This window comes from Bos javanicus, chromosome 14, assembly GCF_032452875.1.
Source record: "Bos javanicus breed banteng chromosome 14, ARS-OSU_banteng_1.0, whole genome shotgun sequence".
NCBI classification, from domain to species: Eukaryota; Metazoa; Chordata; class Mammalia; order Artiodactyla; family Bovidae; genus Bos; species Bos javanicus.
Genome location: NC_083881.1, coordinates 30,972,122 through 31,044,210, shown reverse-complemented (window position 1 = coordinate 31,044,210; position 72,089 = coordinate 30,972,122). Strand labels below are relative to the sequence as shown.

Sequence of the window (72,089 nt, the reverse complement as noted above, 5' to 3'; positions counted from 1 at the left end):
ATCTCCAGGTCAGAGACTGGTCAGGAAAAGAGGTCTTTCTCAGTAGAAGAGGATGTGGCTCATGTCCAGCCTTGGATGCTCAGCACCTTGTATAGTGCCCGGCAGGTAGTAGGCACTTTGGAAGGTTTTTTGATTGAATTAAATAGATGACATTAACATAGCTAAAGAAAGGCTGTGTCAGCAGAAATGGAATGGATGGTCAGCATTGAACATTGAAAAACAGTTGAAAAGCAGAATTTGGCACTGTTTATACAGTGCTGTACAAAGGAGAAAGATGTGTCAACTGGGGCTCATGAAAATTCTGGTAACTGAAAGGTAATCTCTGTTGAGGGGCAGGACTATTTGATCAGTCCTTACCCTGGCCTGGCTGAAAAATCTGTATCCCTTTACCGATTCCATAGTCATCAAGCTTCTAGTCTAATCACTCATTTAGCTTCCTGATGTAAGTATTGATGTGGAGGTGACAGTGAGGTGAGGCTTGTATTCATTTGGAGGTTATGTTCTCCATGGAGATTAAAAATGCAGTGGCACCGGTGAGATTATGATCAGTAGTCTAAAATTCTGGCCAGCATAATAATATATCACTATTTCATAATGAAAATTAGTAAAATATAATTCTTGTTTACGATTAGTCACTTTTTGAGTTTGAATTGAGGTTTCTGGACCTTAATGTCTGAGTACTGGACTGTGGACCGCAAGGAATTGACTAAGATGATGTCTTCTTGTTAATGATCTCTTCTCTTTCCACCTTTGGCATTTATGTTGCTGACCTTAAAAACCCACACATTTCATAAACTCTCCCACTTCTACTCCTGACACAGAATTTAAGCAGAGTGCTTTGCTAATTTTATGGTGGTGTCACTTGACTTTCTGCTTTAAAGTACGAAAACAGTGCCTGGCCCGTATATTAGTCCCTCTGTAAGCATTAGTTTTCTACCTCTAATTCTCTCATAACTGTATTTGAATTATGTAGAAGATACTCTCTTTATTTGGTCATGCTGTGGGACTTGTGGAATCTTAGTTCCCCAACCAGGGATTGAACTTAGGCCCTCGACAGTGGAAGCACGGAGTCCTAACCACATTACTGCCAGGGAATTCCTGGGAAGATTTTCTTAAAAGTGCTAGTTTGTAAAAAATCTCAATATGGGGATAGCTAAGTAAGTACGCACAACCTTATGTGAATGAGTGCCGGGAACTCTTGATGTTTAGATTGGAGAGAGCTGGAAAATGGGAAATGACAGGGTTTACTAAGAAAATTGTAAATTTCAAAGTGCAGAAATTGTGAATTACCATGTGTTAGTTTAGCAAATAGCTCATCAAGTTTTCTGCTGTTCGAATAGCTGGCTCCTTCTCATTTAGGTGAGGCTTTGATACCACTTTCTTAAAAGAGGTTTCCTCCTGACCACCTTACCCAAGGGTAAGGGTTTCAGGGACCTTTGCTAAGCCACTCCAAGTAGGTTCCCTCTGTTATGGCACCCTGTTCATTTCCCTCATAGCACCTGTTACAAGTTTTCCTGATTTTATATGTTGGTTTACTTACTACCCTATCACCTAGTACTGGCCCTCCACTTTCTAGGTGCTAAGTACATGCTTGTTGAATGAATGAATGCAGATCCTTTCAGCAAAATGTCTGCTATGAGCGAGACTGTGCTGTAGATACAAAGATAAATCAGACATGATCCTTGCCTTCCATAAATTTACCTGTAGGGTCTCAACTGAGGACTTCCCATACTTTTATAGCTTTCATTTATAATTTTTATATATAAAGAAAAAGGAAGCTGGAGACCTGTTGATGAAAGCCATAAAGATATAAATGTGTGTATGTATGTATAATGATTGTGTATCCTTATTAAATAGGCTGACTTCTTGATAGCCAGAGACATGTGGTTTTTCTATTGTTTTTTTAAGTAGGATATTTATTAAATAGAATTTATATTTCTTGTTTGTATCAAGACAGTGAGTGCATCAGTCTTTTGCTCAGTTCATGGAACTTGTCACTTTGAATCTAATGATGTTAGTTAAAAATGAAATAACAGTGTTCTTACCTGTAATATTTCACAGATTTTAATCTTCTTTATCCAGACCACTTGGACGTTATTAAACAATTTTTACACTGTTCTCTTCATTATTTATACAATATGTGAGTAACTGTAACTCTGGCTTTGCAAAGGCCAGCTTTTTGTGGTAGATATGACAGACAGTACATCATCCACTGTAAAGACTAGGCTAATTTCTTTTTTCTTAGTATTATATTCCACAAAACTTTTCATTAATTTTCTTTTCCAAGAGATAAAGAGATTTGTGAAAAATAGTTGGTCAGTTTTATACATATGTTGTCAGAGTTGCTTTGATGGAATTAAGCTACTTGTTATATTTACTCCACTTTACTGCGAAGGTTAGCATCCTTTCAGGAGTTGAGAAACTACTTTCTATCTTCCTGAAAGAATGGCATGAGTTTTTAATATACAAGTTTAAATTACACAGCTTTTTTTTTTTTACACAGTTTTTCATAATTTCATAGTACTTCTTGATGTTGTAGTTGCCTTGGGTATTTTCAGAATTGCACCTGGTATTTAGACACTTATTTTTAAGATGACTTGGAGTCTGAATATCATTATTGCTTCTTGAATTTTTTCTTCAAATATTGGGTGAAGGACACTTTCAAATCTAGATAGTACTTAATGCATCTATTATGCTTAACATACTATCAGATAACTTTTCTAATTGATTTATAAACATCATATTTCTAATGGGGGAACAGTTATAAAATTGAATAAAAGGAATGTATATAGATGTATCTTAAGGTAAATATGTATATTATAAATGGTGATTTTTATAATATACTTTGAAGATTAAGTTAAACATGATTCTGTTTCTTTTTTTCTTCATATTTTTTCAATTATAATATTACTTTTAAAAATTCAAAGAACTCAAGTATGTAGGGAGTAGAATACAGTAGTTCTCTTAAACACTTGTACTCCCCAGAGACTCAGACTCTGTATGTTTGTGTACACACTTCCACACAGTTAGGTTTGTGTGCATGTATGTGTGTGATAAATATAGCTTTTAATGCTGATGATTACACTGAGAAGACGCATAAGGGATTGAGTACAAGGAGAGAAATAAGCATGCCTTTCTTAGAAATGATTTTGACAGTTAGTAAAGTAGATGGTGGCTCAGGTGGTAAAGCATCTGCTTACAATGCGAGAGACCCAGGTTTGATCCCTGGGTCAGAAAGATCCCCTGGAGAAGGAAATGGTAACCCCCTCCAGTATTCTTGCCTGGAAAATCCCATGGATGGAGGAACCTGGTGGGCTACAGTCCATGGGGCTGCAAAGAGTGGGACAGGACTGAGCAACTTCACTTCCATTTTTCTTTCAAGGTAGATACAATTTTAGATGGCAGAATCTGGAGGAAGGGTAGAGAGATGGCAACAACTTTTTCAGCTAATGAACACCTTTAGAATTTTTTCTAGTAGAAACAGCCCCATGTTCCTAGTTTAAATGTATATTTTGGTCAGTTTACTTTATGGTAATAGGTATTTGAGTTCAGAATTAACTTAGATATTTGGGGAGGGGGGACTCTAAATAGTATTTCAAAATTGATTTTGTTTTTCTTTTTATAATAACTATATTTCACATATATGTTAGATTTTAAAATCTTACTTGCTTTATAAATTGCCAAGTAGAAACTTCAAATTGCCTTTTTAAATATCTAAAGTTAGAAAATTGGAATGATGACCTTTTAAACTCACTTTTAGCCTCATTATTTTGTTGTTAGTGATTAACTGATTTTTTTCTAAAATCTAGAAAAAAATCATTTAAATATAATTTAACATATTTTTAAAATTTTATTTCTTTTTAAAGAGGAAGAAAATTAGACAACCAAAGGGAAAATCATCCATACTATCACTGCCATATATAATAACTGTTGTCAGGTAGGAGAATTAAAGATTATTAGGAAAGATTTGAGGAAGACAGCGTATGAACAGAGGTTTTCTATGGTTGTGTTATAGACTTTTTTGTACAGTTATGCACAGTATGTTCAATGTAAGTATTTTACTGTTGTACTATGAAGAAGCAGCTGAATTAAAATAAGTGGAGGCTATCAGAAGAATGTGAATTAACATTTGGTAGATGCTTTACCAGACTAGTCCTCTTCTCTAAGAATTTGCATTCCAGTGAAATAGTAGAAAGTAATTCTACCTGCCCCCCGCTTTTTTTTTAAAGATTACTCTTTTAGCAGTTTTCAAATACAGTATTATTAACTATGGTCACCATGATATACGTTACATTACTGTGATTTATTTATTTTTTAACTCCAAATTTGTACCTAAAAGTCTTTAGCTTTGTTTTTGCTATGATTTTATTAAATTCATGAAGAGGTATACAGATAGTACCATTAGTTAACATTTTATCCATATAGCATTATAGAACAGTTGTCATTATAGTGCTTAAGCTAAGTTTTTTCATGGACTCCTCTCAGGCATTATTAATACTATTTATTCATTACATGAATTCTAAGTGCTCCTGTCTCTGCAGCATTGTGCCAGGCCCTGGAAGTAGAAAGTCGAATGGGCCACTGACCTTTTCCTGACTCTGAAAAGCTTCTGATATAGAAAGGGAAACAGAAAAGTTAACTGAGTCAACCTGCCTTGTGATCAAGGGCTGTGGTGTTCATAACATAGGAGCAGCAAGAAAGGAACTTCCCTACCCACCACTGAAGAATCCTACAGGAAGTGACACCTAAGTTGAGTTTTAAAGAATGCATAGCTATTATTGGCCTTTGGGGAAATACAGCAGTTTGGTGGTTTGCTTTGTAGAAATCAAGATTTAATGAGAGATGTGAGGGAGAGTGAGGACAAGGAATCTTAGGCTGACTTATATGCCATGAAAAGGAACTAGACCTTTTGCCTTATTATATGGGGGAACCATTAAAGATTTCTGAAGGCTGTGTGGAGGAGGGACTTGGGGAGAAGATTAGAGTGGAAACCAAGGATGAGGCAGTGGCAGCCCTTCAGGCAGGAGACAGGCCTAAACCAGGGTAGTTCTAGAAGGGATGCGAACTGTCTGTGACTGATGGGAGACTTATGCTGTGTCACAGTTCCTGCTTTCTGATCTCTGATCCCTTTCCTTGGTTCTTAGAAACATGACTTCAGTGGAAGTGTATATATTAACACCAAAGGAAATAATTTGCCTTTTTTTTTCTTCCAATCAGTCGTTGATGCTGTGGGTTTCTATAAGGAGAGTGTGTTGATGGTTATGCCAAATTTGTTCTAACATGATTTGACCTTTAGTAGCGGTTTAGTTCTGAGAAGGCAATGGCGACCCACTCCAGTACTCTTGCCTGGCAAATCCCATGAACCAAGGAGCCTGGTAGGCTGCAGTCCATGGGGTCGCTAGGAGTCGGACATGACGAGGCAACTTCACTTTCACTTTTCACTTTCATGCATTGGAGAAGGAAATGGCAACCCACTCCAGTGTCCTTGCCTGGAGAATCCCAGGGACGGAGGAGCCCAATGGGCTGCCGTCTATGGGGTAGCCCAGAGTTGGACACGACTGAAGTGACTTAGCAGCAGCAACGGTTTAGTAACCGTGGAAAGAGTATAAGCTGTAGAATGTACCCAGGATTCAAATCCAGGCTTTGCCACTTAATGGCTATTTGATCTTGGGAGAATGATTTACACTCTCTTAGCTTGTCTCTTCTGTGAAATAGGGCTCAGTTGTGAGGAGAAAATGAAGCCATGTGAGGTGCCTGCTCAGAGCTGAGTGGTGGTGGTTGTTTAGTCGCTAAGCCGTGTCCGACTCTTGTGCCCCCATGGACTGTAGCCCACCAGGCTTCTCGGTCAGTGGAATTTTCCAGGCAAGAATACTGAAGCAGGTTGCCATTTCCTCCTCCAGGGGATCTTCCTGACGCAGGGATTGAACCAGCAGCTCCTGAGGCTCCTGCATTTCAGGGAGATTCTTTACTACTTGAGCCATCTGGGAGGAATTTAGATGGTATCTGCCCTTTCCTTAAAGCAATAGAGTATGCATACTGACTGGGGCCATATAGTCTGAAGGGGGTGAAACTTGGTTCTTGGGGGAGGGTAAAATAAATCTTACTCTATTTAATGAAACAAGTGTAAGATATATACATAATACATAACCAGATAAACAGTGTGTCTGTAGTATTCAGATGTCATTAGGAAGGCAGATTAGGAAAATAATGTCTAAAAAGAATCCTTAGGGAGATGATGAAAACACAGGGTTGATAAGCACTTCAGTAGAATTCTTTCTTTTTAGAGTTCTGCCTGCTAAGTAAGGAATCATTGGGTTTATAAAGTAGTATTAAGACACATCATTTTTCTTACTAGTATTTGGGTGGTCAGTTCTGAGCAGTTTATTATTTTGGCACCTGTTTAGTTTCCGACCCTGGGTCGGGAAGATCCCCTGGAGAAGGAAATGACAACCCACTCCAGTACTCTTGCCTGGAAAAATCCCTGGACAGAGGAGCCTTGTAGGCTACAGTCCATGGGGTCGCAAAGAGTTGGACATGACTCTGAGCGACTCATGAGCGACTTCACTTCACTTCTAGATTCGGACCAAATAATTAAGTGCTACCATATAATTTTTGATACATTTTGATATTCTAGAATATTTGACAATTGATATCCTAGAGTATTTTATAAAATACTAAGTACATTTAAGATAACGTTGATAATAACTAAATGAAAGGTTACCACCGGAGAAATAATCCAAGTAAAGTTCAATGATAAATTCAGCAGTCAGAACTTCTGACAGAGTTGTTAACATTCTGTATTTGGGGTTTCTTATTAATATTCAAAATTTTAAATTAAACTTCTGTGTTCACCCTTAAATATTGCCATATTCTGGTTGCACTGTATCATTAGTGAATGAAGTGTTTATGTGTAAGTAAATGTTCTAATTAACTGAAACGCTAAGTGGCTGAGGCTTTTTATATATTTTAGGCTTTGTTGTACACTTTAAACTTTATACTTTCACCAACTCCCTTGCAGATTCATATTCCTGTTTATGAATGTGGAAAGGGGTTAGAGCTCTGAGAGATTGTAGGTACAGAATGCTTAACTCACATTATCATAACCTCCATTCAAAGCTCAGATCCAACAGTATTGTCTTCTAGTAGAAATCAACTTTATAAAGTCTTGAGTATAAAAGCAGTACATATACTTTATCAGATTAGAAAATAATGAAACCACACACACAGAAAAACCATATTCCACAAACCAAAATAACTTTTATGTTCCTTCCATTCTTTGTTAACTTCCTGGATAGTGGTTATCATTCTTAACTTTTTATTTGAAACTTCTTATTGATAATAGGCACTTCAAAGGGTGTTTTTGAAAAATATGTTTCTGTGAAATGGTGGTTTGCTTGTGGCTATTTTGTGGGCTTCTGATATTTATTCTAAATCTCATCATTCCCCCCCAGCAAATTTCTGTTTTAAAAAGTCAACTTTGGAACAACAAAATACATTAATTACTTATCTTCAGTCTGCCTATTTACTTTACTCCCTAGCCCTTTCCATCTGCTTTTATTAGTTTTTACATAAATATAGAATATATTTTTATATTCTACTTTAAAAACATAAATATCTTTCAGTAACCATTTCTGTCGTTCTAGTCCATAGTTGCGTACTAGTTTACTTTAAACTGGATTGAGTCTTCATGTATATTTTGTTTAATATGCCCAGTATTGACTCATGCAGTTTTAAAGTCATTTTTGAATCAGTTCCTGTGTTTAAAAACTGGGAGAATTGACATTAGAAATTTGGATTTCTGGCTTCTCTTAAAATGCCATTTGTTCTTGAACCATTGGACCTATATTCTTCTGTGACAGCACTTGGCAATGGCTGTCGCATTTAGAGGGGCCATAGTCCCTCATTCCACATTGCTCCCTAAATGGTATATTATACTAGACTGCATTGCTTATTTAGAATATCTGCCTTACAATCTCTGTTTGAGGCTCATCCATATTAAAGCAAGCCTGGGTTGAACTCTCTGGTTTTCTGCTAATACTGTATCTTTTTATTTTACAGGAGAAGATGTATGGTCTTATGCAAAAGGTCTTCCTCACATGTTCCAGCAGGGTGGTGTATTCTACAATATTATGAAGAAAACCATGGGTATAGTTGCTTTCTGACTTTATTCTTGGATAATATCTCCACTCAAGCTATTATAAGGTTTTAAGAAAGTTCAGATAATATTCTTCTAAAATGATTTCCAATGTTAGGGTATATATTCTTCTGTATCAGTCTGCCTAGTTAGAATGAATTATTATCCTGATATGATCAACTATGTTTTCTGCTATAATATTACTAAAAAATCTCCTATCACTTTCTTTTTCATATTTTCTCATTTAAATTGTAGAATTAGAGGCCAGTTTATTTATAGTGCTAGTGTCCATCCCAGAATCAGATAATGCAGCATTTTGTTGTTGTTGTTGTGTTGGACTGTGATACTATATACCTCAGTATTTTCTGAAGTCTAGGAAATAATTCACTTTACATTTAACTTCTTTTCACATTGTGTATGTATTGTTTATAAAGATATGTGCAAGTGTGTAACTTATCTTCAGAGTTTTAAGGTGTTAAGAGAGAGATTGCTAGTGTGTATGTTTAGACACCATACGTTTTTTCAAAGATTTAATGTGAATGCTTTTGGCTTCTGACTTTTATCAGTCTGGCTTTCTCACTTTGTTACCTGCCTGACCTCTTTAGACCAAGTGCATAATCTCTATTTTATGTTTTTTCTTTCTCATGTACTTTTTTTTCCTTGTTAAAAAAACAAAACCCAATTTGGCTGTTGTAGAAATGTTCACACATATAAAAGTAGTAAGAATAATGTAATGAACCCCTATTTACCTACCACCCAGGTTCAGTAATTATCAGTACATTTTTATCCATCCCCTCTCAAATGGACTGTTTTAGAATAAATCTCAGACATAATTTCATCTGTAAGACTTCAGTATGTATTTCTAAAAGTAAGAACTCATTTTTTTTTTAACCTTAATACCATTATCACATCTAAAAGATATGAACAATAGTTTTTAAAATATCACCAGGCAGTATTTAAATTTCCTTGATTTTTGATTGTTTGAAAAAAAATGTTTTTTTCTTTTGATTTATTGAATCAGGGACCAGAAAATGGCCAGTTGGCTTGCTTCTTTCCTCCCTCGCTCCCTCCCTTTCTTTGACAAGATAATTGAAACATAATTTGCATATAATAAAATTCATCCTTTTTAGGTATATGGGCATGTGAATTTTGACAAACATAGGCAGTCATATAATCACTACTACACTTAATATATAGAATATTTCCACTATTCCAAAAAGTTGCCTTGTGCCCTTCTTATTAATCCCTTACCTCTATCCCTAGCCCTGACAGCCACTGATTTGATTTCTGTCCCTATTTGTTTTCCTTTTTCATATCACCATATAAATAGGGCCATATAGTTTAATCTTTTGTGTCTGGCTTTTTGATTGAACATGGGGGTTGGCAGGCTACTGCCTGTGGGCTATTTCAGGCTCACTGCCTGTTGTATATAAAGTTTATTAAAACACAGCCACTCTTATGCTTACATAGGACTGCTTTCACAGTGCACTGGCAGAGTTGAATAGTTGTGACAAAGACTATATGGTCTACAAAACCTAAAATATTTATCATCTTGCCTCTTTACAAAAAATTTTTGTTAATTTCAATTTTTAATGTAATGCTTGAGATCCATCTGTCTGGGTGCATGTATTAATAGGTTATTCATTTTTGTTTATTTTTTTATTGCTGCGTAGTATTCCACTGTGTGTATATATCACATTTTAAAAATCCTATGACCAGTTGAAGGACATTTAGTTTGTTTTTAGTTTTGGACTTCTGTGAAGAAAGCCACTAAAAACATTTGTGTACAGGTCTTTGTGTGAACAGATGTTTTCAGTTTTCTTTGATAAATACTAAATACCTAGGAGTGGGATTGCTGAGTCATGTGGTAAGTATATGCTCATCTTTATAAGAAATTTCCAGATCATTTTCCAAAGTGACTGGGTCATTTTGTATTCCTTCAGCACTTGGTAGTATTAGTGTTTATTTTTAAAACTATTCTAAAAGATTTATATTATTCTCTCATAATGGTTTTAATTTGCATTTCTCTAATAACTGATGATACTGAGCATCTTTTTGTGTACTTATTTGTACTGTGCTGTGCTTAGTCACTCTGTCATGTCCGACTCTTTGCAACCCCATGGGGATTATTCTCCAGGCAAGAATACTGGAGTAGGTTGCCATGCCGTCCTTGGAGTAGGTTGCCATGCCGTCCTTCAGGGGATCTTCCGAACCCAGGTCTTCCACGTTGCAGGTGGATTCTTTACTGTCTGAGCCACCAGGGAAGCCTGTGCTTATTTGCATCTTGTTATTTTTTGGCCTATTTTAAAATTGGCTTAAAAATTTTTTTAATTGAGTTTTGAGAGTTCTTTAGATATTCTGGGCACACATCATTTATCAGATAAGTATTTTGGATATATTTTCTCCCAGTTTATAACCTGTCTTTTCATTCTTTCAGCATTATCTTTTGAATATCAAAGGTTTATAATTTTGATAACCAATTTAACAGTCTTTTGTGATTCATACTTTTTGTGTCCTATCCAAGAGTCTTTGCCTAATCCAAAGTCACAGAAATTTTCTTCTGTATTTTCTTATGGAAGTTTTATAGTTTTAATTTATATGTAGGTATATGATCCATTTTGAATTGATTTTTTAAATATGTTATAAGGTATGAGAGATGAGGTTCATTTTGTGTGTGTGTGTGTGTGTGTGTGTGTGTGTGTGTACATATCCAGTAGTTGCTCCAGCACCATTTGTTGGAAAAGGTATACTTTATACATTGAATTACTGGAGGCTTGTATTCAAAAATCAATCGACCATGAATTAGACACTTGAAAAATCAATTGACCATGAATTAGACACTTGAAAAAGGTGAATTATATACAGCATATAATCAGTAAAGTTACTTTTAAAGCAATCAGTTGACCTTATTCATGTGAGTCTATTTCTACGATCTCTTTTCTATTTTGTTGATCTGTATGTCTCTCCTTCCACCAATACCACAGTCTTGATTACTGTATTTTGGGTTGAGAATGGATATTCTTGCCTTGTTTCTGGTCTAAGGGGGAAAGCATTCAAACCTGTAGGTGAAATGCCCTGATAAGTTTATTGATGATTTTATAGTATTGTAAATGGATGTTGAATATTATCAGATGCTCTTTCCCTGCATCTGTTGAAATAATATTTTAAGGCTTTTCTCTTTAGTTTGGTGGTAGTGTGAATTACATTGATTTATTTTTGAATGTTGAACCAACATCACATTCTGGATTCCAACTGCTAGTATTTTGTTGAGTGTTTTTGTGAGCATATTCATGAGGCATACTGGTATGTGGTTTTCTTGTCAGTTCAGTTCAGTTGCTCAGTTGTGTCCAACTCTTTGCAACCCCATGGACTGCAGCACGCCAGGCTTCCCTGTCCATCACCAGCTCCTGGGGCTTGCTTAAACTCAAGTCCATCGAGTTGGTGATGCCATCTAACCATCTCGTTTTCTTATTTTCTTGTAATGACTGTTTAATCAGGGTAATTTTGGCTTCAGAAAATAGAGTTGGGAAGTGTTATAGCTTTGATATTATTTTTTTCTTAAATGGTAGAATTCACCAGTGAAGCCATCTGTTCTTGGAATTTTCTTTATAGGACAGTTTTTAACTGTGAATTTAATTTTTTTAATAAAGTGCTCTTAAGGTTAATCCCTTTCTTGAGTAAGCTTTGTTAGTTTTGCCTGTAAGAAATCTGTCCATTTCATCTAAGTTAGTAGTCTTATTGGCATGAAGTTGTTTATAATACTGCCTTACTGTCTTTTTAATGTCTGTAAGGCCTATAGCTCTGTCATTTCTGATATTGGCAGTTTCTGCCTTTCTTCTTTTGCTGACCAGTCCAGCTAGTGATTTATCAGTTTATTGATCTTTTCAAAGAAACAACTTTGGTTTCATAGGTTTTCTCTGTATTTTCCTGATTTCATTTTCATTGATTTCTGCTGTTATGTATACCTTTTCCTTCCTTATGCTTGCTTTGGATTTAATTTGTACTTCCAAGCTTATTTAGATAGAAGCTTAGATTATTGATTATAAAATTTTTTTTCTACTATAAGCATTTAAAGCATTTTTTTTTCTGCTATAAGCATTTAACTATAGATTTCTCTCTCAGCATCCCCCTGCCTCCCCGCTTTTTTTCTGGCATCCTTTTCTTTTTAACTTTTCATCTGTCACTTCTTTCTACCTTTTGAAATATATTGATACCAGTTCATGTTTTTTTTAAGTTATTATTTAATTGTAACTGATCATAAGGCCCCCAGTAATTGGGGTCCTTATGCAATGTCTTTCACAGAACTGAAAATAACTTCCCTCAGTTGGTTTTTGTGTAGGAGGGTTGTGGTGGGTGGTATAAGGATGATTATTCTCTTGATGGTTTTCTAAATAGTTTTTTGTTTTCAGTTTGAAATTATTTTTAAAATGTTAGCTGTGATGCTAAGACAATTTAATGAGGGAAAGAATAGTTTTATCAATAAATGGTGCTGAGACAGCTGAATATCCACATGTAAAGTAATGAAGCTTGACCTCTGCCTCACACCAAATACAAAATTAACTCAAAATGTGTAAAAAACTTGAGTATAAGTGCTAAAATTAGAAAGCTCTTAGAAGACAGAGGCATAAAACATCTTGCTTTTGGATTAGGCAAAATCTTAGATATGACACCAAAAATACAAGCAACAAAAGAAAAAAGTAGATAAAAAGCAAAGTTTTGTGCTGCAAAGAACACCAACAGGAAAGTGAAATAACCCACAGAGTGAGAGAAGATTTTGAATATTGTCTATCAGGTAATAGATTTGTATCCAAAATATAAAGAACTGAGCAGTAAAAAGACAGACAACCTGATTAAAAATGGGCAAAGACTCTGAATAGACATTATTCAGAGAAAATATATAAATGGCCAATAAGCACATGAACTGATGCTCAACATCATTAACCATAGGGAATTGCAAATCAAAGACACAATGAGCTAGTACTTTACACTCACTAGTAAGGCTGTGGACAAAAAGACAGATAATAAGATCTATTGGCAAGGAAATTGTGGTGAAAATGTAAAATGGTATAGTTGCTTGGGGAGAAAGTCTGGCAGTTTCTTCAAAAGATTTAAGATGGAGTTACTGTACAACCCAGCAATTCACTTTCACATGTGTACCAGAAAGAAATGAACACTGTCCACACAAAACTGGTACACAAATGTTTGTAATAGCATTATTCATAATAGTCAGAAGTGGAAAGCATGCAAATGTCTATCGGCTGATGACTAGATGAGTAAAATGTGGCATATATATACAATGAAATATTACTTGGCAATAGAAAGAATGAAGTATTGGTACAGTCTACATGGATGAACCTTAAAAATATGCTACATGAAACAAGCCAGAAACAAAAGGCCGTATACTGTATTATTTCACTTACACGAAAAGTCGTATAAATGACAGAATAGGCCCACCTAGAGAACATATCAGTGGTTGCCTGGAGCCAGGAACGGGATGGGGGAAGGAAATGGGAGGCACTGCTAATGCGCTCAGGGTTTCTTTCTGGGATGATGAAAATATTCTAAAAGTGACTGTGGTGATGGTTACACAACTCTGAATATACTGAAAAAAAAACATTCAACTGTACACTGCTGCTGCTGCTAAGTCGCTTCAGTCGTGTCCGACTCTGTGCGACCGCATAGACGGCAGCCCACCAGGCTCCTCCGTCTCTGGGATTCTCCAGGCAAGAACACTGGAGTGGGTTGCCATTTCCTTCTTCAGTGCATGAAAGTGAAAAGTGAAAGTGAAGTCGCTCAGTCATGTCCGACTCTTAGTGACCCCTAAGACCTCTTAGGACTGCAGCCTACCAGGCTCCTCCATCCATGGGATTTTCCAGGCAAGAGTACTGGAGTGGGGTGCCATTGCCTTCTCCGCAACTGTACACTTAAAAATGGGTGAATTGTGTGTGGGTTAGATGTCAGCAGACTCATTATATTTTTCAAATCTTACCTGTGGTGGTTATTCTTATTAGGAGATAGTTTAGAGCTCTGGAGTAAGAACATCTAACGTCAAATTTTGGCTCTACTGCTTAGTCCAGTGTGATTTCTAAGCCTCAGTGTCTTTGTTTGTATAGTAGGTGTGATAATCTTTGGATTGTTACTAGGATAAAATGAGGTTGTGCACATAAAGCAGTTAGCCAACGGCCTGGTACCTAATAATTACTTAGCTAATCCCAGTTGTAATTTGCAGAATTATTTTTTGACCATCACATAGCCATTTGAAATGGGCCACCATCAGAAAATTATTTTACCTTTCAAATATAATTTCATCTGATATTTGTGGTAAAATGTTATCTGTATTTTTAGGACAGATTCATTTGGCAGATCATTTTCCTCATCCCGTGAACAAAGACTCAAAAGTGTAACATGCCCTCCTCACCCCCTACACATACACCCCCTACCCTCCAAAAACTAGAAAAGAGCATAATTTTCTTACTTTCAAATCCACTCTTAACAGATAGATGGTTATATTTATGTTTGAACAGACATATTGCCTAATATAACAAATCAGCTTTTAATATTCCTGGTGTTTATGTTTGGAAAGGTGTTTTTAAATTAATTTGCTTAAACCATAGTAAGTTTCCTTAAAGATGTTTATACAGAGATAAATGCAGAGATGAATGGCAAATTTAGTTTTAATACTTTTTTAGGTATCTAACCTTACAATGTTTAGTGCTTTGTTTGGATTTTATAAAAATGGAATTATGCTGTGTACATTCTCTCTGTGACTTTCTCTTATGCAGCTCTTTTTTCAGATTCATTCAAATTCATGGGCTCAACTAGTTTGTTCATTTTCACTGCTGCACAGTATTCTATTATCATTTTAATATAATTCATCCATTGTTCTAATTCACTTTAGGTAGTCTCCAGTTTTTTGATGTAAGAAAGAATGTAGCTATAAATATACATGTCTGTTGGTATATATGTCCAGTGGAAATGTGGATATTATATATATATATAGAAATTTTAATATACCTTGATTCTTAAAATTCAGAGGACTGTGTAAGTTATGTACAGCTTAAATGATTATGTTTAATCACAACACAGTATTTGCATTGATTTTTTGATATATATTTTAAAGTTTTTAAACAGTTTAAGAAGGCTAGAAATATAAAAATGGGGAACATGACGTAAAACTGCTAAATATTCCTCTTATACATACATTTTTGGGCATGATTGTAATTACAGTACTTTCCTTTTTTACCATCATGCATGTTTTATTATCTATCTGAGGCATCATAGGTTACTTATTTATATCAGTATTAGTAGCTGCATATTACTTTTGTTAGGTAGATAGACTGCAGTTCTCTTAACCCCTCTCTTCTTGTTGAAAGCTTAGATTGTTTCCATTGTTTCATTGTTAAGTAATACTGTGATAAATGTGTTGGTGCTATGATTCTCTCCAGGAATAGCCAAGGGAAAGCTTCACAGTAGAAACCTGGAAGCAATTACAAAACCTTTTGATCTAAGAGAAATTAAAACTGTTGACTGCCTGATGTATATTATATTAGGCACTGTGGTATGTGCTTTGCATGAGTTATATAATCCTCAAGTAATTAGTGAATTAACTACTGTCAGAGGAAAACAACAGAATGGGAAAGACTAGAGATCTCTTCAAGAAAATTAGAGATACCAAGGGAACATTTCATGCAAAGATGGGCTCGATAAAGGACAGAAATGCTATGGACCTAACAGAAGCAGAAGATATTAAGAAGAGGTGGCAAGAATATACAGAAGAACTGTACAAAAAAGATCTTCCCGACCAAGATAATCATGATGGTGTGATCACTCGCCCAGAGCCAGACATCCTGGAGTGTGAAGTCAAGTGGGCCTTAGAAAGCATCACTATGAACAAAGCTAGTGGAGGTGATGGAATTCCAGTTGAGCTATTCCAAATCCTGAAAGATGATGCTGTGAAAGTGCTGCACTCAATATGCCAGCAAATTTGGAAAACTCAGCAGTGGCCCCAGGACTGGAAAAGGTCAGTTTTCATTCCAATCCCAAAGAAAGGCAATGCCAAAGAATGCTCAAACTACTGCACAATTGCACTCATCTCGCACGCTAGTAAAGTAATGCTCAAAATTCTCCAAGCCAGGCTTCAGCAGTACATGAACCGTGAACTTCCAGATGTTCACGCTGATTTTAGAAAAGGCAGAGGAACCAGAGATCAAATTGCCAGCATCTGCTGGATCATGGAAAAAGCAAGAGAGTTCCAGAAAAACATCTATTTCTGCTTTATTGACTATGCCAAAGCCTTTGACTGTGTGGATCACAATAAACTGTGGAAAATTCTTCAAGAGATGGGCATACCAGACCACCTGACCTGCCTCTTGAGAAACCTATATGCAGGTCAGGAAGCAACAGTTAGAACTGGACATGGAACAACAGACTGGTTGCAAATAGGCAAAGGAGTACGTCAAGGCTGTATATTGTCACCCTGCTTATTTAACTTCTATGCAGAGTATATCATGAGAAACGCTGGGCTGGAAGAAGCACAAGCTGGAATCAAGATTGCCAGGAGAAATATCAATAACCTCAGATATGCAGATGACACCGCCCTTATAGCAGAAAGTGAAGAGGAACTAAAGAGCCTCTTGATGAAGGTGAAAGAGGAGAGTGAAAAAGTTGACTTAAAGCTCAACATTCAGAAAACGAAGATCATGGCATCTGGTCCCATCACTTCATGGGAAATAGATGGGGAAACAGTGTCAGACTTTATTTTGGGGGGCTCCAAAATCAGTGCATATGGTGACTGCAGCCATGAAATTAAAAGACACTTACTCCTTGGAAGGAAAGTTATGACCAACCTAGACAGCATATTAAAAAGCAGAGACATTACTTTGCCAACAAAGTTCCGTCTAGTCAAGGCCATGGTTTTTCCAGTGGTCATGTATGGCTGTGAGAGTTGGACTGTGAAGAAAGGTGAGCGCTGAAGAATTGATGCTTTTGAACTGTGGTGTTGGAGAAGACTCTTGAGAGTCCCTTGGACTACAAGGAGATCCAACCAGTCCATTCTAAAGGAGATCAGCCCTGGGTTTTCTTTGGAAGGAATGATGCTAAAGCTGAAACTCTAATACTTTGGCCACCTCATGCGAAGAGTTGACTCACTGGAAAAGACTCTGATGCTGGGGAGGATTGAGGGCAGGAGGAGAAGGGGACCACACAGGATGAGATGGCTGGATGGCATCACCGACTCGATGGACGTGAGTCTGAGTGAACTCTGGGAGTTGGTGATGGACAGGGAGGCCTGGCGTGCTGCGATTCATGGGGTCGAAAAGAGTCGGACACGACTGAGCAACTGAACTGAAGTACTGTCATTGTTACACTTACCTGATTGTGTTATAATTATCTATTTATATCCATCTCCTAAGAATTATATTTTATTTTTTAATCTTCGGGTCTACTTTAGTTCCTGGCACATAGTGAGACTCAGTAGCTGTTCTCTGTTGAAATAACTGTGTAAAACCTTTGCCCCGGGGAATCCCTGGCCTTACCATTCCAAAGTCTGTCTTCTTTGCTACCTTTGTTTCCTAGGCCATGGTTTACAGATCTCTGAGGTAGGGGATTGGTAGAAGGTAAAACTCATTTCAGGGTTGTACTCTGAAAGGTACGATTTAGACATCTCTGATTTTAAAGTTTGTCCATCTATTTTTGTCAGTTCTTTCTGCCAAAAATGTTGTACTGCTAACATTGTACTGCTAAAGATCCGCGTTGGATCTTTAACTTACCGCCAAAATGAATGTTTATTTGAACTTACTCTCATTCTGTAGCTTTTTTCAGAAAGGAAGAAACTATTCTTAATACTTCTAAGACTACCTAATGCCCACAAAGCATTCCAGATATCACTCATCCTTCCCCTCTCTGAATTTCCATAGTACTTGCTAACAGTCTCCTTCATTTTAAACTAGTTTGCTTTTGGCTTTATATTTTGCTATAAACATACCCATATGTTATTATAAATTCTCTTTCATTTTTTTAAACATAGAAAAATCTATGGTTTCATAAAATTTGAAAAGTCTGATTTTTGCATATTTGGAGTAAACTTACAGTGTACAAACTTAACATGTAAAAAGATATTGGATAGCTTAAAACACACATGCAGTTTTTTTATGCCCAGGCTGGAAAAAGTGTAAACATTTGAAGTACCACTTAGTGAGACCAAACTCTTCAGCTGGAAAATGAAGGGAAGCCTGCTTTAAAGTTCTTACCCTCTACTGCTGCATCAGTTGACTATGAGAAAGCATATCACACTGGGCTATTTGAGGTGTATTGACAACTCACTCTTATTTTGGTGGTTCTCATCTGCCAGAGAAGAATAAGAGTTGTAACATGAATATAGAAGAAGATATTATTAATTTATTGTGACCAGATGTCAGTTCTTGCAGTTATACTTAAGTCTTTGCAATTATACTTAAGCCTTAATGTTAACTTTCCTAAATGTGCCCCCATATTGACTACTTTAATTATGGAATATCTTATTTTGAAAGTTCATACTTTTTATATTTGTGAAAAATACATATATACACACAGTTTTTATCCTGGTATTCTGTAATTTAATAAAATTACTATGATTTTTAATTCAGTATTATGCAACATGTGTATGTATACAACACTTTGCCCTTACAGGAATTTTTAAAGTTTATAATTTGAATTTTATTAAATGAAAGTCCATTTTCTTACTGCTTTACTCTAAGCAAATGCTTTACTAACACTAGTGCTAGTTTTTTTTTTTTTTAATTAAACTCAGCTGTTTGTTTAAAGACTAACTTTCCTAACTTTGTAATAGGTTAATGATATATATATTTCAAACCCTCTGGGGAACTACTTTAAGGTTTATGGTGGTATTTCTTTTTTTTTTGTAATGTATTAAATTATGTTAATAAGTATAATAAATTATTTGCTAATTAATTTTGTTTTGACAGCTGTTACCTGTAAATTATTATTGGAGGTTTACTCTTTCAATTAAAATTGTCTTTACTCCACCTTTAAAGTAAGATTTTAATGTGTTAAATTCTTTTTCCTTTCTTAAGGTATGGCTGATGGCAAGCATTGTACTTTCCCACATCTGCCTGGCAAAACCTTTGTCTATAATGCTTCTGAAGATAGACTGGAGTTGTGTGTGGACGCTGCAGGACATTTTCCCATCGGTCCTGATGTTGAAGATTTAGTTAAAGAGGCTGTAAGTCAGGTTCGAGCAGAGGCTACTACAAGAAGTAGGGAATCAAGCCCCTCACATGGGTTATTAAAACTAGGTAGTGGTGGAGTAGTGAAAAAGAAATCTGAGCAACTTCACAATGTAACGGCCTTTCAGGGGAAAGGGCATTCTCTAGGAACTGCATCCAGTACCCCACATCTTGACCCAAGAGCCAGGGAGACTCCAGTTGTAAGGAAGCATACGACAGGGACAGACTTTAGTAGTAGTTCCATTAAAACAGAGCCTTCTGTATTCACTGCTGCTCCTAGTAACAGTGAGCTTATTCGAATAGCTCCTGGAGTAGTTACAACGAGAGACAGCAGGCAGCTTGATCCTGATATGGTTGAGGCCCAGCGGAAAAAATTGCAGGAAATGGTGTCTTCTATTCAGGCGTCGATGGACAAGCACTTGCGGGATCAAAGTACAGAGCAGTCACCATCTGATCCTCCTCAAAGGAAAGTGGAAGCTGTGAGTTCTTCTGTGAAGTCTGGGAGTCTTCAGACTGGCTCACCTGAATCTTTTTCTCCAACTGGTGACACTGAAAATCTGAATATAGAAACAGCCGATGGCTGTGTGGCAGAGGCACTGGAAGCAGCATTTGCTGAAAGGTCAGAAGCACAAAAGGGAAGTTCTGTGGAGGAGCCCGAAGAGATGGATAGTCAAGATGCTGAGATGACAAACACAACTGAGCCAATGGATCACTCTTGATTTAATTAGAGGCTAATAAAGGCAGAATGTTTATTGTGAATATGTAATATTTGTTGGCTGGGCCACATAACTTGATTAGTCATTACAAAATCTTGTACGTATATAATTCAAAGATTATATCTAGTTATTCAGTGCATGATAGCAAGTGTGTGATTGGCAATAGCTTTTAATATACTGCTGCCCAGGCTGGCTCTGAATTCCTGTAAAATAGTTATTAGATCTGCTAAAATGAGTTACTTCCATATATGTGGTTCATTGGAAGTTCTTTGTAATTTTAATTCCATGAAAGTCTTAATGTTGCAAACATGAAGATTCTCTTGCTATATCTGTTTGATTTCTCAAAAGGCTAGAACTGGGGGAAGATAAGATTTTGCTAATGTTGATGTCATCAGGATAACCATTCCACATACTTACTAGCGTGTCAAAGGATTTATGTAAATTTGAAGGTTATCTGAACTAAATTGTATCTTGAAATTCATAAAGGATATGTTAGACACTGGGATCCTGACATTTCTGTGAACGTAAACACATTCATAGAGATATGTATTCTTCGTGAAAATATCTTGAGAATATAGTGTAATGATATATAACATTTTGCTGATTTGAGCAAGCTTGGGGTAAAGTATCTATTCTAGAATGATAAAGTCAATGTGATTCAGTAATGTTGCTGTCTGAGCCAACACAGCCAATTGTGTGCTCTGGTGTTGATAATATGTTACCATTATTTTGAATCCTGGCCTGGTCAAGTACCACCAAATTTTTGTTCTTTAATCTTGCAGAAAAGTTGATCGCAAAGTGTGGTAGAAAAATAATTAAAAAAATAATGGTAGCAGTAGTTAATCTCTAATTTTCAGAGTTTGTCAGATTCACAGAGAATTTATAAATAAGAATTTATCTTTATGAATGGGTTACATTGTTCTACAATTTTGATCAATGGTATTTAAGTTGTATATGCTAAATGTCTTTGAGCCCCTCTGAACCAAAAATGTTTCCTTTTTTTTTTCTTAGAATCCATTATATTTTCTTCATTTGTTAGCTTCACTTGGATTTGGATGCAAACTTGACTGCATCATACCCTGATCAACTGGGCATTTGCTTAAATAGTGTATTCATCAAACCTTTAGTGCCTGTTTCCTCAAGAAGCAGCTTTCATGTTTACTCCTTAAAGAATGTTTATCCTGAGATTGGCATCACACTATTTTAACCTATTCTGCAAATCTGTATTCTGAAATGTACACGTTAATCCATCTTTTTCCTCTGTTCACTGAAATTAAGTTGAATTTGAATGGATGAAAGACAAAATGTATGTTAATACAATCTCTTATCTAGAGCATTCAAAGCCTGGCTGTCTCTGTTTGCTCGTGTGATAGATGCAGGACCGTTTGCATTTTAAGAAAATGTACATCAGAAAGTATGTTATCGGGTGTTTAAAAATCTCAGCAAATTGACTCATAAGGAATATAGACAGTACTTGTGTTTCCAAATAAGGGAGGTTTTGGTTTCTTTCTATGAAAGTGTCTCTGCCTGAATCACTTATTAAACAAACTACTCCGTTTTGAATAGGGAAAGAATGGAAACCTTAGACATTTTGCAGGTGATATCTGAGCAAGATACACATTTGGGTTTTATCACATTATCACCTGTTTAAAATCACATTTTATCTCCATTCTTCTAAATTTACTTTCAAATACCTTTCTCTATGTCTATAAATAGAAGGAAATTTTAGAACTTTTATATTGTGTATTAGTTTTACATTAAGAACTGTGGCTCCCAAATAGTATTTCCCATTTAGTTAATTCAGGTGACTTCTCTGTATTAAATTTAAAAATTACAGATATCACTAACCACTATAATTATTTTTGGCTTTTTCAGCCACTGAACCCCCCCCCCCTTTTTTTTTAGTTTAAATACAGGAAAACTTTCACAAACAAATGCATTGCTTCCAGGTAAACGATATAATCACCTTTTCTTTAACAAATATTTTCTTCACCTGTGGCTCAGTATGTTTGATAACTGACAAATACATTTCATAGCTTAAAGTAAAAACATCAGCTACACATTTTATCTCCCTATTAAGTCTCCCTTTAGTCAAGTTAGAATGTACCTGTGGATAGTAGAAGGCAGGCTCAATCTCTGACAACAGTATTAATTTCTCTTGCTACGGCAGTGCTGTTTAGAAGCTGGTTTAGGTGTGAATATTTTAATAATAGTTTGGGTTCTCCCTTGATAAAGAATAAAAGGCTTGATGCTGAGAATGGTCAGGTTTCTTGACATTATTTTAAATCAACTGAAATACAGTTGCAGGAATTAATGGATTTGAGAAGTGGGCCAGGAATCTTCACAAAAAAGTCTTAGAATTTCTTTAAGTTCTAGACTATCATTATTTGTCCTTCCATATGGTTACCATCATCAAATACATAAATTACAGGAATGATTTTTAGAACTACCTTTTGTGATTGCCACAACTTTGAGTCTAAACTGGGGATCATAAATTAGTTAAAATATTTTCTTAGCTCTCCATTAAACATAACTCTAATTCAGTCCTATAGTTAAAATTACATTTGCAGTGTTTAACTGAAAGTTGAAGCGTAGTTAGTCATACCAAGATTGCATTGATGACCCGCGGTCCAGGTAGAGTTGAAGATGATGTGTCTCTAGAATACTGGCGTTAGAAACTGGTTGAAATCGAAGAAAACAAGATACTGTCAAATATTATGAGCTAGAATATAATGAACACCCAGGGAAGGGCTACTCAGGAACTAAAGAGCAAGTCTAAGGCCCATTTCCCCTCCTTTCACTGTATTTCAGGTATTTTATTGGAAAAGTTAAGCTAAAGATCTGAGACATTTAGCAAGTGCTATTGACTGTGAAATTTGCTTTAAATCTTCTGATGAGTTTTAGTTTGGTTTTTTGCAATCAAGTCTACTGCTTGCAATTAAGATGTCAATCTGAAATGCATCTATGGTTCCTAGCCACACAGGTCCTTGTTGCCATTATTTTTAAGAATCTAACTTTATTGGAAATTAGCAAACTTTTGCATATGATCTATTACCTCAGGGAAGATCACTTGCTAGCAACTCACTACTAATGACAGGTTTTTGAGAATTGTACTGACATCACTTGTTAGCTACTAAATGCAGAATTTATAACAGTATTATTTTATGTAGTTAACTACTAACTGGCTGCTAGTGAACATTTCTCTAAAAAATTTAGACCTCACTAATAACTAACCTTTAGGTATGAAATAAACTTGTAATTTCTGTCTTTAAGCTTTGGTCAATACAGTGACAATATAAAATGTTTATTTCAGAATATCAGTACCATTTTATTTTTCAACAAGAATTTTAATTGGGTCCATACATAAAATACCACAGAGCAGACTTTTAAGATTCATGGTTCTCAGAACAAAGTTTCCATATTAAGATTTTCATAAAAGCTTTTGCAGAACTGAATTAAACTCCATTCATCATTTAATATGACTTTAAAATCACCTTTTATAAGAGTAACAGATACATACTCTAAGCTGGGGTATAGATATATCCTACATGTCAAGGTTATCATGTAATTTAACAAAATTGCACAACCTCAGGCTCTTCACAATATAATTTTTCAAACCAGAAGTATTCACTTGAAAACACCACAGTAGAATGTTTACTTAACAAAAGGGGAGCTATATTACCAATGTAAGATTTATAGTTAATTGTAAGTTCTGCCATTCTTAATAATTCTTTGAGATGCTAAGTGTTTCAATTCATATTTAATGATACTTAAATCGTGGGAATTTTAACATTTGTTCCAAAATAGCAGAAATTGTAAAAATTGTGAATTATTGGAGAAAATGCCATTACTTGTATATCTGACATTTAATTTTTTTAAATTATGGAATCTACATGCTTTTGTAGTATAATATTAATACGATGATTATTCTCTTGTAAAAGAAAAGGAAAACTAGTAAAAAGTTTTAGTTGATGTTATGTGCTTGTGAGTATCAATTACTTAGTATTTGAAATTTTAAGGTCTTGCATCCTTTTCTTTAGAATGCACAAGTCCCTTCCTGAGCTTTTATGCCTGTGGTAGAGCAGTAAAAGCCTGAAAAGGTTGTCAGTATTTTTAGGTTCATTTGACTTTGAGAATTAGTGCCAAGAGCTGGAGGATCTGCTTTTTGGAGGGAAATGTTATTTAGAATATGTAAAAATAAGTGTAATAGTGTAAATATTTAGAAAAAATTAAGTAGCAAGTGCTTTAACTGCTGAATAAAATAGTATAGATGTTCTACCATCCCTAAGGCACTGGCTGTTATCCATTATTTTCTGATTTTGTGATTGCTGTATATATTACACTTGAGTAATAATTGGTGATAGTGTATCATATCTATATAGAGTTCTACAACACACCTCACTGTACAGTATTTGAAAATTTTATATCAGTAATAAAACTGTAAGTTAATACATACTGATTTCCCCCTCAACTTCTCCATATTAACCTTTTATTCTTTAGTTTCCTGGAATCATACCTAATTATTAAAATGCATGAAAATATAGTTCAGTTTTATAAAGGAATTCTTAGTATAATAAAGTTTTTTTTTTTAAAAACTTCCTTCAGTGGAATATTATATAGAGACAGTGGTTTCTCCCCTTAATGCAGATTTCAGTGCAAATGAAATGGATCTAATTAGAAAAGAGCAAGCCAAGTTTCCTTAGACATATTACATAATTAGGTCATGTGATGCTTACTGAATCACATGATTAACAAATCACATGATTTAACAAATCACATTTGTTAAAGATGTTCTAGTAGAGAACTTGTTTTTGTGTTTTTTAATGCTATAGATAATGAAGGAAAATATAGAACATAGTATTAAATAACACTTGTATAGCTTAATAATCAACACAACTGATATTTTAAAGTTGAAGGTATATGCTTAATGTCCATTTTGTTAGACTGCTAACTTAGTAGTCAGTGAATAGCCTTATAGATCTGAGCCCTGGCATCTCTTTACTGTGTGACCTTTGTGCTTCAGTTTCATCTCTGGGATGATAATAATAACACCTGCTTCTGGAGTTTTTGTGAGGATAAAACCAGTGAACACATATCAGATGATTAGAACAGTGCTTGACATACTAAGGGCTTCCCTGGTGGCTCAGCTGGTGAAGAGTCTGCCTGCAATGTGGGAGACCTGGGTTTGATCCCTGGGTTGGGAAGATTCTCTGGAGAAGGAAATGGCCACGCACTTCAGTATTCTGGCCTGGAGAATTCCAAGGACTGTATAGTCCATGGGGTTGCAGAGTTGGGCACAACTGAGTGACTTTCACTGGTGTAACTATTACTGTTATTTACTCATCAATGTAACGAGCTCAGTTGCCATTTAAATGGGATAAATCATACCTAGGGCTTCCCTGATGGCTCAGACAGTAAAGAGTCTGCCTGCAATTCGGGAGACCCAAGTTTGATCCCTGGGTTGGGAAGATCTGGAGAAGGAAATGGCAACCCACCCCAGTACTCTTGTCTGGAAAATGCCATGGACAGCAGAGCCTGGTAGGCTACAGTCCATGGGGTCACAAAAGAGTCGGACATGACTGAGTGAATTCACTTTCGGGGCATAACATTATGTTAAGCTTTGCTTTATTTGTGGTATATAATTAATGAGCTAAAAACTGAATGGTTATGCGTTTCAGTTTTTAGGCAAGAGCTTTATGACCACACGCAACATTGGAAATCTGAACTGACAGTCTTGTGCTCTGTGACTAATACATTCTGACCTAAGGCCAGTCGTGGAGCCTCTGAAGACCTCCATTCTACTACAAGCTGTTAACAGTTGTTACTGTCTTGTTCTGGTGACTGTGTCATCGTGGTCTCACTCGCTGGCGGCATATGCTGATGACACAAATGACATGGGTATGAGCCCATCCCTTCCAAAGTTTCAAGCAAAAGGGAGTAACGACGTCAAATCCTGTAGAAAGTTCAGGCAAAACAGATTTCTTTCTTCAAGTGTCCATTGGTTTTAATAGGGGTTGGTGACTTTTACAGCCACAATTTCAATGGTGTGATGGTGGTAAAGGTTAGATTGTGAAAAGACTTAAGACTAATTGGGTAGTCGAGACACGTTTTAAGAAATATGAGCTTCCCTCCCCGCCACAAAATGTTTGAAAGGAAAGAACAAAAATACTGCAGATACAAGAGGAATATGAATGGATTTCAGATAATATTTAGATAAATATTTTCAACACTCCTGGAGCCAGTATCCCCCTTTTATAATAATATATTCTAGTCCTTATATCCTACTGAAATAAAATTCAGATAATTTTAAAAGCCAATTGAGTGCTCTACCTATGAGAAACAAGAGATTTATAATAAAACCTCTCTGAAGCACAACTAATCCAACTGATACATATGTAGACAATAGCTGCAAATAGATACCAGTGGGCTGTATTAGTGTCTTAAAATCTTGAGTGTCTTAATACCTTCACTGGTGTGATTTTCTAAAACAGGCAAACAACTCTTAAGTCTGAATAAAGTAAAATACAGTCTTGCCCTGGTTTACATAGTAGTTGTGCTTCTGGGTATAGTCGGTGTATTTTAAAAGAGTGCAAAATCCCCCCATACTTTGAATACTTGGGTTTATAAGTAAAAAGGAGTTGGTTCCAGGCTTAAATAATTATCAGGTTTTTCACTTAACTGCCTGTTTGAACTTTGACCGGAACTCAACATAGTTTTTCCTTGTTCACTCTCATTTTTCTGTTTCTAGGCCTGGCAGTCTGAATGGCAGTAACAACTTTCAATCACCACAGACTTCCCAAAATTTTCTAAATTGACTTCCCTTTGGGAAGTACCCTCTCCCTTATCTTGGATTCCTAACTTTGGTTTAAAATCCTCAGCTAGTAGGCTCATTTGCTGTAAGTCAGGGCTAAAATTTACACACTGTGAAAGATTACTTTTTGAAGAGAAAGCAACATTTTTATTATGCCAGGTCAAAAATGTTGAAAATTTCAGAGCAGGTAGTTTCCTATTTCTCTTATTTTATTACTGCTGCTGTAACAAATCACCACAAATTTAGTGGCTTAAAACAATACAAACTTAGTATTCTAAGGTTCTAGAGATCAGAGGTACAGACAGCATGTCCCTGGACTAAGATCAAGGGTGTTAGCAGGGCTGTGTTCCTTTCCGGAGCCTCGACGAGAATCCGTTTCCCTGACTTCCTACTTCCTAGAAGCTCTTTGCATTCCTGGGCTCATGACCCTTTTCTTCATTTTTAAAGCTAACAGTGTAACATCTTCAATTTCTCAGACTCTTCTGCTTACATCCTCCACTCTTAAAGGACATTTGTGATTACACTAGGTCCATGTAGATATTCCAAACTGTCAAGATCTTTAATTATATCTGCAAAGTCTCTTTTGCCATTAAGGTAATATGCTCACAGGTTCTGGGAGTAAGGAAGTGGACATATTTGGGGGGTTCAGTTCAGTCACTCAGTCGTGTCTGACTCTTTGCGACCCCATCGACCACAGCATGCCAGGCCTCCCTGTCCATCACCAACTCCTGGAGTCCACCCAAACCCATGTCCATCAAGTCGGTGATGCCATCCAACCATTTCCCTCTCTGTTGTCCCCTTCTCCTTCTGCCCTCAATCTTTCCCAGCATCAGGGTCTTTTCAAATGAGTCAGCTCTTCGCATCAGGTGGCCAAAGTATTGGGAGTTTCAGCTTCAACATCGGTCCTTCCAATGAACACCCAGGACTGATATCCTTTAGGATGGACTGGTTGGATCTCCTTGCAGTCCAACGGACTCTCAAGAGTCTTCTCCAACACCACAGTCCAAAAGCATCAATTCTTTGGCGGGGGGCGAGGAAGGGTAGGGGGGGCATTATTCTATCTACCAGAAAAGGATAGAAGCAAGGAAGACAGAGTTGAAACTGGGATACTTTAAAATGTTTTTTTTCTTATAGTATTTCTTTCTTGCAGTTCAACCACCCTTATTTTTTGCCTTTAAAAGCCAAACTAAGAATTCTCTAGCTGCTTATGTTAGTATGGTTTCTATTTGTAACTTCCATTAAATTTAAAATAGCACCCTAAATATACAGTAGAGATTTGTAATGTAAATGTAAAGTGGGGAGATAGACGTTGTACAGAATACATTTACATATTAAAAACAGATTTATTTTTAAAAATATTTATTTGGTTGCACCAGGTCTTAAGTTGCTGTACATGGATTCTTAGTTGGGGCATATGGGATCTAGTTCCCTGAGCAGAGATCAAACCTAGGCCCCTGCATTGGGAATACATAGACTTAGCCACTGGACCACCAGGGAAGCTCCCTCAAAATAGAGTTCAAAACCTGATTTGGTTTTCATATTGAATACATAATATATGGTTTCATTATTCTGCCAAAGCTTGCTTATTTAGCATTATCAATACTGGAACAAGTTTTATATACCATATGTGTTCTATTTCTTTCTAGGATTTTCAGCAATTTTTAGAGTTTATCATCAACTAATTTTTTCTAATTAAAAAAGAAACCTGGAATTTATGATTAAAAACAAAGTCAAATCATACAAAAGTACATGTGGTAAAAAGTTAAAGCCTCTTCTGTTCCTCTTTCATTCCTCTCTGCAAAATAAAACACTGTTCAACAGTTTGGAGTGATTTCCATAGAGCTGCACAGATTGCCTTCTAGACTATTAGACACATCACATATACACTCCCCTGAGTTTTTGTTTATGTAAATGACGTCATCCTAATTATACAGTTCTGCTGCTATTTCTGTGCACTATACCACACTGTCTCTACACCTACACTACACTTATAGTTGAATGCCCATAGATATTAAGGTAGTAGAGTGATTTAGAGTTTGGGCTCTAATTTAAATCTTGGTTCTGTCAAGGTATGCCCCTGGACAAATTAACCTTTTGGTACCCAATTTTCCTTATTTATAAAGGGGATGAAAATAACAGTAACTATCTCATAGGGTTGTTACGATTATAGCAGTTGTGGATGTTACCTAAGACTAATGCATGTGAAGCACCAAGGAGGGCCTAGTAGTGTAATAGCCATTTAATGGCACTGCCTTAATATTATACTATTTTTTACTGGCCATACTTTTTTTTTTTTTTTTTTTTTACTGCTGACAAACCATTTAAACTAGTCTAAAAATGTGAATGCTTCCAAACTGGGGTTCTAATGGAATATACTACTATTAGCATTGAAGCCCATCTTTTTTGCTTGTATTGAATTATATTTCTAAAGCTAAATTTTTGTCAAAGGCTGTGCACACATTTATGGCTTTTGCTCTGTACTGCTTTCCAAAAGGATTACACCAGTTTTAATACATCAAAGAATTATTCAAACTTTGTTGGCAGGATTTAGAAAAATTTTGCTACCTCAGTAGTCATAAAATGGTATTTCAAATCTGGTTTAATTTGTACATTTTGCATCCTGGTAAGCATATTTACTTATGTACTTAATTTATATTTTTCCATTCATTTTGCAATTATATTGCACATCTGAGTACATCACTATTCTAGGGGCTGGACAAGCTAACAATAGTTAGACAAAAATCTAATCATGGAAATGGTTGATACAGCTCTATTGAAACTACAGTGTATTAGGTACTATATTAAACCAGCATAAGCTTTTCACACTAACACTGGCAAATCTTTGGGGTACTTGGCCTTTCTAGGATAAGAAGCTGGTACAGTCATGTGAAAGATAAGCATGGTGTACCTTCTGCTTATTTATTTACTATTAGCAATAGTGAGGCGATTTATTTAAAGATTTGGAGTGAGAAAGTAAATCAGTACATAATTAAAACTCATTTTTATAGTTACAAATGAGTTTTTAAAACTAAGACAGTTTTCAAGGAAATTTCCAGCACTCGTCCCCAGCCTTCGCCCGTGTGGTATTTTTCCCTATACTTCCGTGGAAAGACTTGGGAAGCATTTACAGACTATTCAAAACGAACTCCTGGGGTGCTGAGGAGTACATGTGTGACAATGTTCCTTGTGTTTTCAGCTTTTGGTGATTACAAATAAAGCCACTGTAAACATCTGTTTTCCAAAGTGGCTGTTTCATTTGCGTTCCTATCAGCAATGTATGAAAGTTATATTTGCTCGGCCTCTTCATTTCCACCAACACTAGTACAGCATTCCCCCTCCCATTCTAACAGCTGTTCAATGGTACCTCCTGAGCTTTTACTTTGCATTTCTCTAATGATTAATGATGTGGAGCACCTCTCCATGCTACTTATTTGCCATTTGTATATCTTTTTTGGTGAAGTGTCTGCCCTAATTTCCCATTTTTTATTGCTTTTCTCATTATTGAGTTTTGAGAAGTAAATTTATTAAAGATATGTTTTGATTAAAAAAAAAAAAAAAACAAGTCACAGGTTATGGTATCTTTAAGTGAAGTGAAGTGAAGTCGCTCAGTCGTGTCCGACTCTTTGGGACCCCGTGGACTGTAGCCCGCCAGGCTCCTCTGTCCATGGGATTCTCCAGGCAAGAATATTGGAGTGGGTTACCATTTCGTTCTCCAGGGGATCTTCCCGACCCAGGGATCGAACCCGGGTCTCCCCGCATTGGAGGCAGACTCTTTGAGTATGTGTACTCAAATACTGTGCACCACTTGAAGCCCCCATTTTGTTTTTTTGTAACTAATTTACATGAATCTGCAATGTTACCTTTCTGAGGAATTATATTTTTCTCTATCTCTAAAATGAAAAGAATTCGCTTTGCTGTCAAAATCTAAAATAACTCTCTTCAAGCTCTAAAATAGTATTCTGTATAAAACCGACTACAGCCTAAAATATAGCAGAAACTCTGTTTCTTGTTAGGATGTAAATAAGCGGAGTAATGCATGGCCCAGGAGTAAAGAAAACATTGTTTTCAAAAGACATTACTTTCTAAATTAGGTTTTCTTTTTTAAATGAACTAGCGACATACTAAGGAATGATTTGAAAGAAAGGCTGTTTTACCTTACCAGAATCCATACTTTGAGAAAAAGGAACTATAAAAAGCCAGGTGTTTTTAAGTTTTGAAAGTAGTGCATGCAAGCTCTTCTTAGTACACATTTGCACCTGCATCTCTGATTTGCAAAAACTGATGCGTAAATTTTCAAAATAGCAAAATATAAATCTGTTACAATATTAACATGTGGTTTCGTGCTCTATGCAGTAGAGCATGTTACCTTGCAAATTTGCATCCTTTACCATTTCTAATCGTTACTGTAGTTAATCTACTTTCATGCTGCTTGAACTGAGCATTTCGTGGGTATTAGACTTGAAACCTCTAGAGTAGTTGTAACTGCTAGAAGGTCCTGCAGTGCGGTTCCCCACTTCCTCCCGGCTCTCTTGCGAGAGAAGGTCACCTTCTACCGTTGACTACTCATTTATCTGGGCGAAATTCCCAGTCCGCTCCTGTCTTCCTGCATTCTCCTTCTGGACCAGGGCTCCTTCACCGAGCGCAGCAGTTATTTCCCGAAGAGTCGGAGAGGAGATTAAAGTACTTTGAAGGCCAGCCGCAGACCCGGATTATTTCCCTTTCCCGTTCCATGTGTCCAACTAAAAACTTTTTCACCTGTCACACTCCTGCTCCTTCCCGCTACAGAGTCTTCACTAGATCAGTAGTTACAACGTCTGGCAAAAAAAAAAAAAAAGCTCGCATTTTTGCTTAAACAGTCACGGCCGCGCAAATTTTATGGTTAGGTTTATCTCAAATCCAAAGACTGAGCTTCCTAACTAGTGATGAGGGATGCCCCCGAGAACTGAGGAGCTTTGGCCGAGAGAAGGTTGCGGTGAACGGAACTGCTCAACATCCAGAGACACCGTCCGCGATCCCGGAGAAGCTTGGATTCTGGCTGCCGCTTCCGGACACGCCTCTCGGAGAGCCTGGAACTCACTTTCCCAGCGGGCCCCAGCGCGGCCCTTGGCGCCCCGCCCCTTCGGGTGCGGCGCTCGGCGCGGTCCGGGTCCTGTCACAGCAAGACCTTTGAGCCTTGCCCACGGCCACACCCCCTGGCTCCCAGCTCCTTCCCGGACTCCCGCGAGTTCCAGTCCCGACTTCCAGCTCCCCAGCCCCGCCCTCAGTCGCGCGCGCTCTCCCCGCCCCGCCCTTGTCCCCCCGCGTGCGGCTACCACAGCCAATGAGGTTCGGGGCCGCGTGCGCAGATTCAAACGGCGGCTCTTGAGGGAGGCTGGGCGCGAGATTCGGCGGTGCGGACAAAACCCTGCAGGGAGACTACGAGTCCTGCAGAGCTGCCCGCTGCGGGGAGAGGGCGGGGGTCGGCGCCCGCGGCAGAGCCGCGCTGGGACCGAGGCGAGGAGGCTAAGAGGCGGCGGGAGGGGCCAGGGCAGGGCAGGAGCGCGCCTGCTGACATGTTGGGGGCATCCCTGACCGGGCAGGGCCGGGGCTAAGAAGCAGAGCTGCGGGCCGGGGGCGGGTCGCGGTCCGCCCCTCCGTCCCTCCGTCCTGCCCTGCCGGGGACCTGCGTTCCGCACTCGGTCGGCCTCGGAGCGGGAGCGAGGGAAGCGGCGGGGGAGGGTCGGGGAGAAGGAGCATTCGCCCGAGGCTGGAGGAGGCTGACCCGCGTCCCCGCCCAGCCCGCGCCTATGCGGTACTTGAAGGATGGCGAAGAGGTCGCGCAGGTGGGTGACATCCCTTTCGCCCAGGCCTGTGGGCACAGCCTCGGCTCAGATTCCCTTTCCTTTCCCTCTGAGTCCCCCCCCACCCCCCCCACCCCACCCCCCCGCGCCTACCTGGGCCCTCCGAGGCCGGGGCAGAAGTTTTCCTTCCCGCTGCGCTACAGCCGCCTCGGCCCGCTGGCCAGAGCGCAGCCGTGACGTGTGGAGAGTTGGGGACCAGGGCATTTCGGACTCAGAAAGTGAGTTACAGATGCCCAGGCGGCTCCTTGGAGTCGATTCTCCCCCAGCATATGTCCAGCTCCCCACTGTCCCACAGCCACTTCTTGGGATTTGTTGGCAGGTAAGTCGGTGCGCTTTCAGGGAATACGCTCCGCACCGGAAGGTGGTGGTGTCCTACCCGGACGGCCTGAAAATGCTGTTCCTAGGGCCTCTTACTCTCTGGATTCCTGAGCCAGTTACAAACGGGCTCTGTGATATACCTGGGTTGGGGACCCCTCTGCTACCTTGAAAGGTGTGGAAGTCCTCTGAGATATAGCTGAGGAGAGAGTACTTTTTTGATGTCTACTGTGATTACCATACCCATGGTCGCAGTTTCCTTCTACTGGGAAGATGTCACACTGTTAACACCAGTAACTTGATCTTAAAATAAAACAATGTGTTTGATTCACTTAATATTTTGTGTGTCCGTTGGACTCTGACTGTACTTGAGGGTTGCATAGAGGTAGGGCATTTCTTTGGTGGTGGTGGTTTTGGAAAACTTGCTAGGATGAATTTATGCATTTCGGTTTTATTTAAAGGTCACTGTAGTAGCTACTCGTAGACTTAGTGTGTAGGAATCACTCATATGACAAAAAACACTAGGGTGTCTTTTAGTTGTCAGTATTATTCAGTAAATATGAAAAGTTGTTTGACAGCGTTTCCAAACAGTTTTATCTGGATCCACAACTTCAAAGTCTCAACTAGAAGTGTTTTTCCCAAGTTGAAATTTAGTAGTAACTTCATTCATTGCAGATGTCTGTTAAAAATTGTCAACAGTCACACCATAGTATTTGTTGCTCTATTCATTTATTAAGGATCTGCTGTCTGTAAGGTATTTTTGCAGAAATCAGCATAGAATGTAATTAAGTCCCTATTAGATTATTATTTTGTACCAACTACAGAAGAGATCAAACTTTTGAAGTGGAACAAACACACACACTTCTCTTGTAGAGGATTTTCAACTTAGACACTGTTGATACTTGGGATCAGATAATTCTTTGTATTGGGAAGGCAGTGGTGGGGGCAGTGGGGAGTGCTGTCCTGTGCTTTGTAGAATGTCTAGCAGCATCCCTGGCCTCTGTCCCATGGATGTCAGTAACACCTCATTTCCCCAGGTGTGACAATCAAAAAATGTCTTCAGACATTACCACCGAATGTCTGTTGAAGGGCAAAATCACCCAGGTGAGAATTACTGCTCTAGAACATTAAGGACCTGACTGACTTCTCAGTCTTCAGAAAAGATAGATATTAAAAGCTCCTGTAACTATAATTACTGAAGTATTGATTTAGGCCTTTTCTTTTGTATTTTTAAACATACCTTCTTTAAGCAAGGTGACAAACGAATATTGTCAACTCAGTAACAGGAGTTTGTATACAGTGTGTGGCATTATCTGCTTGTCTGTATTGATGTTAATCTTATTTGAAACAGTTTCTTGGCTAATGCTATCATCAGCAGTTAGTTATGGTTAGACATGGATGCTTGAATGTCAGAACCCTGCCTTCTTCAGTTAGTTTTTTGTCCATAATTTGTGTATGCTTCATAATAATAGGCTAAGAAGAAAGCGATTTCATGATTAATTTGCTGGTGTAAGTTATTTTGTTTTATTGACAATATTGTGAGCTTTGAGATCTAAATATTAATTGTACTACTGACTTTTATTCCTGTCAGCTGTATAAATTAATTGAAATGTATTACAGAATGATTGAAAGAGTCATAAGTCTGGAGTAATTAAATGTAGTGAAGCTACACTCCCTATGTGAATATACGGGTAGATGTGAGAAACTATCATTTCTGAATGGTGTATTTCTTAGGGCCTTTATCCTTGAATGTGTTTTGTTCTATGAATTCTATTTCTTGTATATGTAAATATGACTTATTTGCCCTAGAAAAAATAAAATGTGAAATGTTTTGAAGGATAAATAATCTTTATTCAGCATAGTCTCATGCCTTTACCTATGAATCTAATTTATAGTTGAATGAGAAAGGACATGAGTCAGTCACTTTGAAGTCTCCACTATACAACCATTGAACTGTTTGATTGAAAACTATACTTTGCTGTATAAAAGTTTTGCATAAGACTACAGGCATAAATCCTGTAATAACCTTTCCTGTATGATCTGAAAAAAAAAAGTAAAAAACTTACCTCCCGGAGAAACAGCTGAAGGATATTAGCTCTTTTAATCATTGTTTAAGATAGCTGTAGTATCTCTGGTCTGGATTGACATAGAGGAAAAAGTTTATTTAGTGTTGTGACTTTAAATAGTTTTAGGTCCCTTTGGGGGTTATAATGACATAATTTACAGGCAGTACTAAAATTGGTATATATGTTATTAATGTGTACGTGATTTTTAACCATACTTATGTATTAAGTAAGTAATTTTAGATTTTAAAAGCCAGTTCCACTCTTAAAAATTAGCTTAAAGAAATGTCATTTAGAAGCTAGAAGATGTATTTAAGTAGTAACAGATTCAGGTTTTTACCCTTGAGATGACTGGCAACTACAGTAAACTGGAAAGACAAAAGCCAACTCTCTTGAATTAGAAGATATTTTTCCATGGGGTATGCGTGTGCGTAGGAAGCAATTTTACTGTGTTGCTTCTAGTGAGATGGGTGTCATGGGTGAAAGAATACTGGAATATGAGAACTGATATGTTTAATCAACTTTGTAATTAGCAATAATATTTGGAGAAAGCAAGTAAACTCTATATCCCAGTTTTTTGTCTCAATATAAGAGGTTTGGATTTTGTGGTCTATAAGTCTTTTAATATATTTCCTATTTTGAACTCTTTGTAATCATCTTTCTTCATTTAAAAATATACACATGCTAGTGGAATAAAATAGAAATGTTCTTGCATTGTTTTTGTTTATGGATCGCTAGGTAGAACTCCCTTCAGTATATATTTCATTATTGCTATTCATGGTCAGATGAAGTCCAATTTGTCTTACTATAATAATGCTAGGTTGCAGTCTAGATTTGAAATTAAGATATTCATGTATGCAGTACATCATGTTAACCACTGGGTGGCCTGATTTCACTTTACTAAATCAAGCTGGTAAATTTTCAGGCCTTGAATTTGATTGAACTTAAAAAAATGCAAATACACAGTTATCCTGTCAAGACAGTATAATAAAGATGTATTTTTTGATTATGATAAAAATATTTAGGCTTGATGCAGTTTAATTTAAAATTAAACTGTCAAGTTGAAGTGGTTTTGCTAGAAAAAATTTTATAGAACTACTGATAATTCTCTTAATTTCAAATCTGTAGTTTCTATTCAAATAAAATAAATTTTGAACAATTTCAAATTCTTCCTTTGGCACACCTCATTTTAATCTTTTCAGGTAGAATAATTGATGTCCTTTTTTTTATTTTTTATTTTTATTTTTTATTGATGTCCTTTAAAATTGAACTTCTCTTGAATGTTTTATCTTGATGTTGCCAAGTGTGAATAGTTTGTGTATTATTTCACAGGGAAAGTTATGAGTATCACATCCTATTAGCTTAACCCCAGTGTAGAATTACTTTTAAACAATTTTCCTGGTCTAATGAGTCATAATATTTTTGTGTGTGTGCGTGTGTGCTTCCTTTTGCTGTTTCATAACTACCCTAATCGCTTTGTTCATAATCTACAAAAGTTTTTGAACATAGTACTTAGGTTACATATTAGACAGTTACAGAATAAATATTTTCTTTGACTTAAAAAATAAAACTGGCAGAATGATTCTGGAAACCAATTCCTGGAGAGAGATTCAGAGACCAAATTCCTCTTCTATTTATGCCTTGTGACTGGAGAAATAATTTCACCTATTTTTACTGTCTTCTAGATTAGTCACTCTAGGCTTAGAAATGGTTTATCTATTTATAGATAGATAGTAGAAAGTTGACTTTATTTAGCTATTAGATATTGCTAACATTGATTGCTACAATACAGAAATACTAAAAAATGAAATAAAAATCAGAGAAATAAAGCAAATGAAATATGATTTGTTTTGGTGGTGTCTAATGTTTTGAAGGTGTCTAACCATTATTAAGGGTTCCCTGATAGCTCAGTTGGTAAAGAATCTGCCTGCAATGAACCCGGGTTCGATCCCTGGGTTGGGGAGATACCCTGGAGAAGGGAAAGGCTACCACCCACTCCAGTATTCTGGCCTGGAGAATTCCAGGAACTGTATAGTCCATGGGGTCTCAGAGTCAGACACGACTGAGCAACTTTCACTTCAGTTCACTTCAACCATTATTAAGCAGTGAAACTTTTTCACTGTTAAGTGGTAAAAGTAGAACATTGGTGATGTTATTTGTGGGGTTTTATCCCTTCCCAGTTTTCTTTGCAAAGCGTAGACATCCTTAGGCATCTTTATGTTGTTCAGTTCAGTTCAGTTCACTCAGTCATGTCTGACTCTTTGCGATCCCATGAACCGTAGCACGCCAGACCTCCCTGTCCATCACCAACTCCCAGAGTCCACCCAAACCCACGTCCATCGAGTTGGTGATGCCATCCAACCATCTCATCCTCTGTCGTCCCCTTCTCCTGCCGTCAATCTTTCCCAGCATCAGGGTCTTTTCCAATGAGTCAACTCTTCGCATGCGGTGGCCAAAGTATTGGAGTTTCAGCTTCAACATCAGTCCTTCCAATGAACACCCAGGACTGATCTCCTTTAAGATGGACTGGTAGGATCTCCTTGCACTCCAAGGGACTCTTGAGAGTCTTCTCCAACACCACAGTTCAAAAGCATCAATTCTTCAGCGCTCAGCTTTCTTTATAGTCCAACTCTCACATCCATACATGACCACTGGAAAAACCATAGCCTTGACTAGACAGACCTTTGTTGACAAAGTAATGTCTCTGCTTTTTAATATGCTGTCTAGGTTGGCCATAACTTTCCTTCCAAGGAGTAACTAGTGATAATTTCCTAGGATCTTTTCTGTCACGCTTACTTGAAAGTTTTATCATCCTTTTAACAATTATATAAATAATACAGAAATAACTTAATGCTTGCACCAAGAAGTAGTTAGGTAGATAAATTCTAGGAAAGCCCCAGTGGTAGAGAGATGGATTCTAAGAATTCTGCTTTAATCCTCTCTCACACTCAACCACTCAAAAAACCCAGCTTCCTGAACATGATGGCCATGCTTTTGCAAAACAGATAATGAAACCTCTTGTAGAAACACAAATTTCTCACAAATCAAGTATGTGGTTAAAAAATAAGGCAGATTTTTAAAGTTAAAATGAACACGTTTTCAGAAAGATCATTCCTTGGAAACTAGTCTTTTGACCAAAACAACATTTTTGGACGCATATCTTTAAAATGTTTTGTTAAGAACCTTACAGTGAATTTTGTACAGATTAATGTAGGTGTTTTTGTGAATAATCAAAGTTTATATGAATGAGTCCCCAAATTTAAAGTTATTTTCAAACAACCTAATTTTTAAACCATAATTTTAAAATATGCTGTTGGGGAAGCTGTTGGGGTCTGAGAAAAGTGAATAAAAGAGGGAACCTGTAAAAACCATAACTGAGGGCTGTTTGGGAAGGCTGGAAGTGTTAATGTTGCGGGGGACAGTTGTAGGAAAGGTTAGGCTGTATTGGTAGATACCTCAAAGAACACTTTCTGTACTGAATATTTTCTTTACATTTGTTTCAGCAGGTTTATGCTTCTTAAAATTCTACCACTTGGCGGTGTATTTGGATTTTGAAAGTTCTTTTTATGGGAGTATTTTTCACCTCCTCCTAGAGGTATTTTGTTTAACAAAAAAGGTTGTTTTTTTTTTCTCTCATATCAATTTGAGATCACCTGTATTGAGGGAGGTGGAAGTTTTGATTGGGTTGGGAAAGAGTGAGGTAATTTTGGAATACAGAATAGTTGGAGGAGGTGAAAGCATAAGCAATCATTCAGTAATTTTACAGTTATTTGAATGGTCAAGTCTCGGACTTGGTACAGAGAGGTGAACGTATTAGACGTGGTCTTTGCACTCCTGAGTTGTTTGGATGGGAAGCATAGATGCCATGAGTGCATATAGTGGACAGTAAGCTTCGGTATGGTGTTTTATCAGGTTTAATAGCCGCCTTAGAAATTTATGAAGTCATTGCATCCTGAACCATCTCCAACTTAACAATTTAATCATCATTAATCAGGTGATATTTCCGATAGCTGAAGATGGCTGCAAATAACAGGTATTTCTTTAATTAAGCCTGTGCTTTTATTTTTAGCATAGTTTATCAAAATAATCATATATGGAAATGTAGGAGTGGCAGATTATTAAATAGGCATTGGCTTTAGGGGAGAAAGGATTGAAATACTGACGTGCATTGAACTAGAGAAGCAGTTAGGTGTCATAGCTAGTTGGGGGATTTTGGTATCTTGTTTGGTCAGATAATTTTTGGTCAGATGTAATTGACAAATCAAGGAAATTAGAAGTTCCTGCAAAGGCTCTGTAAACAGTATATATTAAATCTAGGCCTTCATTTTCCACAATGTCTGTTACTCAGAAAGGTTAAATAAATATTAGCTCATGTTATTTTCAGATGTTCATATCTTGGTTCAGTCCACTGACTACTCAGAATTCTCTAATTCAGTTTATCATTAAGACCTGCTCTCTTTTCTAGAGTTTTGTGCTCTCGTGGCTTTAACTTTTGTCTGTGTGCTAGTGATTGCCAAAACTAAGTATCCCCTAGACCTAGAGATGAGCAGAAGATCCACATGCCCAGTTATCTTCAAGATCTGCTCTGCCCAATAGGAGAGCCACTGGTCACATGTGGCTGTTGAGCTCTTGATGTACTACTAGTCTGAATTGCTGTGTACTTTTTATTTTATTACATCTAAAAAATTTTATTTTTGTTTTTCTGGTTACCTGTGTCTGAAGCTAGGAATTCACTTTGTTGCTCCCGGGCTGTTTCTATCAGCTTCATCTTCTTGTTATTTTTCTCTTTTGCCTCTGGCTCTCTTTTCTCCTGGACAATGCATGCCAGATTTCAAAGACTTAAGAAGAAAAGAATGTAAAACATTTTGTGATTATGTTGATTACATGTTGAATTGATCACTTAAAAATAGATTGGGTTAAGTATTATTTCTTATTAAAATTAATTTCACCTGTTTTTTTAAACTGTGGTTGCTAATAAATTACTTAGGTGGCTTGCATTATGTTTCTACTGGACAATGCTTTGTAGATACATGTAGTATCCACCTGTGTATTTCTCAAGTACCTTGAAATCAGTTCAAACTACTTACTCTCCTCATTCCCTTTTCCTTCCCAAAGTTCTTTTTCTCCTTCTATTCCTTATCTCAGCAGATAGTTCTGTGTTTCCAAAGCCAGAAATTTGGAGTTGTCCTTGAATCTTCTTCCCATGTCTCATATTGATCAGTTGAACAAAATCCTTTTGTTTATACTTTTTTCTCAGTTTTATGTGTGTCTTTCTGTTGGTACTATCATGACCTTAGTTGGTTTATTCTTTTATGGTTTCTCGGTTTTTGTCCATTTAGATCTCTTCTACTCAAGGATATAAAAAATAATTCTACCCTAAAAGGTAGAACTAATAGGGCTTCCCTGGTAGCTCCAACAGTAAAGATTCTGCCTGCAATGCAGGAGACCCGGGTTCAATCCCTGGATCTGGAAGATCCCCTGGAAAAGGAAATGGCAACCCACTCCAATATTCTTGCCTGGAGAATTCATGGACAAAGGGGCCTACCAGGCTACAATCCATTGGGTTGCAAAGAGTTGGACAGGACTGAGCAGTTAACACTTTCACTTTCACCGTAATAGGTACTGTTATGTTTTCATTTTTAAAAGTGTAGAATATTTGCTTCATCTGAATTCTTTTATTTTAAAGTAGGACTTTAGGTTTGTTTTTAAAATAACTACCCACTGTCTTACCTTTGTTGAAAAGTCCATCTTTATCACACTGATTGATATTATAATTGATGAGATTCCCATGTGAGGTTTTTTTCTGAATATTCTGTTCCATTGATTTGAGGAGTATTTATTGTTTCTCTGCAGTATTTTCTGGTATTTGGTAGTACTAATTCTCTTTCTCTCTCTCTTTTTAGAGCTTTTCTGGGTATTACTGCTTGTTTGTTTTTCTATATGAACTATAGAATCAGCTTGTCTGTGTTCCTCTGAAAATCTATTGGTATTTTTATTCATTTAATTTAAGTTTATGAATTAATTTACAGAGAATGGACTTCTGTAATATTGTTTTCATGCCCAAGAATGTGGTCTGATTGTTTTTTCATTTGTTCTGTGTCTCCTGATAGTGTTTTGTAGTTTACTATATCTTGATCTTGTATATTCAAATTATTTCTACATATTTTAACTTTTTTGCTGTTGGTGTTGTAAATGGCTCATATCTTACATTATGTCTTTTAACTGACTGTGTTTTGTATTTTACCATTATCATTGCCAGGCCCTAATAATTTCTTATTTGGATTCTTGTGAAAGATCACTAATTGATCTTCCTCCATCTCTCCACATTCCTGCCAGTGATTTTTTTCTGAAACACAAGATATTTGTCTTTTGCTCCTTTACTTAAATTCCTTTAACTCTGTAGGTTAAAGATCAGATTAAGAATAAAGGCCAAACTCCTTAGCATGACGTAAAGGTTATCACTTGGCCCTTGCTGACATATCTAGCTTCATTCCTCTGGTATCAGTAAGCACTATAGCTCCTGTCCATTTTGTGACTGTTAATATTTTTATACTTTGAATAATCTCATTGGACATATGTCTGCTAGTCTGAGTGGCTTATTTAGTTGTATCTATGTGTTCAGATTTAGTGATTGAATTCACATATTTAAATAAAAATCTTGATTTCAAATTGTGTTGTTTTCAGTGAGGATGAGGATGATGACCTTCAGTATGCTGATCATGATTATGAAGTACCACAACAAAAAGGGTTGAAGAAACTCTGGAACAGAGTAAAATGGACAAGAGATGAGGTGATTATGTGTAATATGGTTTACTAATTCCATACTTGTATTTCTTGATTAATAAGATATGTATTAAAGATACTTAAAAACACAACATGAGAAAAGTTATCCCTCAGCTAACTTGCACATTTTTCTTCTTCAACCATACATAAAGAGTGGGTTGATGTTGAGACTGACAGAATTAGTTTAGTAAACGGGAGAACATGTGTGATAATGGCTTCAGTGTTTCTAAAAATGGCCACCAGATATGACGTGAAAGAATTGGACAGTGTATTCAGGAATAGGGGAATAGGGTGAGGGAAAGCTTTTTCATTTTCATAAACCTGTCTTAATAGGATGACAAGTTAAAGAAGTTGGTTGAACAACATGGAACTGATGATTGGACTCTAATTGCTAGTCATCTTCAAGTAAGTGAAACACTCTCTCATACTGCTAACACTAATGATTTAGGCCAAGGGGTTACATTTGCTGTTTTTCAGAAATGTGTCTATGTTATTTTAGATTTAGGTTCCTGTCCTAAAAACAACTGTTTTGTTCTGCTCTTCCTACAGTTGGAAACTTAGAAAGTCTGTTTTTCTTTTTTTAGTAATTAGTTTATCTGGGGACCTAAAAAGATGGCTGACCTAAAGCAAAAATGATACCAACTTTGGATAGGGCTTTATAAATATTTGCTAATCAATGTTAAAACATTTTGAGAGAAGTTAAATCTATTGAAATACTTTTGGTAACTAATAAAACCAGAAGAAGCTATGTTGCTGTGAGAATTAGAAGTAACGTATAGGATGTTTGGCACAGTGCCTTACATTTAGCACATGTTCAATAAATAGAATCTAAATTAGAAAAGCTGCGTACATTAGCTTTATCAGTTTAACTTCAGTGGTATAACAGCAAATATAGTCAACAGAGAAATGTTACCAGGACGTACAAGAACAACCTGATTATTTTGAGAAAATGATAACCTTAAAGTGAATCAGCATTGATGTACCGAAGCTATACATGAAGACGCTCAGTATGAATAAAAACAAGTCCACTAGGCATCAGGAGAGACCTGTGGTTAAATACAGTATTTGTATTTATGTCCTTCAAAATTATCTGTAATCCTGTATATGAACTAATATTTTTAGAAACCAAATCACTAAAAGAAAAGTTGTGTTATTAGTATTATCCTTGTAATACACCGGACTTACTAGGTCATGAATTGACTAAAAATAAGGCTACACTTATTAATCATTTTTAAAGTTTGACATGTTTCTACATAAGGCTTTACCGTGGTAAATTTCATTTTCCTTTTGAACTTCAGTGCTTAAATATTTAACTGATATATAATGTATATCAATCTGGATATATTTAGATTTTTCTTGATAACTTGGAGTTATCATTTATAAACATCCTTTAAATACCATGCAGTAGTCTAGTAGTGCCTTTTGGGTTTTTTTTTTAATTGTGTAGAGTTAGGTACTGCTATACTCTATGAATCCAGGCTGCTATGCTGTTTGAGTTTGTACCTCTACATTGTTTAGTTGTCTGTTTACTCCCTTTTATTCATCAGCACATTTCTTTATGTTAATATCTGTGTTGTTTTGCTTTTTTGCTGTGTTATCAGGCAGGGTATAGAGATAAATAATTTTAATTTCAAATATATAATTTTTATTTATACTCTAAGCAATGCTGACAACTTTAATTAAAAATGAATTGGGATAATAGGCATATAAAATAAATACTGCAGTTTTAGAGAATGCTATTGAATATATTATTCCTGGAAACTTTCTTCTTAAGGTTGTGAAAGTTTGGAAGACAGTTGTTCAATAACAAAATCATCTAAATTCTTTCAGAATCGTTCTGATTTTCAATGCCAACATCGGTGGCAGAAAGTTTTAAATCCAGAATTGATAAAGGGTCCCTGGACTAAAGAAGAAGATCAGAGGGTAACGTTCATATTCTTTATTTTCACTGTGTAGGTGGACTTGCTTTTTTTCCTTACTAATACATTGGTTTTGGGTCACATAAATACATGTTTTAATCACCTGGATTTGTTCTCTGGGGACTGCTTGCACTAACATTGAAAATTGAGTATTTTGAGATGTAGTTTTTTCAGAATTGAGTCGAACCAACTGTAATATAATATAGCTTTTGCTGTCTGCAAGTTTGGTTTGTAGAATAAAAAATACTGTCAGCTTAGTCACCTTTTTAGAGCTTAGGTTAGCGACATTTAGGGCATAGTTTCTTACTGAAAATTCAGTTAGCATTTTAAAAACAATTTAATTTTATTCTTATTTTATCTGAAAACTTGAGGTATAAGGAAGTTATTCTTTAACTTTCCCTCTTAACCTAAAATGGGCTCCCATATAAGACAGATATCTTATCATCGTGTTCCCAGAGAGCTAGAGGATTCAAAACCAAGGTAATTCTTTGTGTTATGAAAGTATGAGAAGAATGGGAGAGTTACTGTCCTCTTCTGAGAATTACCCTTTAGTTCATGCTCTTTATGGCATCATGTTATTAATGTAGTTGGAAAATTAGAGCATTTTTACTGCCACTCAAAAAAAAAAAAAATTCACTAGGCTCAGAACTGATCTGATTTACTTGGTAGCCAATGGTAGGTTTTAAAATGTGTGATTTATATCCTTTCAGTTTGAGAAAGAAAGTAATGAATAGACAGTAACTATAAATCCTTCCTGCTTCCAAAATGATTTATTTGGCTTTCAGCTAAGCATTAAAAAAAATGTAAGAGTAGAAAATCTTTAAGTCTCAACATTTTACTGTTATTTCATATTAATTTTGTATGAAACAATTTAATTTACAGGTCTCTTTAATACCTTGTATTTAGATAAGTTTGGGATCAATTTTTGAACTTGGCAAATGCTGAAGGAGTATTTTTAGCAAAATTTTTTTTTTAATTATACTTGTGGTTTGGATTTAATGCATTTAAAATAGCATTCTTGAGTTATGTTTTAAGATTCTATCAAGGTAGTGCTTTTTAAAAATTGAGGTATGTGGGACTTCCCTGGCGATCCAGTGGTTGAGACTCCACACTCCCAATGCATGGGACACTGATTTGATCCCTGGTTGGGTAGCTAAGATCCTACATGCTATAGGGGGTGGCCTAAAACAATAGATAAAATAAAAATTGGGATATAATTATATATTAGTTCCTGGAGAAGGAAATGGCAATGGGACATGACTCAGTGACTTCACTTTCACTTATATATTAGTTTCAGATGTACAACATAATATATATGACATGACAGTCAGTTCAGTCACTCAGTTGTGTCCAACTCTTTGAGACCCCTTGGACTGCAGCACACCAGGCTTCCCTGTCCATCACCAACTCCGGAGCCTACTCAAACTCATGTCCATCGTGGCAGTGATGCCATCCAACCATCTCACCCTCTTTTGTTCCTTTCTCTTCCCGCCTTCAGTCTTTCCCAGCATCAGGGTCTTTTTCAGTGAGTTGGTTCTTTGCATCAGGTGGCCAAAGTATTGGAGTTTCAGCTTCAGTCCTTCCAATGAATATTCAGGGTTGATTTCCTTTAGGATGGACTGGTTGGATCTCCTTACAGTCCAAGGGACTCTCAAGAGTCTTCTCCAACACCACACAGTTCAAAGCATCAATTCTTTGGTGCTCAGCTTTATAGCCCAACTCTCACATCCGTGCATGACTACTGGAAAAACCATAGCTTTGACTAGACAGACCTTTATTGCTAAAGTAATGTCTTTGATTTTTAATATGCTGTCTAGGTTGGTTATAGCTTTTCTTCCAAGGAGCAAGCGTCTTTTAATTTCATCACTGCAGTCACAATCTGCAGTGATTTTGGAGACCCCAAAGATAAAGTCTGTCACTGTTTCCATTGTTTCCCCATCTGTTTGCCATGAAGTGATGGGTCTAGATACTATGATCTTAGTTTTCTGAAAGTTGAGTTTTAAGCCAGTTTCTTCACTCTCCTCTTTCACTTTCATCAAGAGGCTCTTTAGTTCCTCTTCACTTTCTGCCATAAGGGTGGTGTCATCTGCTTGTCTGAGGTTACTGATATTTCTCCCAGCAATCTTGATTCCATCTTGTGCTTCAACCAGCCCAGCATTTCATATGATGTACTCTGCATATAAGTTAAATAAGCAGGGTGACAGTATACAGCCTTGACCTACTCCTTTCCCCATTTGGAACCAGTCTGTTGTTCCATCTCCAGTTCTAACTGTTGTTTCTTGACCTGCATACAGATTTCTCAGGAGGCAGGTCAGGTGATCTGATATTCCCATCTCTTTAAGAATTTCCCACAGTTCGTTGTGATCCACACAGTCAAAGGCTTTGGCGTAGTCAATAAAGCAAAAGTAGATGTTTTTCTGGAATTCGCTTGCTTTTTCGATGATCCAGTGGATGTTGGCAGTTTGATCTCTGGTTCCTCTGCCTTTTCTAAATCCACCTTGAACATCTGAAAGTTCACAGTTCATGTACTATTAAAGCCTGGCTTGGAGAATTTTGAACATTACTTTGTTGTGAGATGAGTGCAATTGTGCAGTAGTTTGAACATTCTTTGGTATTGTCTTTCTTTGGGATTGGAATGATAACTGACCTTTTCCTGTCCTATGGCCACTGCTGAGTTTTCTAGACCACTGCAAATCTCATTAATATCTATCCCTGTACATAGTTATTCATATTTTTTCTTGTGGTAAGAACTTTTCAGATCTACTCTCTTAGCAGCTTTCAATATGCAATACAGTATTACTAACTATAGCTACTGTACTGTATAGTACAGTATATCCGCATGACTTATTTATTTTTTAAAAAATCATACTTTTTAAACTTTCTTTTTCTTTTTCTTAGGTTATTGAATTAGTTCAGAAATATGGGCCAAAAAGATGGTCTTTAATTGCAAAACATTTAAAAGGAAGAATAGGCAAGCAGTGTAGAGAAAGATGGCATAATCATCTGAATCCTGAGGTAAAGAAGTCATCCTGGACAGAAGAGGAGGACAGGATTATCTATGAAGCACATAAGCGGTTGGGAAATCGTTGGGCAGAAATTGCCAAACTACTTCCTGGAAGGTACTTATACAAATGAATATATATTTTCCTGTACTTTAAACTTGATCTTTATTATGGTTACTATTAAATATATTTATAGGTACCCCATGACTTTTATTTATAATTAAAATTTAGACTGCAGAATACAAGCAAACCTTTGTGATATTTGTAGTATATTTTGTGGGAAGGAATATAATTACTTTTTTAACAAAATATTTTATAGCAGTAATTTGTGCAACAAAATGATAGACCTTTAGATTATGTAAACATTTAATGCACTCCCCCAAATTATGGTTACATATCAGTGCCAATCAAGCAGTCTTTTTACAAACTAAGCTGTAATGGAATCTAAGTTGAAAAGATTTCTGTCATATTGGATTCTTTGCATAAGACCAGAGAATAACAAATACACTGGCTGAAATAAATTGCTCTGAAAGTGCATTAGAGAAAATTCAGTTCTTAAACAGTGCTTTAGATCCTGAGTAGTATATATATATCCATGTGGCTAAAATATGGAGTTTCCATCAGGAGCAGTGATGGGCTACATATACACTATACATTGCATTGGTTCAGATGCTTCCTAGCCATTTGTAGTACAGTAGACCAGCAATTTTGGGAAAATCCATTACTCAGAAGGTGTGCACTTGTTTTTTATTGTTGTAGTCACTGTGTAGTACATAGTAGTTAATTAAATGCATTTACATGTATCCTTTTTTTTACAGAAATAAAATACTTTTATTGTTGAATAAACATTAACTCAGAATGTGATGCCCATCATAGGCAATCTGATAAGAGACTGAAAAAAAAAAGATAAATCTCACCTTCACCCACATAACCAAGCAGATATGATCCATTTCATGTAGGTTCTCAAGATAATATTTAGTCCTAAGTCAGAAGACTTGATAGCACCATTTTATTTCATGTAGTTCATCCTATATTTACCTAGCAATTGGAGTGCCCATCTGTTGTCAATTATTGGCTTTATGTAAAGGAAAAACAGACTTCTCGTATCTTTTGGTTAGAAGGTAGTTTTACAACTTGGAATCAGGTCAGCTAAAGTTGAGCTCCTTTCCTGATGGAACTTGGAGATAGAGCACTATATTCTATATATTCTTAATTAATCTTCATATACTTGTGAAATAATGTAGAGCAATATATTGCAGAGCAATATTTGTCTTAGAGAAATTAGTGTTAAGTTTTTTTATCTAAGTTACTGAAGCTGGTTGAGGAACTTCTCATGTTTTCAGTCTTTGATACATGTTTACTATCCATAGAACGGTAGCTTAATGCTTAGCATAAAGTAGGTTCTCAGTAAATATTTGTGTATTTTTTAAAATGTATACTATAAGTAGCTGTAGGTTGAAGGCTTCCATTTTTACAAGGGGGACTTAGGTAAAAGGGGAGCCAATGAACTTTTTCTTCCATAGGAGTTTTGTTGATAAGAAATGAAGATGAATACTGGAATTCTGTCTTTTTATGACCATATTTGATCTTGGCTTCAAGGCTTTTGCCCTTGTTATGCTCTTTATCTGGAATGCTCTTTTTAATTTTTTTTTCTGTTCTTGTATGACTAGTTCATTCTTGTCCTTCAGATTTTAGCTTCACTGTCCCCTCAAAATTGCTCAAAATCAAAATTACTGTAGTTACTCACTTTCTCTTATTACTTTAAATGATCTGCATTGCACTGTTTTTCTTTTTTTTTCTTTTTTTATTTTTAAATTTTACAATATTGTATTGGTTTTGCCATATATCAATATGAATCCGCCACAGGTATACACGTGTTCCCCATCCTGAACCCTCCTCCCTCCCCGTACCATCCCTCTGGGTCATCCCAGTGCACCAGCCCCAAGCATCCAGTATCGTGCATCAAACCTGGACTGGCGACTCGTTTCATATATGATATTATACATGTTTCAATGCCATTCTCCCAAATCATCCCACCCTCTCCCTCTCCCACAGAGTCCAAAAGACTGTTCTATGATTTTCTTCTTATTTATTTTTTTTGTTTTTCTTTTCTTCCCTCCTTCCCTGCTACCATGCTTCCTGTGAAGATGTAAGCCCCAAGAGAGCTGGGACTTTATCTTATTGCCTTATCTCCAGTGTTTAGAAATGTATTTGACATACAGACATACAGTATATTTTTTTAATTTAAAAAAGTATCTAATTTTACCAGTTGTAAAAATTTAAGTACTTTGTATACTTTATATGGTGTTAAAAATCTATGGAGTCCTCTTTTTCTTTTTAAAATATACACTTTAATTTCTTAGGACTGATAATTCTATCAAAAATCATTGGAATTCTACTATGCGGAGAAAAGTGGAGCAGGAAGGCTACTTACAAGATGGAATAAAATCAGAACGATCTTCATCTAAACTTCAACACAAACCTTGTGCAACTATGGACCATTTGCAAACCCAGAATCAATTTTACATACCTGTTCAGGCACATATTTTTAATACTTTTTTGTTTAAATATCTTTTTTAGTTGCTCTTTGGGAAGGTGTTTAGTTTCTTAGTAGGATAAAAACAAAATATATTAAGAGAAACAGACATTTAAATTTCCAAAATGAAAAAATATACCATTACTAGCTGTTAAACCATTGTTGTTGTTGTTTAGTCGCTAAGTCATGTCCGACTCTCTGAAACCCCATGGACTGTAGCCTGCCAGGCTCCTCTGTCCATGGGATTCTGCAGGCAAGAATACTGGAGTGGGTTGCCATTTCTTTCTCCATTAGTGGAAGTTTATCTCTGCTTGTTTTGATTGGTAAATATTTTGGGAACAAATTCATTAAAATATTTCCTTTTATATATCATTTTTACAGTATCTAATTATGAAACTTAGTATGTACATTTCCTGTCATTCTCTGAATCTTCATGATTCAAAGCTAATGATCATTTGTGCTTTAATATTGATTATAGTTTTCTTTTAAAAAATTTTTAGCGTGATTGTAGTATAGCTTGCCTGTAAAAGGTGAGTGTATATAAATAATGGTTTAAAGGAGAGAACAGTCAAAAATATTTCAAGCCATCATTTACGAGTGTGTGGTAAATAATTGGTTCTTTGGCATTCAGCTTTGCTGTTCCCTCATCACTTAGCTGATAGAGTGAATTCAGCCTTTGTTTAGACCGGTTCATTGCAGATTACCCACGTTCATCATAGGGCAGGCTCTGTTTTCCTTTCAAAGCATTTTCCTACCTGCAAGAAATGAGGAGTTTTCATGAGCTTTGTTTTACCTTTTCCCTGTTTACTTGTCTGTCGTCCCATTTTTCATGTTGAGCAGTTCTTAATTTTTGTCACATAGAATGTAAAGATTAAGTCAGGGCTTAAAAGTATCTACTGCAAGATAAATTTTGGCTTGTGGTTAACAATCTGTGGTTAGTATTTAATTTTATTAATTTTATTCCAGATTTAACTTTATTCCACTAAATGGACATTATTTTTTTTTAGACATAATTTTCAAAGAACCTCTTTAAAAAGGTAGTGACATCTTAATTTACAAATAGGAAAACTTGCAAAGAGTACAGTTATCTGCTGATACTTAGTACCTTAAGATTTCTGTTGTCTCTTTACATTTTTCTTTAGAGTCCTAAATTTCAGCAGCATAAACTGGAACATTCTGCTTCTGCCTTAAAGATTATCTTTAAATTTATTTTTTTTAACTCACAGGATAATTTTTTAAATTATTTGGGGCCAATTGAGTGTTTAATACGCTCAATCAGAATATACTAGAATGTGAGAGTATTTCTTGTACTTTAAGAATTATTTACCTTTGAATGATTCTTGAAAGATTTGTGTATTCATAGTTCAAGTTATTTAAACTGCTGAAAAGCTAATTCTAATTTTGACTTGAAAGAAAAAAATGGATTGGTATGAAGTACTGTCACAGGTTAAAATGAAAAGTTTGAGAAAGATGTTTCTAATTCATTGGAAGTTGAGCAATAACTGATATTAATCAAATGTAAAAATTAAGTTCTGTGTTAGAAGTTATACATAATGCTTCTGCATTAGTGATTTACATAGGCCATTATGGAAGATAGACAATTTCCTATTTATATTTATTAGATTTTAAGGTTTTAAAAAATCTTATGAGGTTCTTCTCAAATTTCTCCCTACCACTGCACACTAAATTTGCATGCAACTTCAAAAACTTTATTACAGATTCTTTAGAAAAGAGACAGAATAATTCATTGTCTATTGTCAAAGTATTGAAAATACATGAGTGATTCTGATTGTTTTTCTGAGACAAATAATAGAAGCAGCCTCTGTTTTCATATCTTCCTATACTGAGATTGGCATGGGGGGGGAGGTGGTAGGAGTAGGAGATGTGAATATTGAAGACTTGCTTTAGTCTCCAGCTGCATAAGTGCTTCATATGGACCAATCAGTCCTTTGCCCTGAATGATAAAACACAAATACTTTGTCTTCTCCAGGAGATAGAGCAATCCTTTAATAGCAGATTTTAAAAAACACTAGGTAGATATTGTAGATAATAAGTAGACTGATTGGGTGATAAATCTAGTCCAAGTAATTCTCATATTTCATTTAGGGGAAAATAGGTCTTTGCTAAGAGTTATGCCTTTTAGTCAATAGATTTTAAGAATAAGATGGAGCTCTTAAGAAATTACTATATGTGTAAATACTCAAAGTTAACAGAGCTACTGTTCCATGTTGATATTTTATTCAGCTTTTGTCTTTGCCTCAGATTTTTAAAAATTTATAGTGTTATATGTTATATCATATGTTATATATGATATATATATGTTATATATATCATAATGTATATCATGTTATATATTAAAACATATAATATCATATGTTATATGATATAAATAATATTAATTTTAAATTACTTTTTTAGATCCCAGGCTATCAGTATGTATCACCTGAAGGCAATTGTGTAGAACATGTTCAGGCTTCTTCTGCCTTTATTCAGGTAACTTTTTATTTATTAAAAAACAAAAACAAACCCCAAAGGAAACACTCAAACAGTTTCAAATTCTAATAGCGCCTGTTGCTCATCTATAAAATTGCGGCAAAAGCAATACTACCTGATCTACTTATTTTGAGTATTATAACATTAAAGGAGAAAGTCTTTAAGTGTGTTTGAGAAATATAAACTGTACCAATGTAAAGTAGTTCACAACACCAGTGAGGTGGTTCTTTCATTCTTCTAACTTAGAACATTCAAGTTATGAATGAACATATTTTTACTAAACTGGATAGAATGTATGTGTTCAGATTCAATAAATTAAAACAAATTCCACACATAAGTTTTTAAATTGATTAGATGATATAGTGTAAGTTTTTTCATGCATTTAAATTTCCCAAGTCCTTTCTGTTAAATTGAAAATATTTACCAGCACCTCTTTAGGTCCCAGAAGAAGTGTGATACTGAGTATTTGGGATTTTGTAGTATTAAGCTTTATTAGAATAGACTTTATGTTGCATAAAAGAAAATAAAACTGAGAACATTAATAATAATAAAAAAGCAATTTTGTAAATAATCTGTTTTTTCTCTTTTGTTTAACTCATTTTAGCAACCCTTTGTAGATGAAGATCCTGATAAGGAAAAAAAAATAAAGGAACTTGAGTTGCTTCTTATGTCGGCTGAGAATGAAGTTAGAAGAAAACGAGTTCCATCAGTAAGAAATAATCTAAAGTGTTTAGATTTTATTGTTAGAATCTTTTATGTGCTTTATATGCTTTTATAGTTTTAATCAGCACTGACTTTTATATGCCAGCAAGTAGAAAGCATATTCATTGTGATTCCAGATTTTAGTACGGACTGAAAATAGTTTTTCTAATTTGCAACTTTGAAGTTGCCTGTTTTTGACGTGCATCTCTTGGAACATACTTTACAGTGTTTTGTATTAAGATGCTTCTTGATAATATCAAACAAACAAGATATAATCTTCAATATGTGTATTTGTGAAAATGTGTGGATTAATTAGGCTTTGTTTTCTATTAGACATTCCATGTGATAATGGCCTTAATAGAAAAAAAAAAGAAACTTAAGGAATTTAATTAGATATGTAGAGAGATTTCTGTGCTTCAAAATTATTTTTATTCTCCCTTTGAAAATGTTTTCTTGTCTACTGTATTAGAACACAAATTCAGTAAATTGGAAAAAGTAATAATATTTTAAATATAGGAAAAGGGAACATTTAGGTTTTATGCTGTCTAAAGAAATCTTTCAGTGGAAGTGGGTTTTGGTTATCAGGTATGAAAAGTATTGTCTGAGATTTGGTTGATGAGAACAACTATGAATATTAAATCAGGATAAATGATAATGATTCTAGCTAAGTTAAACAGGCTGTGCTAGGAAGAAAAAAAGTTTGTATTTAAATGACAATTTTGAAAGTTTAATATCCTGGTATTTTTTACATTTAGGAAAGTGTTTTTCTTGATCTGGGGCCGAGTCAGGGGACACTATATTTAGAGTGACTGGGAACTAATACAAAATTACTAAATAGAATAACCTCAGGGCTTGAAATAGTATTATGAGGCAACTGGTGATGTCTTTAAATCATTTCAGATGGTATTAATAAAAATGACATTTGTTAATTGTAGTAGATGAGATAAATACCATGGGAAAAGTAATTTTTATTTTGAAACTACAAATACCATGGGCAAATAGGGATACCTGAAGTATACTTAAAGTTAATTTCAGATTTATTAAGAAACTGCAAATAAATAACCATGATTAGAGGGTCCACATTTATAGATAATATATTCAGGTTTAAGCATATTTAAAATTTTTGATAATAGTGTAATTTTGTAATTTAATAGGAAAATATAATTAACTAAAAGAATTGCTATTTTGCATTAAAAAGGGGGAAAGTTACTAATTATTTTTTTTAGACTTGCTATCTAAAATCCACTGTCATAAAGATCTGGTTGAATAAGGAGATTGGTGATTTTAGAGGGACATTACTGCACCCAGTATGACAGATTCTATACTCATATAAAGTATTTATTCTAGACAATTATGTGGTATAATGATTGCCATTTTTCTGAGTATTCATTATATTCCACTGTTGTAGATGTGCTAGATGTATTCCTGGTAATCCTTGTATTAACTCTGGAAATTAATTGCTAGGTATTCAGAATCAGATGTATGCGATTACAAAAAATCTATCGTTTTGCCAGTGGGCCTAGTAAGCTCCCTCTTTGAATCTTTTTCCTGCCTGAAAACTAAGTTGAAATGCATATGGTGTGGAAGTTATCTCCAAAAAGTGATTGTAAACTCAGAAGGTGGCTATGCTAGTGAAATAAGATTGCTTTAATTTCTTTTATTTATAGGACTCTTTAAAATAGATGGAACTTGTTTTGAAACAATGCTGGAAAGTTATTTTTTCACCTTAACTCGAGACTTAACATTTTGCTGTTGTAAATATCTACTACATTCTAGTGATTTTTAATTTTAATAGTCATAGGTACTGTTTATTGGAGTGCTTCCAATTGACTGAGCAATATGTTCTCTAAGATATGGTAGCTATTAGCCACATTTAATTCAAAATTTAAAAATTCAGCTCCTCAGTTGCAGTAGCCACATTGTTGCTGCTCTTATGGCTGGTGGTGCCCATGTTGAGCAGCCTCCAATGCAGAACATTTTCATCACCTCAGAGGGTTCTTTGGACCATGCTGTACACTTTACATCCTGTTGCTTCTTGGTTTTTTCCTATTTTTTTTAAGTATAGCTCTGTATAAGCTTAACGTGTACAGCATCTTGATTTTACTTACTTATTGTTAAGTTTAGTGAACATCCATTGTCTAATATAGAAACCAAAAGAAAACAAAAAGACAAAGGAAAAAAACCTTTTTTTCCTAATGATGGAAGCTCTTAGAATCTGCCATTCTTAACAGTTCTCAGATTATGTTTTGTTTCTTAATCATGGGTCTTCAAGATCTCACTTCTTGTTTTTCGTTATGAGACACTAGAAAACTAGGCTAAAAAGATAAGTAAATTGGCCAGTGTACATCTCTAGCGAGATCAAGGAAAATGGCACAGTCCCTGAATTCAAAGGATTTACTTTGCAGTGGGGAAACAGTGTGATAAAATAAGTCACACAGTTTTATGGGAGTTCATAGAAGATTGAGATTTAGGTAGTCAGAAGGGTTCCCTGGAAGAATTCCTATTTGAGCTTAGTCTTGAAAGACAGGCGGTGAATATATATTAGCAAAAGAGATGAACTTGGACATTATTATAAACAGAACAGTTAATAGTGTATAATAGGATGGAGTACTTCCCAGTATTTGAACTGTATCTTCAATGAGGAATAGGAATTTTTCCTGGTCAGTAGGTTGAGCCTTCTAGATAAAGAGAATGCTCCCTTTTTCTAGCGTAAAAGACCGAAACTCAGCAGAAACTGCAGGTACTACAGTTGGGTATTCCGTATTCCCTGGGAAGAGGGCTTGTGTTGGGAGATGAAGTTTGAAAGGTAGAGAAAAGTCAGATTCTAGGAGTTTGGACCTTATTTTGTAGTATATATATACTAGTTTTATCTCACCATGACTTTATAGGTTTAAAAAAAAAATGTGAGTTAGACAAAAGAAATATAGTCAACATGAGGTTTAATTTTAAAAAATTTGGGGTCAATTTTAAGGAAAGATGGTATATTTGCTACTATATTTTTAGCTGAAATGTTGCAAAGTATATTGTCCTAGAAAAATTCATACTTAAAAATCCACATTTTTGCCTAGGTTGGGAATGAAAAGTAATGTTCAGATTTCTTCTGTATTTTCAGCAACCTGGAAGCTTTTCTAGCTGGCCTGGTAGTTTCCTCATGGATGACAGCATGTCTAATACTCTAAATAGCCTCGAGGAGCACGCTAGTGAGTTTTACAGTATGGATGAAAATCAGACTGTGTCTGCTCAGCAGAACTCACCTACAAAGTTCCTGGCCGTGGAGGCAAACGCTGTGCTGTCCTCTCTACAGACCATCCCAGAATTTGCAGAAACTCTCGAACTTATTGAATCTGTAAGTTTGAAATTGTGAAATTATCAAAAAGCTCAATTTTACATATGTGGTTTCATATTCAGAAACAGTTTAATGGATACTCACCAATTTTATATTGCACATTACCTTGTTAATGGTTAATTCTGTTCTGATATTTTGCAGTGGTTTTTGGCAAAAAAAATATATGTATGTATTTATTATACAAGTTGAGATAGTTGGAAAGTAGAGAAAATTAAAGAAGAAAATGAAAACCCTCCATAAATCTAGAGTTAATTTGATGTATTTCCTTTCAGGCTCTGTTCTATACATATAAAACATACGCATGCATGTATTTTTAAACTCAGATGTGCACTAATGCTTGTGAATTTTTTTCCCACATTATACCGTGATCATGTCCCTGTTTTCTTAACTTGTTTTTAAACTTGAATATAAATGGTTTGATGGTATTCTATCATATAAATGTAGCAAATTTTATTTACCAAACGTACTGTTATTATTGGATATTTATCTGGTGTTGTTCTTTCAGTATTACAAATTAAAGAATATGTGTAAAAAGCTTTGTGCAAAACCATGATTATGTCCTTAGATTAAATTGAATTTTTGAATCACAGTGTGTGACCACTTTGAAGATACTCCATATGTGTTTGTGTGTGTGTGTGTGTGTGTGTGTGTGTCAGTCACTTAGTCGTCTCTGACTCTTTGCGACCGCATGGCCTGTAACCCTCTAGGCTCCTCTGTCCATGGGATTCTCCAGGCAAGAATACTGGAGTGGGTTGCCGTTTCGTTCTCCAGGGTATCTTTCTGACCCGGGGATCTGACCCAGGTCTCCTGCATTTCAGACAAATTCTTTACCATCTGAGCCACCAGGGAAGCCATACATATTACCAAATGATTATGTAGATGTAGAATAGAGAGTAAAGTTTTCTGATAGAATAGAATGTGGAATTTTATGACAAACTATACTGTTTTATGAAAATAATGTAATTTGTTCCTTTCATTTGAAGTAGTTTGGTAATAAGCTTCAGCTACTGAATTAGATGAAGTGTTATTTTGAAATGTTCCAAATTGGAGTTGTAGTAAAACCATAATCTGTTCCTCTCAGATGGTCTTGCTTAAAAAAAAAGAGGAACCAAGGAAAGCCTATTTCTATGGATAAAAATGGGTAGTTAATTAACTCTGGAAATCATCATCCTATGTTCAAGACTAGACGTAACCAGGTTATAATATTAATAACTTTAGTTAAGAATTTAATCTGTTGCAGGATCCTGTAGCATGGAGTGATGTTACTAGCTTCGATCTTTCTGATGCTGCTGCTTCGCCTGTCAAGTCCACCCCAGTTAAACTAATGCGAATTCAGCACAACGAAGGTGCCATGGAATGTCAGTTTAACGTCAGTCTTGTACTCGAAGGGAAAAGAAACGGTTGTAATGGGGCAGACGGCGAGGCTGTTCCTTTGACCTCCCCAAGTGTGGCTAAGTTTAGCACTCCACCAACCATCCTCAGAAAGAAGAGAAGAATGCGAGTGGGCCAGTCCCCGGGCAGCGAGCTTGGTGACAGCTCATTCAACGACGGTGGTCACACAGCACTAAAGCACACACCGGTGAAAACACTACCATTTTCTCCTTCACAGGTAGTCGTGTCGTTTTTGTTCATGTTTTCAACTGTTGATGAGCTCGATTGAATTAGATCTTGGATATCCATACTAGCATTTAGTTCATTGCTTTAGTAACACATCAAAATGTATACTGTAATCAGATGTATATAGGAGAGTGCTGAGCTGGGATAAATCAGAAAAGCATCCCGGGAAGTGAAGTAGTTGCATTTTATCTTACAGTGTTTAGAGCTGAAAGGGATGTCTTAGATACGTAGTTCCACGTGTTTGTAGAACTCATCGGGAAGTAGGCCCAGAAAGGAAAAATGCCTTGCCCACAGTTATCTAATGGCAGAACTGAGACAGAGAGCCAGTTTCCTGACTGACTATTCAAGAAGTACCAGGTATATATTCCTAGACAACTGCTTCTTAGAAGAATTTCATGTGTCAGAAGGTCATCTAGGGATGTCAGGAATTAACCTGCTTTCTCCTGTAGTTATATCTTTAAGCAGCAGATACTTATATCGGGGCAAACTGTTTCTTTGATTTTATAATACTGTCTGTCTTAATGAACACCATATTCCAGGCTGTATGCTAAATGCTTTTCTTATAGTATCTTAGTTAATGCTCTTTCAAAAAAACCTCTGGAGGTAGTTAGAATGAAATTCAGAAGTTAAGCAATTTGTCCAAGATCAGTAAGAAAGAGATGAAGCTGGTATTTGCTTAAAGTATATTGACAGAGGTGAAAAAGTTTTATGGAAGAAGAAGGAAGTTTAATGGCCAAGTAAACTTGGAGGCTGTTGGGATATTATTGGAGGTATATTTTGATGCTGGGAAGATGAATATCTGGCAGTAACTACACAGCCACTGTTTTCTCTGAAAATTTACCACCCACCCCCAGTGCACCCTCAGAAGTTACAAAGTGTCCTGAGGAAAGTGAACCTGGGTTGAGCATACTAGCAGTTTTGTTTTTGGAGTTTTGCATACCTGCAATTTTTGTTGAGTAAATTCTAAGATGAAAAGTGGCTGAGAAGCTGAGGCATGATTATAAAGACCATGTGATGTGCTGAGGTGTGCTAAGTCACTTCAGTTGTGTCTGACTCTGTGCCCCGTGGACTGTAGTATACCAGGCTGCTCTGTCGATGGGATTCTCCAGGCAAGAATACTGAAGTGGGTTGCCATTTCCTCCCCCAGGGGATCTTCCCAACCCAAGGATTGAACCCAAGTCTTCTGCATCCCCTGCATTGGCAGGTGGGTTCTTTACGACTGGAGCCACCTGGGAAGCCCATAAAGAATGTATATTCCATAGCAAAGAACTTGGATTTTATACTGTGACTTGCAGGCATCAGAAGTGATAGAGCTAGAACTCATTTCAGTTATAAGTAGCCTTAAAGCAGTTTCTACTTTTTCTTATGATTGCTTCTAATCTGTTGGTTCCAAAAAAAATTAGTATTTCACAATTGTATGTAAGTTAAAATCCAATGTGTAAATTGTGTCATTTGGAAAATGGACTCTATGATACCAGTTTTGGCTGCTCAAAGCTTCTGAACTGTGTTCTAAATAGGCACATTTGCCACACAGCTGTATTTCTTATTAGTTAAACTTATTCTGGGGCTTCCCTGGTAGCTCAGCTAGTAAAGAGTCTGCCTGCAATGCAGGAGATCCCAGTCCAATTCCTGGGTCGGGAAGATCCTCTGGAGAAGGGATAAGCTACCCACTCCAGTATTCTTGGGCTTTCCTGGTGGCTCAGACAGTAAAGCATCTGCCTGCTCATCTGCCTGGGGACACCTGGTTTTGATCCCTGAGTTGGGAAGATCCCCTGGAGGAGGGCATGGCAACCCACTCTAGTATTCTTACCTGGAGAATCCCCATGGACAGAGGAGCCTGGCAGGCTATAGTCCATGGGGTCGCAAAGAGTCGAACACAACTGAGCGACTAAGCACAGCACAGCACAAACTTACTCTGAATTCTATATGTTCTTATAGAAAGGAGCATTTAAGATCATTTATTAATAAAATCATAAAACTTTTTTTCAGTTATACCATTGTACAAAACTTACCTTTAGCAAAGCAGCTAGTTATGGCTTCTATAGATTCTCATTTGATAAGATACACTGTTTGGAAATTTTTTACTGTGTTTTGTTACTTTTGGATTTTTGTTAAATGGCTATTTTTGGAATACCTGTTAGGTGTTAAACAACTGTTCTAAGAGCTGGGGAGGCAGCAATGAACAAAATAAAATTTCCTGCCCTCTTGGAACTTTATTTTTATTGAGTGGAATGTAAATATATTATTATTGGTATCTTTTCCTGAAAGGAGTGGAGAAATAACTTGAAAATTTAATCAGTTTCATATTTGTGTAGGATTTTGACATTTTAGAAATTGTCTCTACACTCTCTTTTTTAGTTTTTCAACACATGTCCTGGAAATGAACAAATTAATATAGAAAATCCTTCATTCACATCAACCCCTATTTGTGGGCAGAAGGTTCTCATTACAACTCCTCTTCATAAGGAAACAACCCCCAAAGATCAAAAGGAAAATGTAGGGTAAGTAGATACTAAATAATTGTGTTGAAGAAAATGGGAAGCAGTTTCAAAAGTAGATTACCTTTTTGTCCATTTATATATATTATCATAATCCTATTCATATGAGATTTAGAATTAAAAAAAATCATAACCTTGAATTTTATCCCTAGGAGACTAGAAATCAGCTAAAGGTAGTATAGAAGTTTGATCTTAAGCAAATAACATTTTTAGTACTTATTTCTACATCAATCTTTTTTCTGTTGTAAGATGATTGGAATAAGAATAGTTTAAGCAGGCAAATTTTAAAAGTCTTGGAATATTTAAAGCATGTATATATACAAGAAAAATTCAGTGTGTGCTTTTATGATGGCTTTGTCTTCCTTAACTTACATGAAATCAAATTTTGACTATAATACAAATATCTGAATAATTGGACAGGTTTAGAACACCTACTATTAGAAGATCTATATTGGGTACCACACCAAGGACTCCTACTCCTTTTAAGAATGCGCTTGCTGCTCAGGAGAAAAAATATGGACCTCTTAAAATTGTGGTGTGTATACTCCTTTTATTTTTAAAAATGTTCCTAATTTTAATAAGACAAAAATTTTGATATTTTTATCCTTGATTTTTAACATTTAAAAAAGATGTTCAATGAACTGGATTAAAACGACTTACCTCCTATAAGTTTGAATTTGTGTTAATCTTTTTCCTTGTAAATAAACCCTTGCTTGGCTTGTTTTGAATTCACACTTTCTTTATGTCATCCAGAGAAAGCAAATCAAGTGTCAGTAGAACTCATTTCTTAATACTAAAACCTACCTTTAGTAGTTTCAGTAGCAGTTACCTACAGTATAATAAAATAATTTTAATATTTTGATATACATAAGCACCGGAGAAGGAAATGGCAACCTACACCAGTATTCTTGCTTGGGAAATCCCATGGACAGAGGAGCCTGGTGGGCTACATAGTCCATGGGGTCACAAGGAGTCAGACACAACTTAACGATTTAAACAACAACAAAATTACATAAGCACGTTCCTAGTAATATTTATGAAACTGATCACGATACCTCTTTAAGGCTCAGTTTCCTCTTCTATTCAGTGGATATTACAAAACACCCCAGCAGGTTATTTATGAAGGTAGATAATAGAAATAAAGGGGCTGGTATTAAGATTCAAGTAGTATGTGCTTAGTTGCTGCTATTACTACTTTAATAATGATGGGTAACAGTAGTAGTATGTGAATAGAGGTGGCAGGTGTTATCTGTACTTATATATATATTGTCAATGTACATATATATATTGTCAATGTTGAAGTACCTTAGGTGAGCCATGAGCATTCTGATTCTAGGCAGATTTCTGACAAATTAGGTACATTAGAAATAAAATATGATTTTTAAAACGGTCATTTCTAGGGTACTTTAGTTATGTAAATCAGTTAATAAATTCTGGTTTACTTGATCTAATCAGTTTTCTATGAAAAAGCATGTATCAAAAAAGAAAAAAGAAAAAAAAGAAAAAGCATGTATCGCACTCAAATGTTCTAGTCTTTTCCTTATTTTGAAATACTCTTTTAGAGGGTACGTAGTAGGATTGATCAAGTCTTCTGCCACTTAGCTCCATATACTGCCATAAGAAAAAAAAAATTAGCATTCTCTAAACTTCTTAGTTTTTATGCATATACATAATAATAGTGGGATCACATTATGTACTTTTTGGTAACCTTTTAAAATTTATAAATTGCATTCATGTAAATAAATTACCTTGCATTTATCTCATAACTTTTAATGTTTTTGTACTGTTCCATTGTATGGACTTACCTAGTTGATTTAACTAGTTTGTTTCAGCATTTTGTTACTCATTTTAAAAAAAAATCATGAATTTGACAAATACTGACTGAGTGCCTCATGGGTGCCAGCTGCTGGGCTAGTCTTTTGGGGATGTAATGTTAAACATGTCAGGTGTGGTTCCTGCCTTTATAAGGGTGTGTGGCCTAATTGAGAATTCTAAAAATAAGCAATAATTTGAAAACATTTGAAAAATTCTAACAGTTCCTCAGAGTCATTTTGCCAACAGATACTTTGAATAAAAAGTGTTATTTTAATAATAATGCATAAGAAATTAGGTTTCAGGTATCTAAAATCCCTATCAGTTTGTTCATGTTTGGGAAGAATTTATCTATTGCCAAAATAGGTCATTTTCATAAAAAATTTAAGATAAAAGGAAAGTATAGATTTTGTAAGTAAAATTTCTAAAATATCTGCAGGCTCATTTGCAGCAAGCTGACTTTGCATTCCTCCAGTTGTTTACTGAACACCTGCTGTGTGCTAACCATTCAGCTTTCTTATGTATCTTACTTGAATCAGATGTACTTCTTAGACTTTGGCTTTCTAGGACACTTGTATTCTTTTTTTAACTGAAGTATAGTCGATTTACAATGTCAAGTTAGTTTCTGATGTACAGCAAAGTGATTTAGTTACATATATATACACATTCTTTTCCATTATGGTTTATTACAGGATATTGAATAATATTATAGTTCCATGTGCTATACCGTGTTTTTTATCCGTTCTATATATAATAGTTTGCATCTGCCAACCCCAGATTCCCAGTCTTTGCATCTCCAACCCCTCTTCCTCCATGGCAACCACAGGTCTGTTATCTTTGTCTGTGAGTCTGTTTCTGATTCATACATAAGTTCACTTGTGTCATATTTTAGATTCCATATGGAAGTGATATCAGACGGTATTTGCCTTTCTCTGTCTGACTTGACTTAGTATGATAATCTCTTAAGTCCATCAGTGTTCTGTATACGATGTTTTCTTTCTTTCTTTTTTAATGGCTGAGTAGTATTCCATTATATATGCACCACGTCTTAGGGCACTTGCATTCTTATAGGCGAAAGAACAGATTCCAGATTCCTTTTTAAGAACACATAACCTGTGTTCTTTGTGAAGCATAATCCTTAAAACAAGAGCTCTTAGAGAAACACACAGAAATACTCACATAATTCCTGCATGTCTCAGGCTATACATGAGAACACTTGAAACATTCTGTTTCCATTTTAAAGTTTTTGTAAGTACTGTGAAATCTTGTTTATGTATGGATGCTATTCTCTCTAACTTTGTTGACTGGGAACGTAAGCTGCTGGTCATTACATGCTGCCAGTTTGTTCTTTGGTTTAGTGGAGCTTTGATTACTTTTTTTTTTTAAACAGGTCTTGGTTATGGTAGATCTTAAGACCTATGGTAGGTCTTAATATAATTTACATTTTTTTCTGAGTTATATAGTGTGCTTAGTTATTTGAGGGCTTCCCTGGTGGCTCAGATGGTAAAGAATCTGCCTGCAATGCTGGAGACTTGGGTTTGATCCCTGGGTTGGGAACATCCCCTGGAGAAGGGAACAGCTACCCACTCTAGTATTCTTGCCTGGAGAATTCTATGGACTGTATAGTCCATGGGGTCTCAGAGAGTTAGACATGACTGAGTGACTTTCTGTAGTTACTTGATAGAAAGATAAATGAATAATATTTTGAGACTATTTCATCATTCAGCCCACATTCAAGTTTGTTTGTTTGTTTTTTTGTATTCTCCCTTCCCACACTCCAGTACACACATAGACAGCCACAGACACACATGCACACACACGTGCTTCCTGAACACTGTGACTCAGCTCTGAGCTTAAGGCTAGGTGTGGAGAGATATATACAGAAGAAAAAGCTCTTAAACAGCTTACACATGTAGTGGTAAGACAAACATGCAAACTAGTAATTACACACTGTATAATAACTACAATAAAAATAGGATAAGGAGAGCTACTGTTGTCCAAATTTATTCTGTGTTTCCTATTTTTATGTAAAAATAGGAAAGTAATATCGCCTATATTGCATTCTTATAGGCGAAAGAACAGATTCCAGATTCCTTTTTAAGAACACATAACCTGGGTTCTCTGTGAAACATAATCCTTGAAACAAGAGCTCTTAGAGCAACACACAGAAATACTCACATAATTCCTGCTTTTACTCACATACTCAAATACTCACATAATTCCTACATAATTCATGTAGTGGTAAGACAAACATCTCTCCACACCTAGCCTTAAGCTTAGAGCTGAGTCACAGTGTTCAGGAAGCATGTGTGTGCATGTGTGTCTGTGGCTGTCTATGTGTGTACTGGAGTGTGGGAAGGGAGAATACAAAAAAAAAAAACAAAACTAACTTGAATGTGGGCTGAATGATGAAATAGTCTCAAAATATTATTGCATTTTTATATGCCTATATTGCATTCTTATAGGTGAAAAATAGGGAATATGAAAATAGGAAGTAATATGGGTTCCCCCAAAGGAAGACTTTTATTTAGTGCTTTGCCATGAAGGAAGTGGCACACTTCATTCAGTGCTTACAATGTGCAATATTATTTTTGCCATTCAATGGATTAGTTAATTTATTCAACTTATATCTTTAGGGGCTGGGAGAAAATTATGCCAATAATGAAAAAGTATAAGGGTTTTTATATATGGGGAGAAAAAAGGAAGTGCTATAAAAGGCTTTTTAAAACTCCTTTTAAAAATAATTTAGTCACAGCCACTTGCCTTCTTGGAAGAAGATATTCGAGAAGTTTTAAAAGAAGAAACTGGAACAGACATATTCCTCAAAGAGGAAGATGAACCTGCTTACAAAAGCTGCAAGCAAGAGGTGATCTTTTAGTATTGTTGTTGATAAAAGTCTTTATCATGTTCCAGTGACTTGGCCATAATGTCCCTATTGTAAATTATTCATTCTAGCATACTGCTTCTGTCAAGAAGGTCAGAAAATCACTAATCTTAGATAATTGGGAAAAAGAAGAACCAGGTACTCAACTGTTAAATGAAGACCTTTCAGACTTGCAGGTTTGTAAAGGATTTTCCTTATATTAAGATGGTTGCTTTAAGCTCTAGTGGTTCTTGTGCTTTACTCATTGTGTGGTTAATTCATTAGAGATCATAGAGGGTTTCCATTGGTGGTGTTCAGCCTAATTCAGAGAGAAACAGTTAACTGTAGAGAATATTTCATTCACATTCTTGCTTTTTATATTTGTTTTGTTTTGAGAGAAGTTAGCTCTCTTACGTATGATGTCAAAGAGTGGTAGTCCTCAAAGCTTGAAATTTCAGTATTTATCTTTGGTTCACCTCTTAAATATTTATTTTTGCTACATTGCTAGAAATTTCATCGGAGCAAAAGCTTTCTTGGAGGGACATGCACAGGATTTCCACTACCACTTACTCCATAGTCCTTCTGTTTGTCTCCATTTTTCAATTAGTTATTTTATTTTCCTCTTTCTTTTTTCTCTTAGTCAGAAAATATATTTACAACATCTTTATTAATGATACCATTATTGGAAATACATGACAATAGGTGCAACTTGACTCCTGAAAAACAAGATATAAATTCAACCAACAAAACATATACACTTAATAAAAAGAAACCAAACCCTAACACTTCCAAAGTTGTCACATTGGAAAAGAATCTTCAGGTATGAATTTATAAATTTCTTTCAGTGACTTTTGTTGTTGTGTATTCAGTTATCACGTTGGACCTACTGATCACAAATCATACTTTTTCTTTTAAATTCAAAATTGACTATACCAGTAACTAGACATTCACCATTGTTTTGTCACTCAAACTAGATTTGGGTTTCTGAGAGACTCACTCATCAGGGCACATATAAAGTAAACACCTGGAATTATAACTGGGGACTCTCCTGGTGATTTCTTAAGCACTATTTCATTCTTAAACTAAAAATTCCTAAATCTATTTCTGGCACCTCTTCTTCTGTAATAAATAATTGTAGCCTGAATTACAACTTTTAAAGGGTAAGTGGTTGGAAGCAGTTTCAACTTGATTTTGTTGATATAATGGTTTCCAGTGAACTTTCTGGCTCATAGTGTAAAATAAAATGGTTTTTTTCAGATACTGTGCAGCCATTATGTCGCTGCAAATGAAAGCTGGAAATTTTTTTACTGTACTTAAGAATTTAACCTAGAGAATTTGAGAGGTCACTGAGGAAAAAGTTATCTTCTTTACGCTACAATGACCGCAGGACTAGCGTTCCTGACATTCAAGCATTCCTTGAAAACATCTCTGGCAGTCAGACGTGTGGCGCCTCCTCTCCTTATTGAGCCGCTGCTCTTCACAGAGCCGTGCAGCACAATCTCTGAATTCATTTAAAGTGATCTGATTTACCAGTGTTTAACACAGAACTTTTCAGGAAAATTTATTACATAGGAGGTCATATCTATACAGTAGTAACCTTGATAATAGAGGAAAACAAATGTAAACTTGACTTTGTGTTATTTTTCCTAATTTGCAAGACATAAAGCATTCGCGGTTCATTTTTTGACATTATATCCTCTTTATATCTTTTGCAAAACTTTGAAGCAGTAAAGATTGATATTTCTGTGCTCAGACTGATTTTGTAAAGCAACTATATACTCCAATTTAAAAATAAACCAGAGTTGATTTGAGGGGCAGTTGTGGAAATAGAACTTTAAACTTCCTTCACAGGCCTATATATGGCGAAAACATTGACTAACAATTGATCATAAACAGTATATGATTTTGAAACATTGTTATTTAAAAAGAATCACAATGCCATTGTCAAAAACATTTTATAGTAATTACTTATCAAATATCCAATCAATTAATTGATTTTTTAAAAGTCTTAATTGTGAAGTAGAATGGATAGTTTTCTTAGCGGTTTTCACATCACTATTAATATTTCCTTCCTAGTCAACTTGTGAATGGGAAACAGTGGTTTATGGGAAAACAGAAGACCAACTTATCATGACTGAACAAGCAAGAAGATATTTGAGTACTTATACAGCTACAGGCAGCACTTCAAGAGCTCTCATACTGTGATTGTTACTAAGATTGATGAAATGCCCCCACTCCCTTACTAGATTCTATACTAAGTTAAGCTGCAATGAAATTTTTTTGTTGATTGTTTTTAAAGTTTTAAAACAGCCCTAAAACGGTTTGTATCCTTTGTCATATTGGGCAACCAGAAAGCTAGGCACTTAAGTAAGGAGTAGGCAATTTCATAATTTATTTTTTTAAGACATGAGATTTTTAAAAATTGTTTTTAAAGAACAAGATGGGGAAATCATATTAGAATGTTCAAGGATATTCTGAAAGTAAATTCTCACATCTTTTCTTCAGAAGATATATGTTGCTACTCTCCTGATGCTGCAGTTTTGTTATAGATAGGTCTTATGAGTATGTGTGATTTCTGAAATTAGTCTCTATACAGAAAGCACACATGGCCTTATGAAGTACTTTTGCCTATCTGCTGATTTACTTAGGCTACCATTTACAGAGAAACACAGTGGGAAGGCATTTAAAAGAATAAAAGTTGCACTACTAATTTTTGGTATTTTTAAAAAAACAGTAAAATTAACTACAGTGTTAAATGTATTTATTTGAGCGTAGTCCTCAAAACAAAAGGCATTGCAAAAATGTTTTTTCCTTATTGGTAAAGAGTCAGTATTTTCTCCATAAATCTCAGAAGAGCTGAGAGTTTTGTTGAATGTATTGTACAGTATGTAGGAGCAGGAAAACTTTGTAAATTGGAAAGAAATCTGTTTTTATAATTTATTTTCATTTTTAAAGCTTAAATGTAGATATTTAAACCTATACAGGGTGTCTAGAAGCCAATGTTGTTTCCTGTTATTACAGATAACATAGTAAAGAACAATTTTGACTTTTAATATGAAACAGTAGTAAGTTATAGCTGCAAAGAATTCAGTATCTATACTGTATGTCACATCTACCTAAATATTGCACTATGTCCTTTAAATCATGTTGGTTATAAAGTAGTTCTAAAAATGTACTAAATAATAATTTAATATTTTCTTTTTAAATTATATGGGGGGTCATATAAATTAATCTGGTGATTTGTATATTTGTTTGAAATTTTTGCATTTTGTTTAAAAAAATAATATGGTACTTTGGTCCCTAAAAACAGTCTGCACTTAGAAGTTTATTATATTTACTCAATGTTTAAGAAGTAGAGAACATTATCTTTTATTTATAAAAATATTTGTCCTTTTATAAATGTTTTGTGTTTCTCTACAGGTTACAACAGTTGCTTCAGTTGCCTGTTTTAGGTGTTTGCACTTACTTTATTTCTTCTTGAAAGAATGTCTTTATTTGCTTTTGTGTAGAGATTTTATGTAATTTTTTGAAACATATAATGGTATGCTGTCAACTTAAACACTGACAGGTAAATAGAATTGTACACTGTAGTTGTAATTATTTGTAATTGACACACTCTCTCCCTCTCCACTCCTGAAGTATGCTGCTATAGAAAATAGCAGAGTCGGCTTGCTGCTATGAGAGAAGGAAAGAGCGACCACCACTTGCACTGTGTGAAAACATAAAAAGTATGATGATGGCAAGTTCTCAAGTTAACTTAATGGAATCAACCATTACCAGGCAAATTCTTGCAAATACCAAAATGCTCTGCCTTAAAACAAAAACAGCTTAAGATTCTCTGTTGATGGAAATGGAAATACGAAGTATTTTAATGCCTAGCTTTTGAACAGTAGACCTAAAAGGATTTTAAGCTATTTAAATCTACTTGCTCATTTTTGCATATTATATGTAGTGAGAAGTGAAGAAAATGTGTGGTACTAAGATTATGCCTTGTTGATAACAAATAGATGAACCAATTTGAATCTTCCTAGCATGTTTGTTAAGTATGTTGATTGCTTCCTAATTAATGAACTTCTCACAGAAATTTCACTTTGTAAAACCAATGATTGTAGCAAAATCATACTGGATCATTTCAATTTCAGTTACCTTGAACTAATAGCACATAATGGTTCCCTTTTATCTTTTCTTTTTTTTTAATGTAGCCCTTGGCTGGTTTGGATGTACATAGTCTCCAATTACCAAAGTATAATATCTTGGAAGAGCTATATTTTTTTAAAGCATAGTTTTTTTTGAGCATTAAATTATCCCACATGTAATATATTGCAGATAAGCTTGGGATTTTTGGACATAGTACATATTTCGGTTGGTATTGGTTGAATCCTCCAGTTAACTGCTTTGTTGCTTTTTGCAAGAAGATTTTTTCATCTTAAACATGTCAGGCATCTTAAATCACCTTTTATACTGTTGTGTTCAATTTGAATTTCTTTCAGTATGTTAAAAATGCCAGACATAACATGTAGCAGCCATACTTGCATGGAAACTGACTACACATATAATACTGCATTTTGTTGTAAGGTTTTCGCATTAATACAGCCATTACCCTGACTAAATTGAGTTTTTTGATGTATGGGAAAAAACTTTCCATTGTAAGAGAATCTTGCATACAATGTTGACTGTTAACATCCAAAATAAAGCGTCTGTGTACAAGCTGTCATGGCATTGCTTATTCCACTCAGATTTTGTATTGACTGACCCTTGAAGGACTTAACCCAATATTCTGTGCTTAAACCATTTTTCTCCTTTCAGGTGATTTCATCTGTTAACACAACTTGACCTCTTTACTCAAGAAATGAAAATACATTTCCAATCCTTGAGCCTCATTTAGAGCCATATTTTCAACTGCCTTTAGAGATTTCCATGTGACTCTTCTGTCAACACCTTAAATGTCGGATGTTCTCTTTTTCTCCAGCTTGAACCTGCGCCTCCTTTGTTCTCTTAGTGGTGTTACTTTCCCTTCGATCACTCACTGAGAAACCTTGTGCCTCTCTCTAACCTTCCACGTTGAAATCTGTTTTAAAATCTTAGCCCACTGAAAGGCTCAGCTCTAATTCCATTACTTCATCTCTGACTTAGATTATTGCACTTACCACTCTGCTCTCCATTCTCCAGAAGTATCAAGAAATTGTTCTGTGACATCAGGGTGTCACCTAGGCATGGCCGACGGTCACCCAGACAGGTTTGTGCAGTATTATATCACCTTAGGCAATGTCACCATCCAGATTTTACCGTTAGCCTTCTAGGTTTAGAAATCTGATGGATTAACCCATCAGATTAAGAGACTAAAATGAGTTTACCCCTCACTGGAATGTCTGTATCAAGTGAGTGAGACTGACACATGAACTCAAAACACGTTAATTTACAGTGTGAAATGTAAGTCCTAAGAGGAAAGACAACTGCTTACAAGCTGCTGCTGCTGCTGCTGCTAAGTCACTTCAGTCGTGTCAGACTCTGATCCCATAGATAGCAGCCCACCAGGCTCCTCTGTCCCTGCGATTCTCCAGGCAAGAATACTGGAGTGGGTTGCCATTTCCTTCTCCCGTGAGGGTAAAGAAACATATGAAAACACACAGAGATTGGATCACCTCTCCTGTTCACAGACCTTCCACAGTTGTTTGTTGCCTAAATAACAAGAATTCTCCTTCACTTCCTAATCTGGATCTGGCGACCTGGATCTTTCAGGAACAATGTATGCATGCTTCTGCCTTCGTGCCTCCCCTCATTGCTGCTTCTCTTTGTCTCCCTGCCTGTTAGAATCCTACGCAGCCTTCAGGGCACAGGTATGTGTCGTTTCCTGATTATCCTGGTGCCTCCGTAAAACTTTCCCATTAGACTTTATGTTTTCAAGAGTAGGAATTGCTCTTTATAACTCCTGCATCTACTGTGGTGCTTAGGGAGTCTCAGGAAGTGTTAAATTGAAAGAGTGTTAAAAAATAGTCTTGACTCTTAGGAAATATTAACCATATTTGTTTTACACAATGGGTTGTGAATAGCTTGGGTTTCTTAGTTTTGCTTTATAGTCAGCTATTATTTTGTTAAAAATCTTTTGAGCTCCTTTTATAACCATGTGATTTCCTGCCTGATTTATCTAGTTATAGAGCAGTAGGCTTGCCAGCCAATCAGACTTTTAATTGTAATATAAAACAGATGGAAGGTTTTGAAGAGGTACTTCCCACTCTGTGACTCTATGAGAAGTGAAAAGTTATTTTTAATTAGGTAGTGGAGGATAAAACAACCAAATGCAGTTCCATAAGAGCAGGGAAGGGGAGCATTACTTCCCCTTCCCTGGCTGTTTTTTATTTTAAACAAGGTCAAGATGTTAAAAATATTGGTAGAAAACCAAGATAAAGTATAGCAGGAAAAAAATTATTCATGGCTGACACGTTGGGAAGAGAGTGTTTTTGAAAACTTTAATATCTTGGCATCAGTACATTGAGTTTGAGCAAACTCCATGTTAAAAGCAGTGTACTCTCCTGCCCTTAGTTTTGAAGACCTCAGATCTGGTGTGCTTATTCAAGTTCCAAGTACAGAATGTGCTAACTTTGAGTAGATTTTTCTGGCCAGCACAGGGAAAGAAGGAGGGAGATCGACTACTCTGGTTTTACTACTGTACTTTTGCCAAAGTTTGGATAACATTCTGACATAATTTCCTGAGACTCAATACAGTTAGCACTTATTTGTTCAACTAGCAACCAGTACTTAGCTGCATGCTTACAGGACCTGGCACTAGGGAACTATGGTAAATAGGGCATGACCCTTCCCTTGAGGAAGCTGATGTTTGAGAAGGGCAGATGAATAGTATGTAACAGAAATAGCATCTCTACTCCATTTGGCCAAAAGTGAGATAGATCAAGTAGCCAAGTTTCATTTGAGAATAAGGGAATGGTGGGTCATTGCCCAGATAGTGTGGGTTTTCCCTTTAAACTGGAGAATTGTGCCCAGGTGCCTTCCACCCCAGGAAGTTCACAGGCTAAAAGTTTGTGTACAAGTAACAGTTGCAACCATATGCCAGTAACATACATGACCTCATTTAATCCTACCAACAACTATTAGGTAAACATTTTATAACCCACTTCTGTGAATTTGGAAGCAGGCTTGGATTAAGAGGCTTGTCCAAACTCAGTACAATGCTAAGCTGAGATTCATTCAGACGTCTGAGATTTGAGTTGATTCTTTAAGCACAGGGCACAAAATACTTTTCTATTTCTATAAAAGTATAAAAACAAACAAAACTAGTGTATAGTAGGCTTGGGGGGTTGTTGAAGGGAGCCTGGGAGGGGGGCCCCTGGAGTGCTGCAATGCTCCATTTCTTGCTCTGGGTGCTGGGGTTTTTTTGTGTGTGGCGGAGGAAGAGGAAGGA

General features: G+C 35.9%; 2 protein-coding genes across 3 annotated transcripts in view; both read left to right on the top strand.

The window, feature by feature from the left end:
* VCPIP1 (valosin containing protein interacting protein 1) overlaps positions 1-21,408 on the top strand; it is a 25,567-nt gene extending 4,159 nt beyond the window's left edge. The window contains exons 2-3 of the mRNA XM_061438883.1: positions 8,059-8,145; positions 19,204-21,408. Of these exons, the coding sequence (XP_061294867.1) occupies positions 8,059-8,145; positions 19,204-20,075 (959 nt within the window). The 3' untranslated portion in view covers positions 20,076-21,408. The remainder of the gene's footprint in view (positions 1-8,058; positions 8,146-19,203) is intronic.
* A 3,053-nt stretch (positions 21,409-24,461) lies between these two features.
* MYBL1 (MYB proto-oncogene like 1) lies at positions 24,462-69,381 on the top strand. Of its 2 annotated transcripts, XM_061438884.1 has the most exons (16): positions 24,462-32,705; positions 41,786-41,891; positions 42,218-42,289; positions 43,715-43,807; positions 46,702-46,922; positions 49,169-49,343; positions 51,760-51,834; positions 52,439-52,543; positions 55,649-55,882; positions 57,123-57,491; positions 59,858-60,000; positions 60,418-60,532; positions 64,559-64,675; positions 64,765-64,869; positions 65,313-65,492; positions 66,749-69,381. In XM_061438884.1, the coding sequence occupies exons 1-16, from the start codon at positions 32,686-32,688 to the stop codon at positions 66,875-66,877; spliced, it is 2,259 nt and encodes a 752-aa protein (XP_061294868.1). In that variant the 5' UTR covers positions 24,462-32,685; the 3' UTR covers positions 66,878-69,381. The 2 variants fall into 2 exon arrangements, with proteins under 2 accessions (XP_061294868.1, XP_061294869.1); XM_061438885.1 differs by lacking the exon at positions 65,313-65,492.
* The last annotated feature ends 2,708 nt before the right edge of the window (positions 69,382-72,089 follow it).

Excerpts from the sequence above, each read along its gene's own strand:
- MYBL1 (XM_061438884.1), top strand. The coding sequence starts at position 32,686 with ATGGCGAAGAGGTCGCGCAG. Across the intron at positions 41,892-42,217 it reads TAAAATGGACAAGAGATGAG|GATGACAAGTTAAAGAAGTT; the intron begins GTGATTATGTGT and ends CTGTCTTAATAG. Across the intron at positions 52,544-55,648 it reads GAAGAAAACGAGTTCCATCA|CAACCTGGAAGCTTTTCTAG; the intron begins GTAAGAAATAAT and ends CTGTATTTTCAG.